The sequence below is a fragment of the Carya illinoinensis genome, chromosome 3, assembly GCF_018687715.1.
Source record: "Carya illinoinensis cultivar Pawnee chromosome 3, C.illinoinensisPawnee_v1, whole genome shotgun sequence".
NCBI classification, from domain to species: domain Eukaryota; kingdom Viridiplantae; phylum Streptophyta; class Magnoliopsida; order Fagales; family Juglandaceae; genus Carya; species Carya illinoinensis.
Window position 1 is genome coordinate 23,853,846 of NC_056754.1, and position 72,089 is coordinate 23,925,934.

Sequence of the window (72,089 nt, forward strand, 5' to 3'; positions counted from 1 at the left end):
GATCAAAATCTGGATGAAAAGACCTAGTCACAACGTGTCAATTGAATATTTTATGGTGGCAGGTTACAAAATGTATGTTAATAGAAGATGAAAGCTGTATATCAAAGTAACATGGAATGAACTAATTCGAAGGCCACATGATTCTAGATTGTACTGCCACATTAAAAAAAATAAGTAAAAAGAATGGTATAAATTAAGGATAAGAAAATCTCGGAAATCAAACAGAATTTAGATAAGTCAGACTTTCTAGTCAATGAAAAATAACAAAGAAAATGGTGTCAGAATTTTCTTCGGAATGCACTCGTGGAGTGGGACTTTGACTAGCGTTCCAGCCATCCGAGTTGACAATGATGGCTATCTGGAAGCAGTATCCGGTAGAAGTTGGAAGTGGCTAAAAGGATGTATAGCTTCCATTTTGTCTTGGCTAAGGAAAGAGGCCAATGGAAGTGGCTAAAAATGCACCATTTAGATCAAGTTGATATGCATAACATGACTTAAAAAGGAGTCTTATTCATTAGTCTTTGGTGAAGTTGTGGACAGAAAATAAAGCAAAGCTGGTGGGCTATTTTGATGGGTAGATCAAGATGAGATTGCAAGTCAAATGGTCAAGGTAGAACCTTCCAACATACGCAGGGCCAGATTAATCAAAATATTACTTTATTTTCTTCAAGTCTCAAGTTTGGTTTGAACATTTGATACCCAAATCCTAATTTACGGCTCAAGTTTGATAGCCCCGCCCCCAATTCCTTTTCTTTTTTAATGAGTGAACAGTGATGTTGCCCATGTTTTCTTGCACGGCGTACACACTACACATATTGCTCTGTCGTTCTCATTTAAGAAACAGAACCGAAATTTACTCCTAAATTGACGCAGTCTTTATTTTAATAGTCTCGCTTTATTTTCAAGAAATATCTTATTTTCATCTCATTAGATGGATTTATGACTTTGAGAAGAGCAAAACAAATTAGAAAAACTTGCATCGACTGGAATTGGGCCTACCAATAGGACCATTTTGAAGGAGAAAACGACCTTTTCTTTTCTTTTTCTTTTTTAACATGTGGGGTGGACAAAGAGATAACACCTACGAACAAATGTTCACATCTGAATCCCTGATAGGATTCATTTTTATATATAGAAAAATGGGCAGTGGGAAGGACTACCTCATATAAATTGATACATTTTTCAAAAGTTTCCTTCGTGTGAGATTTGAAAGAGTTCTCTTTGACTTTTCTTTCGCACAATGCTGGGCACGAGGATGACTCGGCTGCTCTTGTGCTTGTGGGGTCCTAGTCTATTCTAAATTATCTAAATGCCCTTGTTAATACGTTACTCAGCGTTAAGTTATCTTGGTTATAAACTCCGGTTGCCTTTTTCTCTGTTCGCAGTAACTATCCCCAAAATTACGTATAAAGGTGATATAGGAAGAGAGATGAATAGGAATATTTATTAAATATTGAACGTTGTTCACAGTATTTTAACATTCACTTTACATGTAATGGATGGGGTTCATGAGGTATTACACACAACCATGAAAACAAAGTATACGCGTCTAATGTCATAATGGTCAGTTCAAAAAGGTCGGTTGACTTTACAACTAACAACAGGGAGCGGCTGCAATTTAACTTCCTTTGTCATGCCTGGAGTGGTGTCCATTTGAGCCAAAGCAAACTAACCCAACTTCTTTTTCTTCTTTCTCTGTAAAAGTTCATGGTTCCTTAAATTATTTAGCTTCTCTGGAAAAGTTCTTTGCAGCCATGGATTCGAAGAGAAATCCAGGGTTGATGCTTTCTCTACTGTTCCTCTCCTTATCTGTCAACAATCATCTCTCACTTGGAGCTGACACCATATCTGCAAACCAATCACTTTCTGGTGACCAAACCATTGTTTCTGGTGGTGGGTCCTTCGTGCTGGGTTTCTTCACCCCAGGTAACTCTTCGAAATACTATATAGGCATTTGGTATAGCGAAATTAAAGTCTCTACCCAAACCTTTGTGTGGGTGGCAAACAGAGACAAACCGGTCTCTGATAAAAGTTCTTCTGTATTAAGAATCTCAAATGGTAATTTGGTTCTCTTCAATGAATCCCAAATCCCAGTCTGGTCCACAAATTTGAGCTCCACGACTTCAAGTGCTGTAGCAGCTGTTCTTCAAGATGAAGGAAATCTTGTTCTTAGAGATTCGTCTTCTAATTTATCAGAACCTTTATGGCGAAGTTTTGATCACCCAACTGATACATGGCTTCCTGGTGGTAAGATTGGATTGAACAAAATTACAAATGAAAACCAACGTCTCATATCTTGGAAGAATTCAGAGGATCCTGCACCAGGACTCTTCTCTCTTGAGCTCGACGCAAACATCAGTTCGTATATTATTCGCTGGAATAGGTCCATCCAGTACTGGAGTAGTGGACCTTGGGATGGCAAAATTTTTAGCTTAGTTCCTGAAATGAGGACCAATTATATCTACAACTTCAGTTATATTAACGATACGAATCAGAGTTATTTCACCTATTCTGTTTACAATCCTTCCATCCTATCTCGATTCGTAATGGATGTTTCTGGGCAGATAAAGCAAACCACATGGTTAAATAATACCAATGAGTGGTTTTTGTTCTGGACACAACCGAAAACGCAATGCGAGGTTTATGCTTTTTGCGGGGCCTTCGGCAGCTGCGATCAGCTATCGCAGCCTTTTTGCCAGTGTTTGAAAGGGTTTGGTTACAAATCGCCCAAGGACTGGAATTTGTCGGATTATTCTGGTGGTTGCGTGAGGAAAACCCCCTTACAGTGTGAGAATACCAGTCCTGCTAATGGGCAGAAGGACAAGTTCTTGACAATGCCCAACATGAATTTGCCTGTACAAGCACAATTTTTTGGGGTTGGAACCGCTGCAGAATGTGAATCATCCTGTTTGAATAACTGTTCTTGCACTGCTTATGCTTATGACGCCAATAATTGTTCAATCTGGATTGGGGAGCTCTTCAATCTGAAGCAACTCACAGAAAATGACATTGGTGCAAGAACTCTATATCTCAAACTGGCAGCTTCAGAGTTTTCAAGCCACGAAAATAATAAGGGAATGGTTGTTGGTGCTGTTGTGGGTTCAGTTGCAGGGGTAGCACTTTTACTCGGCCTTATTGTGTTTATATTCCTTAGGCGAAGAAAGAGAGCTGTTGGAACAGCGAAATCAGTAGAGGGTTCGTTGATGGCATTCGAGTACAGGGACTTGCAAAACGCGACCAAAAATTTCTCGGACAAGTTAGGGGGAGGAGGTTTTGGTTCTGTTTTCAAAGGCACGTTACCTGATTCAACAGCCATAGCAGTCAAGAAACTTGAAAGCATCAGCCAAGGAGAGAAGCAATTCCGCACAGAAGTCAGCACAATTGGGACAATCCAACATGTAAATCTGGTTCGGCTTCGTGGATTCTGTTCGGACGGTTCTAGAAAGTTGTTGGTTTATGATTACATGCCGAATGGCTCTTTAGAATCTCAACTTTTCCACGAAAAGAATCCCAACGAGGTTTTGGACTGGAAAACAAGATACCAGATTGCTCTCGGAACAGCGAGAGGGTTAGTTTATCTACACGAGAAATGCAGAGAGTGCATCATACACTGTGACATAAAACCCGAAAACATTCTTCTAGACGCGGAGTTTTGTCCAAAAGTTGCAGACTTTGGCCTGGCAAAGCTTGTGGGGCGGGAGTTCAGCCGAGTCCTGACGACCATGAGAGGCACAAGAGGTTATCTTGCTCCGGAGTGGATTTCAGGGGTGGCCATTACGGCCAAGGCTGATGTTTACAGCTACGGAATGATGCTTTTCGAATTTGTCTCAGGAAGGAGAAACTCTGAGGCACCTGCAGATGGCAAAACTAGATTCTTCCCAACTTGGGTTGCAAGCATTATGAAAGAAGGAGGCGATGTCCTTAGCCTTTTAGACCCCAGGTTGGAGGGAAATGCTGATGTAGAAGAGCTCACAAGAGTTTGCAGAGTTGCTTGTTGGTGCATCCAAGATGATGAATCGAATAGGCCACCAATGAGTCAGGTTGTTCAAATTCTGGAGGGAGTTTTAGAAGTGAATCCGGCCCCAATGCCAAGATCTCTTCTAGTGTTTGATGACAACCGGGAGAACATAATTTTCTTCACCGAGTCATCCTCGAACCAAAGTTCACGGGCACGAAGCAACACCTCAGCTGCTTCCTCCCAGTCGAAGAGTGACGGCCAGCAACAAGTTCGGAGACCTGAAGAGCAGTTGAGTGAGAACGTTTGAGCTCTTATGTGTTTGGGTAAGAATCTACGTAAGTTCTTATTTTATTTTTGTACTAGTTATTGGCGATTTTCATTTTCTTATGTTTATTTAGAGATGTAAATGAGTCGAGTTTGAATGAACAGTAGGTGGTTAAACTCTGTTCAATTAATTTTTATTCGAATGTGAGTCGAGTCTGAGCTGATTGCCTAATTACTTTTATGTTTACGAAGTTAATTTATTTCTTGAACAAGTTCAAGCTTATTTAAGACTGCAAGCACTTCAGATTTTTATCAAACAGAACCGCTATGTGCCCATGACAACAGCAGGATACTCTTGAGAATAAAACTGACTATAAATGCCAAGTAGTTATATCTACTTAATGATGCAGCCAATCCAAACACAGTATTAGTGGCATTTTGATTCAAGTACTCTCTCCCCTAGTCCATCTTCAGACTTTAACTTGTCCGGGACAAAGTTTACCATTTTTTGGCTGGTAAGATGGAGAAGAGGAGGGGAGATTGTATGGATTCTGTTAAGTAAAATACCATCGATTGAATCAACCAGGTCTCAGTAGCATCGACTTTTAGCAACATTTTGTTTATACAAGTGTATCTGCACGAGTCCACTTGGGAGAAACTTGATGGAAACAAGGTCTAGTTTCAATTGGGATGTATCTAAATGTGCAAGTTTCAATTGGTTTTTGGTTTGGATAGTGAGTCGAGATAAGATGAAAGTTGAAATAAAATATTTTTAAAATATTATTTTTATTTTAAAATTTGAAAAAGTTGTAATAATTACATAAGATGAGTTGGGGTGTTTCTTATTTTTTATTTATTTTTTGATGCGGCTAAGTATGCACGATATGGTTACTGCAAGCAAAAGAAAATTTAATTTGCAGCTCTGTTCTTATATCAGCAACATCCATAGACTCCTCGACCAAAAATTCCTGTCTCCACCCATAATTCTAGGGACAGATTTTGACGATGAACTATGTTCTCTTGTTTACATTTATAAAAAAAACCATGGCCCCGGGAGAATGGTAAGGGGGTGAATTTACAATGAAATCACATAATTTACATAAAAGGAAGATACAATGGATACAGTACAAGAACAATTACATCATAGATCTTACTAAGGATTTTTGTCTTTGATAGGTACATAGATCTATCAAGGATTTGTCAATAGTATCGTTTATTTACATCAAAATCCAGAAATGGATAACCCTACTCAATCGAACTGTAATGTGAAAATCAACAGCTGCATGATGTCATCTGGCCATACAAAATTGAATCGAAAAAGGCTTCAGCTTTTCAACTACTTAAAAGTTTTACAATGCCAACAAGCATTGGCAACGGCCTAGTCCATAATTTAGTTAGAATGTTAATTTTTAACTAGAATATGAACTTCTAAGTAGATTAGTCTACATTGGACTAACTATAAGTCTAAATAATAATAAAATATTATATATTTTAATAGTATTTGAATTTTTTTTAATATTTTACAAATACACTTCACATATTAGATAATAAATTTATTAAATAAATTATTATTAAACTATTTAACTACAAATTTTTATTTTTCAACTATTTTTTCCCTCGATTTTATGTTGTAAAAAATAGTTGACATTTTTTTGTAAATATATATATGGCAACTGATGTCATGTTGAAATTTTCATAATAAATATATCCCTGCTTTGTTAGAAAATTGTAAAAAGAAAAAAAAAATTACAAAGATATCTCAAAAATATTACAAATAGTTAGAAATCCCTACTATATTTTGAAATAACACTAACATCCATAATACTCTATTTCTATATTTCCAATATAGTCCACAAATATACAAACCAACAATCCACAAAAAACCCCACTACAGTCCACTAATGTACCCCAAAAAATTTCACTAATTACCAAAACAGTTCACTAATTACTAAAACGGTCCATTAATCAATTCATTAATTTAGTTGCTACTTAGCCACATGTTTATTTAGCCCATATGTGGTTGGGCAACCACTAATATTTCAAAACACATCTTCACTACCAACATTAGACGTTAGACATCTCCATAAAGTGTCGATGAAGGTGTCGAATGAGATGTATATGCACACCCAGTATCCTTTCTCCATTTCTAAAAATTTTGAGTTGAATATAGTTGAAATATTCTTGCTGCATGGCATTCAGGCCACTTAGATCTAGCAACATCATCTTTGCCTCGAACTTCTTTTTCTTTAGTTCAAATGCTACTGATCTTTCTAGGTCTGACTTCAGCTAAGCATTTCTACGCTCTTCCATGGTCATCGCTCTATCTTCGGTTATTTTAGTTAAAGCAATCTTGATCTCACCATTGTTGCCTTCCATGAACTTCCACTTCCTCTCCCTTTCTTTCTCAGCTTTTCTGCTTGGAGGTCTCTCAGCGAGAACCTCTATGTCCTCCTCAGCTTGGTCAACATCAACAATACCAAACACTTTTTCAAGTGACCTTCTCTTCTTACCAACGGTGGAGATGTGTTGTTGCCATTTTGGTTGGTGTCTCAGAAGACACCAACAATGCTCCATTGTAAAATTACAACTTAGCATCTCTTTGTACAACACCTTCGCCTTCTCAATTTACAATATTGAAGAAATATTTGTTAATTTATAAGTAAGTCCATCACAAATTAAATGAAAAAAGGTTTTAGAGTACATACCTTGTCTTGTTTCGTTGCACCACTCGGGTGCAATGACTCTACTTGTGCTACATATGCACAAAATTTATTTGTCCATTTTTGAATCGTGGACCACCGATTCATCAATGATCCCTCCGAATGGTTGGTAATGTTCGGTTTTTTATATTCACGATAAAATGTGGTAATTCATTCTCACATTTAAGGGGAGTTTTGATCAGTACCCCTTATCGTATCGATGCTAACGTTGAGCCAAGCCGAGACGAGAAGGTTATCCTCTTCAACGGTGAAAGATGCACCCCTTTGACCATTTTTTGAAGGATGCCTCTTTTCACCGTCATTTGGGGTTGCTTGGACAACAACCTTAGAATGTTGCGTTGGGGTACTATTACAACCTCCTCCTCCACTTTGTAATAGAGTGGTGAAGAAGGGGTCATCATCAAAGTGTGTGTCCATCTTTGAAAAATATTACATTTTCAAAGAGTCAGACAAGTTGCCCAATATTCAAGTCCAATATTAAATTCTCAGCATCATATTGCTGAGAAATTATAAAGTATATGAACAATCCATATTGCAGTATCTCAGTCTATATTGCATTATCTTAACATCATATTGCAGTATTTCAGTCGATTTTGCATTATCTCAACATCATATTGCATAAACAAAGGAAAATTGAATAATGAAAACTAAAGGAATGAAAACCAAAGGAAAATTGCAGTATTTCATTCTTTTGAAATATCCAATTTTCTGATTCATGTCATACATCAAAAACCAAAGAAAACACTAGATGAAATCAGCCATGATCTTTAATAAAAACCACACAATTGTTAAAGGTCTATATCTAACACTCGGGAAATTAAATGAAAAGGATGCATGAGAAATTCATACATAGAGAGAATCAAATTTTACTATTTCCAAGGTGGTAGGTAATTTAACAAACGAAATTTCATATTTGTATTCCAATGAAGTTATCTATTAATTTGTGTGATATGGAGTGAGTGTATATTTGGAAATAGATAACACGGTTTACTTCGCAAACTCTTTTCTTACAACTTTGGAATAGTAAGACAGCTACATTCCTCCACTTCAAGTATTCCATATGCATAAGAGACCAAAACTAGCAAAGTGAAAGGAATTTCCAGGATTGTTTTAATCTTATTTTCTTTTCTTTTTCGCTCTTTTGTATAAGAATTCTAGCAATAAAATCAAAATAACATTGGCATGCTTAGTTTTAAACCCTTAACATGGTCTGGCCCACACGGCTAACACAACCTTACCACAATCTGACCCCATAGAAAACCCATTCCCATGGCAGCTTGATGTAAAGATCAAGATAGCCTCTCCCCAGGTCAAAAACAGCTGAAACAAAGGCATCTTTACTTGAAGAGAATATAAAATAAAACTAGAGTCATCTTTAAAACGTGAAATGTGAGATCAAAGCAAACCAGAATATTAAAACACAAGCAGAGTTCACAACATCCACAATGCAATGCAAAAGCTCCCTAAAGGAAAACAATGAAACTCCACTAATGACATCTAGAACTTCAACATATTTAAGCCGTGACTAAATAAAGTCACACAGGCCAGCAAAGCAACATTTTTTCCTTTTTTATGATATGGAACCTCACCACTCCTAGGGAATAAACTCTCATAAATGACTCTACCTCCTAGATAATACTCTACGAAATGCATTTTAGCAATTATGGTTTACATTTAAATTTCAAATCTTATGAAATTAAAAATATATTAGGACTGCAACCCAAAAATCAAGCATACCCTGGTTTAGAAAGCATGCAATGCCAGAAGAGCTTGAAGGGTCCTGGAACTGTCTTAAATGGATTTCCCTCGAAATATGCCTGCAAAACAAATCAATGATAACTGAGCCCAACAGGAGTAAAGGCAATCCTTATATTTCTTCAAACATGCAAGAAAGGGAGCCTGAAAAAAAGGAACAATCAAGAAGTGTTTTTAACATGAATTTAGGGACTAGCTGTACATAGCAAAGGGGCAAGCAGTGACTCTAATAACTAAAATTTCAGAAAATCATAAATAGAATTGAATCTTCCTTTGGACACAAACCAACACGCACAAAATCAATTGCACTTAAAACAGTGGGATCTTTATTCTCTGCATGTCCTATCCAAATCTCTATCACAATTGAAACGAATTTCACCTAACTAAGCATAAGGCCAACATTTCTTCTACCCAAGATTTACATTTACAATTGTGGTTGAAGCCAACAAATGGGAAGTAGCACAAGCTTTTGCAGCAGCAGCAGTGAAAACTTTTAAAGGAAGAAACTGTTTGAATGTCATCTTTTCTCACTGGTCTCATTTCACTTGCCAAAAGAACTGTTTGAATGTCATTTTTTATTTAGCGGTCCAATCTAAACCTTTCACAGATATGCTTTTACATACATGTTTTGGTGAATTTCTTATATGGGACGTATTTTGTGTTGTACTTGCTATATTACTCAAGTCAAATGAAAATACTAATAAAATTAAAGATCAGATTAATCCTCATTCTACTATGTTACTCTTTCATGTGGGTTGTAGAAGCCAGTTATCTAAATGGTGTATACTTGCCTATGAAGAAAATGGTGTAGAATTGAGAAAATATACTAGTTAAACTTTGGTTACAACTTTTCTGGGAAATTGGAAATTTACTAGTTAATGATATCTGGAAGCATCTTGAAAATGGCTTCCACTCTTCAATAGGTTGCTTTTTTGGGAAATTGGACAAGAGGCACTAGTTTTACCAGAAACATGTTAGCATTAGAGCAACTTCTATTTGTTTTTCATGGGTTGACGAGTGCTGTACCAAAACTAAAAATCAAGCTGGCTATGTCTAATGTGCAGGGGAATGATGCCTATGTACAAGGAGCCTATGTCTATAATTGAATAATCCTTAAGTAAATATAGTTGGTTACAAGGAGCCTATGTCTATGTCTATTCTAGATAATCCATAACTAAATAGAGTTGGGAATACTTAATGTGCAGGGGAATGATGCCTATGTCTATTGTTTTGAACCATCAAGCTGGCATTAAATAGAGTGGTGCAAACAGACCATTAATATGCCAAAATCAACAAACAATATGCCAAAATAGAGATGGTAAAGAATCAATACCCAATATCAAATACAATACGCCATAACATTTCAGAGAAAAAAAATGCAATACACCATACAACAAACCCAAAAACAATAAGCCAAAACAGAGAATGAAAAGCTTGATGTATACTTGCCCAAAAAAATACCAAAGAAGTCTGTGGCAAATTTAATACACGGAGTAATTGCAGAAACAAAAAAGCATTAGAAAAACCTCCAAATAATTCTATTAATTCACAAGTTTTTGTGCCTAGTGCACATGGAGTAATTGAAGTGGAGGAATGAATCTATCTTACTGCACTGAAGATTAAAGAGATTGCAGAAACTTTGCCAAGTAAACCATGTTCTGTATACCCAATATATGCTACCTCCCTTCCACAAACTGAGCTATATATACTTGAGTTATTTAACTGGATTGAAAAAAAAAATATTATGACGTTTCTTGTGTTTCATATTTGCTTCAAAATACGACTTTGAAATAGAGATTTCTTATCATTGTGAGCTGTTTAAACCCATGGTTTATCTGATGATTTTTTCTTGGTCAGTACGAGTTTTGAAGCTTTGTTTTATTATGATTTTCATACACATCGTTCTTGTTGAATTAGTCGAGCCAATAAGTTTCAGTATTTGATTTGACCCTACTAATGTCAATTCAATCCGCACCATCGCTAGGCAAATCGACCCATTATCATGTAAATCATGAACAAACGCCACATGATGCAGACCGCCTCAGATCAAGCGAAAGCCAAAACCAAACAATAAAATTACAAATCGAAAAAAATACAAGAGAATGCGAGTTGATTACCTTCTGTGAAGTACAATAGAATCCTAAGTATAAGGCCAGTTGATTAAAATCGATTTTCTCTTGCGAATCGAGGGCTCATTCTCATCGTACCAAATTCCCAACTTCGACAGCCTTGAGGTAACGAAAACAGCAAGAGAACTGGAAAAAAATGGAGAAAATGGAGCGAAAGGGAGAGAGGGAGTGTCAGGCGAAAGACAACCGATGATAAAGAGACGGAAAGAGAGAAACGGGGAGAAAAAAAATGAAGGGGGATGTTCGGCGAGGGAGAAATGGAGAGAAAGTGAAAAGGGAAGAGAAGGGAAGAGAGAAAGGGGGAGAAAAAAATGAAGGGGGATGTTCGGCGAGGGAGAAAGGGAGAGAAAGTGAAAAGGGATTTGGAGACAACGGTTTCAGGGAAATAATTTGTTTCAGTTGAAGAGATGTAATTTGAATAAAATAATGTTTTGATGTTAAATAGTGCCTCGCCATATATGAAGGAAGTGATGGAGACTGTGACAGAAAGCTTCAACTATTCTATTTTAGCTAGTCCAAAGCAGCAGGTTTAATGGCTACGAAGTTCATATTTTGGCTTTTCGAACAAGGCTTCAGCTTTTCAACTACTTGAAAGTTTTACATTGCCAACAAAGGCCGCCCAAACAGTAGTAAGATACTATCTCATCTTTTTCCTTTCCAAAAATATATCCCCGGTGTAACTAAACCCAATTCTGAAACAGTAATGGTAAGAAAAATGTCCTCATTGGAAGATATGGCATAAGAAAAAACCAACTTAACTTTTCCGGGAAAGAAAGAACTCATAATCTGGCTGCCGGTTGACTGCCATTGCATTATTTTTGTAAAAACAACCTCTGGAAAAAAGTAGTGCATTTTCCTCTAGTTTTTTGAGTTTTCTTTAAGGATTTCAGAACCATTGAAAGGTGTTGATTCTTTCTAAGAAGTTTCAACTGGTATTTTTTGATTGAACCAGCATTCACCCTGCAAAAGGGAGGAAGCGTAATGACTGTAATCCATTACTAACTTGTCATGGACCATGATGTTGGGAGCTGTTCGGACACAGAGATGATTATAAATAAAGGAGAGACGAAATTTAACATAGTTCGACAATTGCCTACGTCCACAACTGCTGTAATTTCACTATGAAATAATTTTTATAAAAAACTCTCTTGTAAACTTTCTCTACTCACCCACTCTCTTTCTCTCTTCTTTCTCTCCCACACTCTGTCTGCACGCACATTCCCTACAATTGAGCTCTCTCATATTTATAGGAGAGAGCAGCCTACAATATTTTTCAGTGCAGTGATTTACGCAAGGATCTGAGGCGTCACTTGTTGCAGACACTGTGCATGTCTGCAAGTGACGCCTAATATGCCAAAGAGAGAAACGGTGGACGACTCACCTGTTTTCTCTTTTTATTTTCTTTTTGTCTCCATTCGCAACAATCTCCCACTTGGAGACAAATGAGTCTACATATCTTCATAGCAACCATCACAGCAACTTCAAGTCATGACTTTAAGTACGGAGGCCAACTGAAGCTACACACAGCTTCAGTTTGTCAACAGTAACTACTTTTGTGAACATGTCTGCTGGGTTCTCTGTTCCTCGAATCTTCTCAAGTATCAGTTGTCTACTATCGAGAAGAGATCGGATAAAATGGTATTGCAACTGTATGTGTTTTGTTATGGAATGAAAGGCTGGATTCTTTGCAAGAAAAATAGCACTCTGACTATCACTATGTAGAATATCTTTTTCATTCTTTTTTCCCAATTCCTCCAAGAATGACTGCAACCAAACCATTTCCTTCCCTGCTTCAGTTATAGCAACGTATTTTGCTTCTGTAGTTGAGAGAGCAACAATCTTCTGTAACTTAGAAGCCCACAATACAGCTGTACCACCCAGCGTATACACAAATCCTGTAGTACTTTTTCTGCTGTCAACGTCACCTGCTAAATCAGCATCTACATATCCCTGTAGTTTTAAACCTGCTTTTGTAAAGCATAGTGACGTATCTGAAGAGCTTTGTAGATATCTTAAAATCCACTTGACTGCTTCCCAATGCCGCTTTCCTGGATTACTCATGTACCTGCTCACAGCTCCCACTGCTTTTGCAATATCTGGCCTTGTACAGACCATGGCGTACATAAGACTACCAATAGCAGATGCATAGGGTATTCTGTTCATGCATTCTTGCTCTTCCTCCGTCTTTGGCGATTGATCCTTAGTTAGTCGAAAGTGACTAGCTAAGGGTGTGCTCACTGGTTTCGCCTTGTCCATGTTAAACCTTCTGAACACCTTCTTTACATACTCCTCCTGTGAGAGTTTAAGAGAATCATTAGTCCTGTCTCTAATAATTCTCATACTAAGGATTTGTTTTGCAGCACCCAAATCATTTATCTCAAACCGCTTTGACAACTGCTTCTTCAGTTTATTGATCTCCTCGATACTTGACCCTGCAACGAGCATATCATCCACATACAATAGTAGGATAATATAAGAGTTGTCAAAGTTCTTCATATAGTAACAATGGTCAGCCTGCAGTCTTGTAAATCCATTACTACACATAAAGTTGTCAAACTTCCGGTACCATTGTCGTGGAGCTTGTTTTAGGCCATACAAGCTCTTCTTCAGTTTGCAAACTAGATTCTCTTTTCCCTTCATTGAGAATCCTTGTGGTTGGTGCATATAGATGTCTTCCTCCAAATCACCATGAAGGAATGCAGTCTTCACATCTAACTGCTCAAGATGTAGATTCTCTGCAGTCACAATTGCCAACACTAGCCTGATTGTGGTCAATTTTACAACTGGGGAGAAAATGTCTGTGTAGTCGACACCTTCTTTTTGTTGAAACCCCTTCACGACCATTCTGGCTTTGTAGCGCTTGCTACCATTGTGTTCTTCCTTAATTCTATACACTCATTTATTGTGCAAAGCCTTCTTGCTTTTTGAAAGTTTAGTTAGCTCCCATGTCTGATTTGACATCAGTGACTCCATCTCATCTTGCATGGCTTTCTCCTACTTGATCGAATCTTCAATTCGTAGAGCTTCATCATAACTTTCCTGTTCACCACTATCTGTTAGCAAGATGTAGTATAGAGATGGTGAGAACCGCTGTGGTGGCCTGATTGTTCTTGAAGATCTTCGAATAACAGTGAGTGGTGTACGTTGTTCGATCTGTGTATCATCATTTTCTTGATCCTCGTTCTGATCAGTGTTGACTCGAGTAACATCAAAGTCAACAACCTCAGGTTTCTTTGGCTGTTCCTCAGGTTTAGCTTGTGACTTAGCTTTGTACAGAATCTGCTCATTAAATATCACATTTCTACTTCTAATGATTTTGCGATTTTTATCATCCCAAAATTGATAGCTAAATTTTTCATCACCATAACCGATGAAAAAACATTTTCTAGATTTGGCTTCTAACTTGTTACAATAAGTAGAATCTATGTGAACATATGATAAACAACCAAAAACTTTCAAATAGGAAAGATTTACCTTCTTTCCGCTCCAGACTTCCTCTGGTAGATTGAACTTTAAGGGAACTGAAGGTCCCCGATTAATCAAATAGGCTGCAGTGTTAACTGCATTAGCCCAAAAACATTCAGGCAATCCTGAATTCAGCCTCATGCTTCTGGCACGTTCGTTGAGAGTTGTGTTCATGCATTCAGCTACGCCATTCTGCTGCGGTGTCCCAGGAATAGTCTTCTGAAATCTAATCCCATTTGTAGCACAGAATTCTTTGAACCCTCCGTCGATGTACTCTCCGCCATTGTCTGACCTCAGACATTTTAACTTCAAGTCTGTTTCAATTTCAACCATGGCTCTCCACTTCTTGAAAGTATCAAATGTGTCAGATTTATTTTTCAAAAAATAAACCCATACTTTCCTGCTTGAGTCATCAATAAAGGAAACATAGTACCGCGATCCTCCAAGAGAAGCGACTGGGGATGGCCCCCACAAATCTGTGTGTACCAACTCTAACTTTATAGATTTTGGAGTTCTACCATTTTTCAGGAAACTAACCTTTTTCTGCTTCCCAAAAATGCAACCTTCACACATGTCAAAATCAGTTGATTCCAACTTTGGTAACTTCCCCTTGGATAATAGTACTTTCATTCCTTTCTCACTCATGTGACCAAACCTTTGATGCCATAGGTTGGCATTTACGTCAGCAATTGCAACAGTATCTCTAATACTTGAAGTCATGTATAGAGTACCTGTTTTTGTGCCTCGAGCTACTACCATAGCTCCTTTTGTTATCTTCCACGTGCCACTGGTAAATAGTACTGAATGCCCATCAGCATCAAGTTGTCCTACAGAAATCAGGTTCCTCATGAGCTTGGGAACATGTCACAATTTCTGTAGCAACCATGCACTTCCATTGGGCAGATTGATTGGTACATCTCCCATGCCTTCGATTTCCAACGCTTCACCATCTGCTAAGTACATCTTCTCGAAATCACCAGTGACATAATTCTGTATGATTTCTCGGTGTGCTGTAGTGTGGAATGAGACTCCTGAATCTAACACCCAAGATTCAATTTGGTTGTCGACTGAAAGGAGTAAGGCATTTTGGAGATCTTCTATTGTGGCATTAACAGAGTCATGCTCATTCTTCTTCTTAGCTTCCTTGCATTTATTTTTGAAGTGGCCAATCTTGCCACAATTCCAGCATTGTACTTGTTTTCCAGACCTAGATTTATTTCTGCCTCTTCGGGACTTTGACCTGCCTCGATTTGAACTTCTACTAGCTCATCTACCTCTCGTCTCGAGATTTAAGGCAGAACTGGAAGTTGATGCTTCTCCTGTATCTCTTCTGCGAACTTCCTTGCTAAGAATATGGTCCAGGATATCTTGATACTTCATCTTTGTTTTGCCATGAGAATTGCTAACAGCTGTTCTCATGGCCTCCCAGCTTTTTGACAATTGAGCTAGATCAATCAGTGCACATACTTCATCATCAAATTCAATCCCCACTGAAGCTAATTGATTGATGATGGTGTTGAACTCATTCAGATGCTGAATAACTGGAGTTCCTTCTGCCATTATCAAGTAGAATAGCTTGTACATCAAATGCACTTTGTTATTGGCTGATGGCTGCTCGTACATGTCTGATAGAGCTTTCATCAAATCCACTGTGGTCTTTTCCTTTCCCACATTGTGTGCAACTGATCTTGACAGTGTTAGTCGAATGACTCCCAACACTTGTCTATCAAGGAAACTCCAATCTTCATTACTCATGTCATCTGGCTTTCTTCTTAGGAGTAGAAGATGTAGTTTCTTCTCATAGAGATAATCCTCTATCTGCATTCTCCAGTAGGCAAAGTCTGTACTGTCAAATTTCTCGATACCAACACCTTTAGCTTCTTCTCCAGCCATAATTTTACAAATGAGTTCAAATTTAAACAAACAAAGATCACCGTTGCGTCCGAAACACTCGAATTAGCAGGAAACGAGTCTGGAATGATCCAAATAGTTTGTCAGTACTATTTGATCGTTGAAATTGGACTCTGAATGGCTTAGATCTAGCCCAAAAAAGATCTGAAAAACAGGCGGTTCTGATCTGTCTGGCTCGTGTGATGCACGTGCTGCACAGTGTGAGTGGGCGGCGAGTGGGCTCGTGTATTACACGCGCTACAGCACTCTGTGCGCGTGGGGAGAGTGAGGCGCATGTATTTCACGTGCTGATCTTCTGTAGGGCACGTGGGGGTGCGTGGGCGCGTGTCCGTCACACGTCTTCAACCTCTGGAGAGCGTGGGGGCACGTGGGTTGCAGTAGATGCACGCGCAGATCTTCTAGGGGCGCGTGTGGGCTCGTCCAACCTTCGTTTTCGATTTCGTTTGCGGCAACGGATTCGTCTCGACGCGAGGAACACTGTGGAGTGGTCAAAAATTGATTTTGAACAACTTGAATTTTCAGACAGCTTGAACCAGAGCTTTGATACCAGTTGTTGGGAGCTGTTCGGACACAGATATGATTATAAATAAAGGAGAGACAAAATTTAACGTGGTTCGGCAATTGCCTACGTACACAGCTGCTGTAATTTCACTATGAAATAATTTTTACAAAAAACTCTCTTGTAAACTTTCTCTGCTCACCCACTCTCTTTCTCTCTTGTTTCTCTCCCACACTCTGTCTGCACGCACATTCCCTACAACTGAGCTCTCTCCTATTTATAGGAGAGAGCAGCCTACAATATTTTTCGATGCAGTGATTTATGCAAAGATCTGAGACGTCACTTGCTACAGACACTGTGCATGTCTGCAAGTGACGCCTAATATGCCAAAGAGAGAAATGATGGACGACTCACCTGTTTTCTCTTTTTATTTTCTTTTTGTCTCCATCCGCAACACATGATATCCTGCGTAATTCCATTCCTATATAAGTGGATAACATTATAAATAGAGAAGAAACATAAACTAAATAAGGCAATGGAAAGAAAGACAAAAAACAGCCACAAAGGTAGAAAAATAGAAGAAGAAGCAAAGCAATATTAATGCTAAAACTAACAGATGGGCCAGCAGTCAGATTCATTCTTATAGTTTTGGTTATTTCGTCAATGGAATTATTAACAAAAACCTTTGCTTCCTAGATTTAAAAGAGTGAAATATTCCACGAGCATTCTGCATGACTAACATGCAAATCCCACCCTGCAAAATTCAATCTTTTCACTCTCAAAGCCCGAGAAAGTAATTTAAAGCTAGAAACTATGTATATAAATTTCCTTTTTCCGTTGATTCATCTAAAAAATAATTTCACAGAGATAAAAACCATCCATGTTTAAACCTATCCTACAAGCCATACAATGTGTGGCTTCATGCAAAAATGAAACTGACTACTAATTTTGATGCGAACAGAATGAATAAAATGTAATTAGCCTGGAAAAGCTTCCACATAGCCTTTAAAGTTCTCATTAGCTTTTTACTATGTCACATTATTTTAGTACCAACCTCTCTTTGCATGGAACCAAGCCCGTTGGCCATGTTCACTTATCATGTACCCTTTTTTCAATTATCAGGTACCCCTACATGCCAATTAACATAAAACGAGCTGAAGAAAAGTCAAATCTCCAGATCTTGCTTTCTCCTGTGATTCCTAGTCAAGAATTAAAAAACCTCAGTAGATGTTTGAGCATCAATGTTGTCAACTAGTTCTTACTCCATAAATTCTAGTCAATAAACACTGTAAGAATCATCTTCACCAACACCTACTAACATAAAATCTTTCAAAGAATAAAAGCTGAATCCCAACAAAAAGAATATGGAGAAATTAGCATATCTACCAGTTGATATACTTTAATTATTCACACCAAATTCCCATCCCTTTCTATCATTTAACTCATAAACCAAAAAAGTTAACCCAGTGGAACATTCTGGCATGTAAAATAAATGTCAATTCTTTACCTGTGCATTGTAGCTTTGCAATCCTAACACGGGAAAGACAATCCAGAATACGTCTTTATTCAGAGAATCACTCCAAAGGAGTTTGTGGACCAGATGCCCTAGTGAATGGAAAGTCAAAAATGATGCGCGGAAGTTCCCTTCTGGAATTCGATATATTGGATACCAGGCCACTGAAAACCTAAAAATCATTAAGTTTTGAAATAAGCAAAGATACTCTCCGAAGAAAAAGAGAAACTGTATTTAAGATTACTATAATTACTTAGGTTCTCACGAAGATGCAGGATGTAGTTCGTGCAGCTTCATAAGTTCTAGCTTTGGTGGGTCACCATATATTTGATTATTAGAAGATCCACTGTCAATGAGCTAGACAATTCTGCAATAATTATGAAATTAACGCTTAATGCAGAATTATCCCATGATAGCATCCCGAATCTTCAGATCATATTCTTGCTAATTTCTGAAGTCAATAACTAGATTGCAGAAAAAGCCTCCTATAAGGGAACACACACATTGACTACTAATTTACACCCACCAAAGGATTAAACAAGTAACGTCATTTTATTGCTCAGTGGCAGCCGCAAGAGCAATACAATATTTGATATAGAAAAGATAAAAGAGGAAAAAATACTGGCAATCACATACTTATCATAAAGAGGCTTTCGATTCTGTGGCTGCTCAGATTCGAAAAATTCAAAGAAGGTAGGCAAACAATCTAAACTCAAACTATCACTTTCATTGCATAGGGAAAACTTCGATGAGCTGACAGGTTCCTCAACTGAGTCACAATTAGCCACTGGTTCTATATCGTCTTCGACATTGCACTGAACCTCAAAATCTTCTGGATATTGTCTGACAAACGATGTTGCGGGAAAAGATGAGTGAGATTCGAGTTCTCCTTTGCCCTGCATTTCAAGGTTGGCATGCTCTCTATTTTAAACGGAATGCTTGGGGGGATGAGAGAAGCCAAACAACTGGACGGCTGAAAGGAAAGGAACAAAATGGGCATGGAAGGACATAGAATCAATATCCAACCCCTTTGGATTCCGAGAATCTTCTGCCCTGACTTCCAACCCATAATTCCCCGGCTTCTCATACCAGTTCCAAACGGCACGTAGTGATACATTAGATATCTGGTGCTTGCAGAGGAAACAATGGGACAGCTGATTATCTGTGCAAATAACACATTTTTCATGTACACATGATGAAGTGGTTACTGGAGCAGCAGAATGGACCAGCCTTTCAAACTCTGCAAGTGGATAGCCCATAACAAGGTGAATGACCTCCGATTCAAGTTGCATTTGGTAAGCTGCCTTTAAAGCTTCTGCAGATATATGTGAGCCTAGTAAGAACTTGGGATTGAAGTTGGGTTTTTTACCATTTTTTTGGTGATCTTGAGCACTTACAGATACAACTTCCTGACCATCTACTTTGGCACTGGAATTTTCTGCAATCCAGGATTCACCAGCAGAACTAGTTTGTTTCGGAAGCTTGGACGTCTTTGTACCAACGGGAATCCACTTCTTTACACTTGGGGGCTATGTTTAGGTCCAGTATGAAATTTCAATTTTGGGCACAATTTGCTGTCTATAGGTGCACGAAAAGACCTACTTGGCATATCTTCCATCCTTGGAGCCTTCATGCAATTGTGTCTCTGGAACCCATTTAGCTCACATTGACCTGGTGTTATCAAATTTGTTGAGGGAGGTGCATTTTGCCTTATGAGAGGGGAAAATGCAGGAGATGAATTTAAACAGAAGGTACCATAACCTGCAGTGTGCTGACTATTGTAACTGGCCCTTTGTGCAGAACTACTATTTTTTGTACTGATGCATTTCATAACGAACCTGTGATGATTCTTTTTGAAAGATAACTGACTTATCATGAAGCCTAAAGAAGTCGCCACCATAGCTTCCCAGTCCTTCCTTTCTACTGTAGTTGTTCTCATGATTGAATGAATTGTATGATTTTGATTTCCCACAGTCAATTTCCATGGTACTTGGTTGACTTAACCGTGAGAGATGTTTATAAAATACCCTGATCAACTTCTGCTGAGAAGCCCATTGTGGAGATTCGACCAATGGTGGCATATTCGTATGCATTAATGACTCCTTGTTGACCATCGTTTTAATTCCATGTGCAGATTTCTTGTAGCCTGGAGGTGAAATTAAGGGACTGGGTAACAGTCCTCTACTTGGAAATGAATTACGCTTGACCCAAAGACCCTTCTCTAGCAGACAAACATCCCTCTCTACATAACAAAAATTTGATCTTCTTTGCCAGCTGGGTTGTGCACCCTTTGCATTGTTCTGATTCTTCTGCCAGACTAAGCAGCTATTTTCCCTCCCAACCTGGATAGGGAAATGACTGTTAGTTTTGGGTACAACATCGCACTGAGATGTCAAATTGTTAGATTTAAAATCATTACATGGAGGGATACCATTAACATTCCAGGCACTGTGACACAGTTCACAGATATTGGTATCTCCATGGTTGTCACCAATACAATTTTTGGCCTTACACGACATGGAATTTGTTAGAATATATTGTCTATAATGTGTTTGTATAGGGGTATATGTGTCTCTTGGTTTTAGGGTATATATATATGCTTGTGTGTACACTGTGGATATAAGAAAGTGATTAATATTTTTCTCCCCACTTTTCTCTCCATTTTCGTTTACATGGTATCAGAGCCGATTCTCACGAATCCGAGCTCTGTGTGGGTTGAGAATATTTTTCAAGTGTAGCTCGTGTGGTGTTTGTGCTCGCCGGAGTGTTTCCGTGTGCTTTCCGTGTGGTTTTTGTGGTTGCCGGCGCCGTGTGGTGGTTGAAGTGTTTTCCGGCCAGGTTCCGGCATCATCTCGGGTACTGGACACTAGGGGTGAGCTCGCCGGCCGATTCTGTTGTCTCCAAGCTTGGTTGCCGTCGTCTCCAGCCGCCGGAAGAGGTTGCCGTCCGTCGATCCAGCTTCGTTTGGTTGCAGGTAAACTCGTATTCTAGTTCTGGAGTAGGAATACTCCTGAACCTGTATAGGGTTTTATTCCAGGTTGGAATAAAACGTGTTTGGTAACACGGATAGATTAAACCTATCCTCGGTTAGGATAGGCTTATCCGGCGCAGCCCAAACAAGCCAGACCCGACCCGAGGCCAACCCGGACCCGATCTGAGTCCGACCCGATCCGAGACAGTGCATACCGGCCTCGAACCGGATCCGATCCGAAACAGGCCGATTTCGGCCGATACAGAGCCGAAACAGGCCGATACCGGCCGAAACAGAGCCGATTTCGGCCGATACAGTCCGATTCCGGCGACTTTCAGACCGATACAGTCCGGTTCCGAACCGGTACAACGCTTTTTTGACCGGTTCAGACTTATTTCACTCAATACAGGCTCGGGATTTGGGTTTTTAATCTGGATTTCTACGTTTCCAGATTGTTTTTTCCAGTTTTGGTCCACGTTTCATGATTTTTATGTGAAATCTTTGTTTCTAAGTGGACTGTTGTGATATATTGGTATATTTCCCATGGCAAATAAATTTGAGTCGATGTCACTTGCACCAAATATCAATATGCCTATGACTTCAGTGAAGTTAAATGGAAAGAATTACATGCTGTGGTCGAGATCCGTTGAAATGTTTTTGAAAGGCAAGGGTCTTCGCCGTACTCATCTGATTGATCCTATTCCTGCTTCGACTAGTCCTACATTTGCTCAATGGGAGCAGGAAGATGCTCAAATATTATCTCTGATGTTGACTAGTATTGAACCTAGTATCTGCTCGAGTTTAATACATTTTGACACTGCTCAAGAGGTGTGGGGGCATCTTAAACAGATGTATTCAGGTGCTGGAAACATAACTCGTATTTATGAGTTGTGTAAACAATTCTTCGTGTTGGAACAGAATGCTTTGGGCCTGGAAGAATATTATTCTCAAGTGATGGGCATATGTGAAGAACTCAAAGTGTATCAACCCGTCACTTCTGATGTTCCAAGTATGCTGAAACAACGAGAAGATTTTAATATTGTTCGCTTCCTGGTTGGCTTAAAACCGGAATATGAGTCAGTGCGGTCTCAGATTTTGGCAAGTCCACAGCTTCCGTCATTTCCTGATGTATTCTCTCGACTTCAACGAGCTACATTATCTTCTGATCAGAGTAACGAGAGATCTGCTTTAACTGCTTCCTATGTTGCTCCTGCTGGACGTGGAGGTCAGAGTGGAAGAGGTGCACGTGGGGGTGCACGTGGGGGAAGAGATAATCGCACTCGAGGTCGTGAATTTCGTAAGTGCACCCATTGTGGTCGCACTAATCACTCAGTGGATTATTGTTGGGATCTACATGGTAGACCATCTGGGTCTGCTAATCGGAATCTGCATGGTAGACCATCTGGGTCTGCTAATCAAGCCACTGTTCAAGATGATTCACAGCCAACGAGCTCCAACAGATCTTCAGATATGATCAGTATATCAAAGGAGGAGTATGAGCGGTTTTTGGGTCACACAGGGGCTTCATCTTCCACAGCTACTCTTACCCACTCAGGTATAGCATCTGCATGTCTTGTTTCACCCACTCAGGGTCCATGGATCATTGATTCAGGAGCTAACGAACATTTGACCGGTTTGTCTTCTGTCCTGTCTAAATTAAATACTGTACCATCTGTAAAAAGTGTCACTCTTGCTAATGGTTCTCTTGCTAAAGTTACAGGCATTGGATCCACTAAACTCACTGATTCCATATCCTTGTCATCTGTCCTACATGCTCCGAGTTTTCCTTTTAGTTTGTTGTCTATTAGTAGGATTACTCAAAGTTTACAATGTTCAGTGACCTTTTATCCCTCTTCATGTGTTTTTCAGGATCTCAAGACGGGGAACAAGATTGGTACGGGGCATGAAGCTGGTGGTCTGTATTATCTTGATGTTCAACAGTCACCCACTCGAGCTCTTACAACCCCCTCATCATCTGCTTTTGAATGGCACTGTCGCCTGGGTCATCCCTCACTTTCTCTTTTGAAGTGTCAAATTAAGAACTTGGGGAGTGTGTCCCCCTTTTCTTGTGAAGCGTGTCAACTTAGTAAACACCATCGTGTGTCTTTTGTTCCTCGTATTGATAAACGTGCATCGAGTCCTTTTGAATTGGTTCACTCTGATATATGGGGACCAATCAACATTGAATCAAACAAGTTTCAATATTTTGTTACATTTGTTGATGACTACTCTCGTGTGACATGGTTGTTTTTGATAAAGGCCAGATCTAAACTTCTTTCCATATTTCAAATGTTTTGGAAACAAATTAAAACTCAGTTTAATAAAAAAGTTCAGATTTTGCGTTCTGATAATGGTAGGGAATATCTATCTGGTGCCTTTGCTACTTACCTAAGTGACAAAGGAATTGTTCATCAAACATCATGTTCATATACACCCCAACAGAATGGGGTGGCAGAACGCAAAAATCGGCATTTGTTAGATGTAACCCGAGCACTATTGCTACATATGCATGTTCCTAAACGGTTTTGGAGTGATGGTGTTCTTACTGCTTGTCATCTTATTAATCGTATGCCTTCATCTATTCTTAATGGTTCATCTCCCTTCTCCGTCTTGTTTCCGTCATCTTCACCTTTTTCTCTTCCACCAAAAATCTTTGGATGTGTTTGCTTTGTTCATAACCTTGGTCCAGGCTTTGATAAACTTGACCCCCGTTCTACCAAGTGTCTCTTTGTTGGTTATTCTCGGACTCAAAAAGGATATCGCTGCTATAGTCCTACTCTTAGATGCTATTTCACAAGTGCTGATGTTACCTTCTTTGAGTCCATACCTTTTTTTTCAAATACATCTTCAAGTGTTGAGTGTGACCCTCTACCATTACCTACCCTTACATTATCTCCCTCACAATCTCCCTCACAACCGCAGGTTTACTCACGTCGCTCGCGGCCGCCGGCTCCCATGCCTCAACCAGTCGTGCCTCCATCTTCAGATCTTGAGTTGTCTCAACCAATCGTGCCTCCATCTTCAGATCTTGAGTTGCCCCAACCAGTCGTGCCTCCATCTTCAGATCTTGAGTTACCCAGTACTTCAGACTCTCTACCTATTGCTCTTCGCAAAGGTAGTCGTTCTTGTGTTACTCAACATCCTATTAGTCAATTTGTCTCATATCATGCCTTATCTCCTTCATTCTCATGTTTTACATCTCAAGTTTCAAAACTCTCTATTCCTAAGACACTTCAGGATGCATTATCTGATCCGGGATGGAGGACAGCTATGGAAAGTGAAATGGATGCTCTTCATCATAATGGCACATGGGATCTTGTTCCACTACCACCTAGTAAACAACCTGTTGGCTGTAAATGGGTATACACTATCAAATTTCATCCTAATGGTTCTGTGGAACGTCTGAAAGCCCGCCTGGTTGCAAAGGGCTATACTCAAACCTATGGCATTGACTACGAAGAGACATTCTCTCCAGTTGCCAAAATATCTTCTGTCCGAGTGCTAATCTCTCTTGCTGCTAATTTAGACTGGCCCTTATTTCAGCTGGATGTAAAAAATGCATTCCTCCATGGCGACTTGCATGAGGAAGTTTATATGGAGTAACCACCTGGGTTTGTTGCTCAGGGGGAGTATCGAGGTACTGTATGCAGGTTGAAAAAGGCATTATACGGCTTGAAACAATCTCCTCGAGCATGGTTTGGAAGGTTCTCTGATGCTGTATTGAACTTTGGTCTTCACAGATGCCAAACAGACCACTCGGTATTTCACTTGCATAGTGATGCAGGTCACATTTTGTTGGTTGTATACGTGGATGATATTGTAATCACTGGGAGTGACTCTGCTGGAATTATTAGACTAAAGCAATTTTTACATGATCAGTTTCAGACGAAAGACTTGGGCAAACTTAGGTATTTCCTTGGAATTGAAGTCAGTAGATCTAAAGAGGGCATCAACCTATCTCAGAGGAAATATGTACTCGATCTGTTAGAAGAAACCGGCATGTTGGGTGCACGACCTATTGACACCCCTATGGATCCCAATCGTAAATTCTTGAAAGAAGAAGGGGAGCTGTTTAGAGATCCAGGTATGTATCAAAGACTTGTTGGGAAATTGAACTATCTTACCATCACTAGACCAGACATCTCTTATGCAGTGAGTGTACTGAGTCAGTTTTTACAAACGCCTAGGATCTCACATTGGGATGCTGTGGTTCATATTCTTCGTTATCTCAAGCGAGCACCTGGTCTTGGAATATTATATCGACCAAATGGACATCTTAGAGTTGAAGCATTTTCAGATGCTGATTGGGCAGGATCTCCTTCAGATAGAAGATCTACTACTGGATATTGTACCTTTGTAGGAGGTAACTTGGTTACATGGAAGAGTAAGAAACAAACAGTAGTAGCTCGTTCTAGTGCGGAAGCGGAATACAGGGCAATGGCACATACTACTAGTGAGCTGACATGGTTACAACACTTTCTTCAAGAGATTGGGTTTCCAGCTCCTATCCCTCTCCAGCTATTTTGTGATAATCAAGCTGCACTGCATATTGCCTCTAACCCGGTATTTCATGAGAGGACTAAACATATAGAGATTGATTGTCACTTCATTCGAGATAAGATACTAAGTGGTGACATTGCTACGCCTTTTGTGAAGTCCGCAGATCAACTCGCAGATGTGTTTACTAAATCTTTGTGTTGGAGTCGTTTAAAACCTATTTGTTTCAAACTGGGTTTATATGATGTATATGCCCCAGTTTGAGGGGGAGTGTTAGAATATATTGTCTATAATGTGTTTGTATAGGGGTATATGTGTCTCTTGGTTTTAGGGTATATATATATGCTTGTGTGTACACTGTGGATATAAGAAAGTGATTAATATTTTTCTCCCCACTTTTCTCTCCATTTTCGTTTACAGAATTCATTATCTCATAAGCATTGCATCGAGATAAATGTCTGGGAGACTGGTTCTGAAGACGCTCTGAAAAACAGTTGTTGCTTAGTTCTTCAGGCTCGTGCCTGCTAATTTTTGAGCCCTCACAGTTGTTGCTGGATTCACAGTCATTAAGATTCTTCATAGCATCTGGTAAGTAATTGCCGGTAAGATTAGAATTTCTGATATTGGAACATTGAGGGAGTTTCTTGACATTGTGAGCGCGCATTCTGATTTTCACAAAATTCAGATGTACATGGTGCCAATTGAAGATTAACACCAGCAGATGGAGGATCATTCTTCAAGTCTTCGTCATACTTAGATGAGGGATTGTTCATCCCCTCCCTGGATAACTGAAGAGAACCAACTTCAGTGGAACTTTTAGTTGACTTGCCCTTCTTTCTCTTCTTCTTCTTCTTCTTAGAAATTGTGGCAACTATATCCACCACACTACTATTCATGGTGGCGGGGTTCTCGCTTAGAGAACAAGAGGGGCCGTCATGACCGGGCAAAGGCATGGCTCCATCAGATATATACTTTTTTGTACACTTGACATTCGTTAAATCTATATGTACCAGCTCCTTCAAAATCTCTGACATCTTTATTTCACCCAGAACAGAACATCGTAGAGAGCATGAAGAGCCAGAACCACTGCCTCCCCTAAACTTTTTTTGCGCTCAATATGTTGAATTAATGCCCTTGTACTAGGTGTCTCCAGAACATTTATCTAGGCAAGAATTTTCAAGAAGCGTTGTGACTAACTTGAATATAGGTAACCTGAAGAACCACCTGTATTGGAAAGATAAATAGAGGAGCATTTACTTTATACCAAAAGGAACGTCAAGGCCAGCAAGAAAGATCAAATTGGTTCGAGGTTAAAAAAACGAAAGGACAAAGAAAAACAGCAGACTTTTATTGTCCCATATGCCCTACAGACAATTTATATATGTCAAAGCTTCATGTCTAAAGTAACCAGAAAGCGTTTAAGGATGTAAACAGAAACTCCCAGTTTGTAAAATGAACTGCACAATGTATCTACAATATAATCTTTCGATGGTTAACAAATCATTCCTTTTATCAAATTTTCCTTCCTTTTTTCACGCAACATGCTATCCATTGATCCATATTAAGAAACGGGAAGTAAAACTTCAACAAGCAGCATCCCATAGAGCGATCACGCATAACCCATGCACTCTCGAATGTATACTAACCCATATCTATCTCTGATTAAACCAAGAAATTTTTTCACAACAAAATAAATTTTGCTGACCTAATTTGACTCAAACCATAGAGTACCAGACCACAATAACACACACCCACACACAAGCCTTTAACTCCCTTTTTACATATTCGTTTTACATTCGACAATTACACGAAAAGAAAAAGAAAAGAAAAAGTACACAAATATGTGCCGACGTGAATGCCATGAATCTAAAATCAAAGATATTAACGATGCCAGAAAAAAGATCATTGCAGAAACTGAATTTAACTAAAAGAAACCTACCACCCACATAGCATTGATTTTCAATGACATAAGCCCGAAGAAAAGAAAAGAAAGTGTGGAGCCAAGAAACAAGAATAGCAGCGTTGATGTCGTGTTACGCGGCTTGGGCAGTGGCATGGGCTCGCTTCGTAGAACCTACAAGACAAATAAAGAATGGACTCGGGTTGAGCCTGTGAGTCATCCGATGCCTAAGTCAGTTGAGGATTCTTGTATATGTAAAGACTATCCAATCCTTTTTTTGTGGAAGGGGTTGGGGTATTTACACCTGACCTAGACCCCGTATTCGAGGGGAAGCGTGGGACTCCAAGGTGTGTCTGGGTCAGACCTGTCTCATCCCTGATCTGGTAATGCTTTGCCATATTGTGGTAGTGTGTGGGTATATACTATCATGTAATAAATGTGACGTGTCCCTAGCCTCCCGCAACTAGGTAGGTCATAAATGTGACGTGCCTTTGGCCGTCCATGACTGTGCAGGTCATAAATGCAATGTGCTTCTAGCTACCTATGCTTGGGCAAGTCTGACTTCCTTTCCTACTTGGAGTGACCCAGTCGGGGCCCCAAACCTTGTTGTGGCCTTGAGGAGGGCCGGGTTTGTGATGGGCTTCTTGGCTGACGAGGCCTATAACCTGGGGGCTCCTTTCGTGGGGTAGAGGGATCCGTTGGGATGGACCAGAGCTTGCTTTTCGACCAACTTGGTTCTAGGTTGCTTGGAGGTCCTGGGTTGGGCCATTGGGCTACGGGCTTGCTCCTCTCTCATTACCCAGCGAAATCTCACCATGGCTAAGAGGTGGGATTTTCAAGTGAGATGTCTTCTCCGATTTTTCAATCGTTTCGGTCAGTCCAAGGGATGTGCCCTGTGGGCTTTTGGCTCTTTCGATTGCCAGTTAACCATTCAATTTCCCTTCCTCTGGTAGTGATAGTTCTGATAGGCCTATGGCACCACGCTTCCGTCCCTTCACCTCCCCAAACTCCTTTTATTTTCTTTAAAGGCCCTTTTATCGGTTTGGCTTTTGTGCCACCTGTCCCCCACTGGGAGTGCGTCTCCTCTTTTCCTGCCCGTCCCATTCCTAATAACAATTGATGAGACTGTTGGGTTGCCTGTCCGCTGGTCTTCTCAAGACTTGACTGGGCCCTGTCTCCCACGCGCCTGACTCTTCTCCTGTTACCTATGCTGGTTAGGGACTTGCACATCTCTTCATTAATGCCAGCCAAGTTGGTGCCGCTTTGTTTCTCGTGCCCTGTTCTGTCTCCCTTGGCTATTTAAACCCTTGGTTCGCCTCCCTCTCAACATTTCTACAACTCTCCTTTCCAAAATACTCCCTTCCTTAGTCCCACGAAGTTTCTTCCTTGCCCTTTCGCATCTAGCCCCTCTCTCTTCCTTTGCCTCCATGGCTTCGCAATCCTCCACCGATATCCCCAGCCCTTCTTACGATGGTCAAAGTTGGATCTCTGTGGTAACCAGAGGGGATCTTCAAGCTTATCAAACGCAGTTCAGCATTCCCCAATCAGTCGTTTTGAAGGTTCCCTGGCCACTAGAACATATCATGTTCTCTTCGGGACTAGCGTCTTAGGTCGCCTTCTACCCCAAGATGTTCACTTGTGGAGTTAACCTCCCATTCTGCCGCCTTGTCCGGGAGGTCCTCCACTACCTGGGGTTGGCTCCTACCCAGGTCATCCTAACGGCTAGAGATTGTTGATGTCAAGCTGCATCATTGCCAGGAAGGCCCTCTCTCAGGCCGGGGAGGTGTATCCTGACTTGGCGGCTCGGGAGTTTCTGTCGGTATACCGGATCAAACATCCTTCGGGCAGTCTGTACGGGTTCCAGGCTAGGGTCCTAGGTCAGAGGATCGCAACATTGGAGTCCCACTACTCGAGCATCAATGACCACACGAAGAGGTTTTTCTTTGTTTTTGGTTCGAGTTGGGAGTTCCCCGAAGAAGAACAAACTCAGGGGGAGTTTCCCATCTAGGTCAACTAGGGGCTCTTCCCCTCTGCACAAAGCATGTAGATTTGGCTGACTCCTAAGGAGGAGGCTCGTGTCGAGAAAGTGACCAAATGGGCTTAGAGGCATGAGTACGAGTCGAACACCAACATTGCCCTCTCCGACCCCTATGTATTGGAGTACTACTGATCGCTAAGCGGTTTACCCCACACCACCTGGGGATCTTCCCCCCAGGGGCAAAAGAGGGCAACCGAACCTTCCCAGCAAGAGGTCAGGTGGTTAAAAGCTTGCCATGAATACTTTCTCAGGCCTTCAAGTGGGGCTGGCTCCTGAGAACATTCTCACGAGGGTGGAGAACGAGTCTAACCCTCTCCTGTTAGGGTTCCTCCTGCCCCTACCTGGGGGAGGATGACATCATATCCTGCTGGACTAAGTGACGTTGTCAGCCCCTCCTCTTCCACGGGCCCTCGCTCAGCCCCTGTTGAGCCGCTGCTTCCCATCCTAGAAGAAGAGGATGATTCAGTCTTCTAGGCTGCCTTCCTCGAATCTTTTGTACATTTCCCCTTGTATGTCTTGGGTGAGACGGGGAGGTTTGTGTCTTTCAAGGATAGCCTAAGGAAGGAGCTAGCCCGTGAAAGCTTGGGGCGGCACGAGGGTTGTCTGATTCTGGCAGAAAGGCGGTCAACGTGACGAGACGGGAAGAGGAAGAAGAATAAGAGAGAGGGGGAGAAGAAGAAGAAGAGAGAGAAGGAGAAGAAGATGGGGAGGTGGATGACGACAGGGAACAGTCATCCAAAGGAAGGGAGGAGGGTGCGTTGAGGAGCTCCCCCAGCTTCTCTTCTATGTCTGGATCTCGCCGTGACAAAGAGCCCTCGATCTCCTCACCCCCATCGTCGAGTTGAGAGACGATAACCATCTCAAGGAATCGGAGCTAGAAGGTCATCGTGGTCACTCCTGGCCCCTAGCTAGAGTTGAGACTGGGGCAGCCAGAGCACGGAGTGAGAGCTTGAAAGGGCTCTTGTTGCTGCCAATGAATGGACAGCCCGGAGGCTGTGACCTGCCTTTGCTCAGGTACAATCTAGTTCAATCCTCCCTTACCGCGAGCTGGATCCTTAGGTGTTTTCTGTTTTAATTACTTGTGCTGTCAATGCTTTGCAAGGCATCGACCAAATTGCCGCTATGGTTGGCGAAGAGGTCAGGAAGCTATTCGAGGCCAACTGCTAATTGGCCTTCCTGGTTTGCCTTAAGAACTTCAAACTCTGACAGATGGCACGGAGAAATGAAAAGCTTGAGACCAATCGCCAGGAGTGGCTCCAGGAGATCGACGAGATGTGGTAGTATGTCGAACAGCTGGATGGGAAGGCCACTAGGCGAACTTGAGGTAGGCGCTCGACATTGCCATGGACAATGTGTCTCAACTGGCCAACCACAATAGGCGGTTGGTGGAAGAGTGCAATGTGGTTGTGCAGAAGCTGGCCATCCAAGAGCTCGGATGGGCCTGGGACCAAGCCACATTGAGGTAGCTCCGCCGGGATCATGCCAAGGCTCGGAGGTAGCATTCGTGGCTGTTGTCCTTGAGTTTTGGGAGCCTAGGATAGGTTCAAGCCTTGAGGGGGAGGCTTGAAAGCTGAGGGGGAGGTCTGGAGACTGAAGTAGGAGGTGCCCGAAAAGAACGAGACCCCGAGACCCTCTTGTCACAGGACCTATCCATCAAGGGGCTAAAGTCCAACCTGGAGAGCGTGCGCCATAATGTAGTAGAGATAAGGGCTCGTATCTAGAACTATAATGCCATCCGAAACATGGACTGGTCGTTCGGCTATCAGGAAGGCCTCGAGCGATTAAGGAAGCATATGCTGGAGTACCTCGACGAGGACTTGCACAAGCTAGACTTGTAGTCGCTCAAGCCGAATCTTGAGACTTGGGCTTACTGCAAGAACGTTGGAAGACTGGGGTATCCTCCTTTTCCTTTCAGTAGCTTGGCCCCACCCCTTCCTTGACGGGCTCGATCCCTCTTATTTCTTTTCTTGCCAGTCTCCTTGTTTTTCTCTCCTTTTTGTGTAAATGGTGTGTTGTGTGCTCTTATTAATGAAAATCCTTACTTGTATAGCAGTGTCTCGTTCACTTTACTTTTCATCTTTAGAAGTAAGAGGTACGTTCGCACACATCTGTCTGATTGGCTCGACCTGGAATCTCGATTGGACAGGATTCAGCCGTTCTTGAAGAGGTGACCTCAGCCCATTGAGTTTGGGGACTCGTTCAATGTTGCAAGTCCAGGGACTCGGCATAGATTTTGTTGGGAGGGGGTTGACTAGTCTCAGGGACTCACCGAGTTAAGGGACTATTTTGTTGGATAAGAGTCGACCCGTCTCGACGACCTGGCCTTACCCCACCATCGGTTGCGAGTTGAGGGACTTTACTTTGTTGGATGGGGGTCGGCGAGTCGAGGAGACTTGTCCTTAGCCCGTAGCTAGTTGTGAGTCTAGGGACTCGACTTTGTTGAATGGGATCGGCGAGTCGTGGAGACTTATCCTTACCTCGTAGTTGGTTGCGAGTCGAGGGACTCGACTTTGTTGGATGGGGATCGACGAGTTGCAAAGATTTATCCTGATCCTACAGTTGGTTGCGAGTTGAGGGACTTGGTGAGTCTTAGAGCTCGACTTTGTTGGACAGGGGTTGGCCCATCTCAGAGACTTGGCCTTACCACGCAACTGGTTGTGAGGACTCGATTTTGTTCTAGACTTTAGATAGCACAGAAGTTTGGGGAAAACATCAATACGATTTCATTCATAAAGTTTACTTTTGCATACAAGTTGCTAATCCCTGTTCCTATACAAAATATTTCTTCAAGTGTTCAATGTTCCAGGGATGGGGAAGCTCGAAGCCCTCACTGGTTTTAAGGTGATATGAGCCAGGCCTGTTGCTTGCAGCTACCACATACAGGCCTTCCCACCGAGGTCCAAGCTTACCCACCTTCTAGTTCGTGACTCCTGTCTACTTCAGCACCAGATCCCCTACTTTGAAGGACCGTGGCTTCACTTGTTTGTTGAAATACTGTTCTTCCTTCCTTTTGTTACTTTTAGTGTGTACGGGAGCTACATCCCTTCTTTCTTCTAGGAGGTACAGGTCTTTTGCCTGCCTCTTACCACTAATGGTGGGGTTGAAGTGTTGCATATGGAACGTGGGCATCTCGACCTCAATAGGGATTATTGCTTCGCTCCTGTAGGTGAGAGAAAAAGGCGTTTACCTAGTGGGGGTCCAAACGGTGGTTCGATACGCCCACAAAATGCTCGGTAGATCGTCTGCCCATGCTCCTTTATGCATCCCCAACTTTTTCTTGAGAGTAAAGAGGAGGGTCTTGTTGGTAGCTTCGGCCTGACCGTTGGCTTGCGAGTGTCCCGACGATGAGTACTTCACTTTGATTCTGAGCTCTACGCACCAGTCCTTGTAGTGTTGGTAGTCGAATTGCTTCCTGTTGTTCGAGACGAAGGCATGAGGTATGCCAAATCTGCAAACTATCAACCTCCAGAGGAACTTCTTGATGGTTCGCGAGGTGATGCTTGCCAGGGCCTTAACTTCAACCCACTTCGTAAAGTAGTCGACTGCCACTACCATGAACTTGGCCACCCCTCTGGCTATTGGGAATGGGCCGATCAGGTTGAGGCCCCATTGTGCGAAGTGCCACGAGGCCATTATTGATGTTAATTCCTCTAGGGGGCAGTGCAGCACCGATCCATGTTCCTGGCACTTAGGGCATTTTTTGGTAAAGTCTTGTGCATCTCTGAGTGGATGGGGCGAGTAGTACCCGACTTAGGTCACCTTTGCAGCCAGTGCCTTGCTTCCCGTATGGCTTCCACACATACCCTCATGAACTTCTACCAGTACATACTGCGCCTCTTCTAACGACAGCACCGGAGAAGGGTCTCGGAGTAGGGGTGTGCATCCGGATTTGGATCCGGGTATCCAGTCAAAACCAGATCCGGATCCGGATTTTCAAACTCGGGCGGTTATCCACCTGGATTGAATCTGGACTCAATCCGAGTGGATAACCGGATTCAATCCGGATATCCGAATTGTAACCAGATATTCAGATTTTTTTGGTTTTTTGGGCTTAAATCCTGGATATCCAGGTTATACCCGGATTGAATTCAGGTTTTGTAAAATAAAAAAATTCTAAAAATATCTTTATAAGTTTAAAAAGAAATTATAGCTCATTTTTTTAAAAAAAATCTAATCTCATACTTAAATTGCCTAGAAGTTTTTTAAAAAATAATTAAAACACTTTAAAAGAATTTTATAAAAAAATAAATTGAAGAACAAAATAAATAAAAATACAAACTAGATAATATTGTTGTTACGTCACAATGCAAAATATAAATTTACAAAGAACAAAATAAATAATCAATTACTATCAATTACAACAACATCAGTTACAAAGGGTCTTCCACCTTGACTAAGGTGGAAAATTACAATCCTGAGATTGATTTTGAGAAAAGCTCCATCAATTGCTGCAATACATCTGCATCAAGTAATCAAGCATTAATTAGCATCTTGCACCATTCTTGTCAAGGGCTTTAACCAAACAAGAAACTAAACCAAACAATTCAGTGTTGGCAACAGAACCTCCAAGAGGAGTGTGTGCTGTAGCACAAATCCCATGCTTTTGACAGAATTTGACTAAAGAATCACGCTGAAAATAAGGGTAGGGGTGTCAAATCGTGTTAACGGGTCGTGTTCGTGTCGTGTCAAATCGTGTTAACGGGTCATATAGGTCAACCCTAACCCGACCCGTTAAGCTTATCGTGTCAAAATCTCAAACCCTAACACGACCCATTAACATAACGGGTCGTGTCGTGTCAACCCGTTTTGACCCATTAATAAATATTACGAAATATGTTTTTTTATAAGTAAACAAATAAATTAAAAAAATATTACGAAATAGGTTAATACGACACAATACAACTCATTTTAAACTATTTATATAAATAGGTTGAATAGGCCTGAAATTAACCTGTTTAACCTGATTAAATTTAGCATAATTTTATATAAATGTTAAAATTACAATATTTATAAAAATTATAAAACTAATTATAAGTCCAAAACTACAATCCAAATAATAAAAATATCGAAATTGAAATTCTAACAATTTTATTTTTAGATATAAGGGTATAATTGTAATTTTAACTTTCTTAACGTGTCATAACGGGTTATAACGGGTCAAAACGGGTTAACCCGTTATCAACCCGTTAAGCAATCGTGTCTTAACGGGTTAACCCGTTATCAACCCGCTATTATCGTGTCGTGTTCGTGTTGGGTTAACAGGTCGTGTGGCATATTGCCACCCCTAAATAAGGGTGACATTCAAACTGGTTAACTGCATCATTAAATATTTGATCTAATTTATATTTGATCATATTTTTAAAGATAATTTACAATTTCTTTATAATCTCATATTTGATCTAATTCATCAGCAACAGTACAACCCATTGAAACCAAATTATGCAAAATAGATCAAGATGCAAACTCACCAGCATGAGTAGCTCCAGATGATAGGGTATTGTTCCAATTAGCAAGCCATAAACTGTAGCCATTATAAAATAGACAACATATTATATATTAAATAGGCTACAATTTTTATTACAAAAAAATAATAAAAATTAAAGTAACATAGTTGAGAAATCAACTTACCAAACTGGATTGCCTAAAGAAAAATGGCCCATCATCAAACTTATGTAGAGCATTTTCCAAGTGATCAAAAGCTGGACCTGATGCAAGATCCTATAACATTTCCCAGAATAAGTTTAGTCCAAAAGAAATAAATGGAGATAAAAAGCTTTTGAGCGAGGGCACAAATGAATTACTCAAATCTTACATCAGGTAAAAGAGAAGGCCCCCAATGTAGAGGGTTCATATTGAAAGTAAAAAAGAGAAGTTGTGATGGATCAACCTAGAATAATATTGTCTAGTACAAATAGATATATAAGAAACAAAATTGAAGTGGGGGGTTTAAAGAATTGAGCAAATTAAGTTTGTTTTTACTCTTGGGGGTTCACAAGGAGAAACGAAGTATATAATTTTCTTTATCAAAAGGGAACAACAAGACCTCAATCACATCTGATAGATGGTTTTTGGTTGAGATCTGCTTGATATCACCACCTGCAAATAAACTTAGATATGTATTGTCAACGGACTAGCATACAGCAGCCAAACAACTGATTAAAGAAGTATGTCATGCTTATATCACAATGCAACATAAGAAGGAAAAAAACCAATGGGATATAAATAGCGCAAATAATGCAGACCAATCACAATCAATAAGTATACAGGAACAAGATGCTTGCAGCACATATCAAGCATTATAAAAAAAAAAAACTTTTGGACAAGAGGTGTGTTTTTGTCCTTTAGAATCTCTGCAATGACCACTTTAATATCCATTCCTGCATTGACCCTTGGGTCTGATTCCCATTCATCAAGAAAACTTTTATACCTTATATCCATATTTGCATTATGAACTAGTTTCAAATTAAATACAGTGCGAACCCAGATCCCAACCAATATAAACCTGGGAAAAAAAATGGAGTACGTGCTGGGTTTTTTTATCATATTTCTCCAAACTCAGATCCAAACCAAAGGCAAGGAAAAAAAATTTTAATGAACGCAGTGGAGAAATAGAGAACTTCAGATTCTCAACATACAACATCCAGATAAATTAATAGCAAGAAAAAAAATCAAAAAATAGACTAGAGATTAGGAAAAAAAAAAAACCAAACCCAGCTCTAAACCATAAAGAAAAGAAAAAAAAAAGTTTAATAAACACAATCACAGCATCTAGAGAAATTAATAGAGCAAAAACTCACATCCTTAGCAAAAACCCGTAGCCATAACTGCAGAAATCCTTTACTTATTATAGATCTACATATAGAAACTCAAATCTATAAATACAAACTCAGATCTAGCTAAAGTGGGCAACAGCCAATGAGAGAGGAAAGTTATATTCAAACACCAAAACTCAGATCTACACACAAACGCAGATCTATAAACACAAACTCATATCTAGCTAAAGGTAGCAACGGCCAACGAGTAACCAGAAACTATCCGTAAGCAAGTAACGAGAAAAACTTGGGAGAAGAAACTGATATACAAACAGAGAGAGAGAGAGAGAGAGAGAGAGAGAGAGAGAGAGAGAGAGAGAGAGAGAGAGAGAGAGAGAGAGAGAGAGAGAGAGAGAGAGAGAGAATACCAAGTAATGAGAAAAACTTGGAAGAAGAAAGAAATTACCGGATGGGGGCCACTATAGTCACCGAAGGCCCAGTCATCGGTGGCGACGGATCCATGTGAGCAAGAGTTAGGGTTTCGCTAGGGGGTGGGGGAGAGGATCGTCGAGGTCTCTGTCTTCTGTAAGGGTGTGTTGTTTTGTTTTTAAAATTAAAACTGGTTACGGATATCCAATTATAAAATCGGATCCGTAACCGGGTCTAGGCGGATAAGAATTATTTCTTAACCGCTCGGATTCACCCAGTTTCCGGGCTTCGGATCCGGATCGGAAAAAAAATCCGGTCCAGATGAATACCCCTATCTTGGAGAAACCCCTCTTGTAGAGGACCCCTTCAATCATGATAAACTGGGCCGCCATAGTCCTGACTTTCTGCTCATCTTCCAAGTCGCCAGGCAGCTTGCCCTCCCGCAATAAATCTCTGATGTCTGCTACCCATTTGAGGGACTCCAGACGAAGGCGAGTTGTTCCATTCCGATTGACAGGGTGTCAATCGTCTTGGAAATGGTTTGTTTTGGGAGTAGGGTTCCTCTTGCCCTGATGCAACCCTTGCTAGTCGATCTGCCTCTTCGTTTTTCACTCTTGGGACTTGTTGGATTAGGAAGTAACGAAAGCCGTCGCACTTGTTGTAGACAAGTTGAAGGTATTTCTTCAGCCTATCCCACGTTGCTGCAAACCGCCCGAGGATCTAGTTGACAATTACTTGGGAATCAACTTTCACATCCATCTCCTCTGCCCTAGCAATTGTGCCACTGTCATTCCTGCCAGGAGCGTCTCATACTCAACTTCATTGTTAGTCACCTTGAAGGCAAGTCTGGCCACGTAGCTATATTCCTCCCCTTACTCTGTTATAATGTGGACCCTTACACCACTGCCAACCTAGCAGGACGAGCAATCGACATAGACCTACCAGTGCTTTTCCAGGGGTGTCGTAAGGGTCTTTTCTGAGAAATTGGTGAACTTTGCGATGAAGTCTACCCATGCCTGGTCTTTAATCGCAGTACGAGGGTGATACTCAATGTTGAACTCGCTAAGTTTAATTGCCCAGTTAGCAAGCTGTTCAGAGGTGTCTGGAGGATCTTCTTGAGGGGTAAGTCTATCGAAACCTTCATTGGGTGAGCTTGGAAGTAGGGCCTCAGCCTTCTTGCCACAACCACTAGTGCAAACACTAACATCTTCATTCATGGATATCGGGCCTTGGCTCCCCAGAGAGCCCGACTCATGTAGTAGACTAGCCTCTATCCTTCTTCTGTGTTGTGGACTAGCATTACTAAGATTGCATGCAGGGATATAGCAAAGTATATGATTAGATCTGCTCCTGGTCTCGTTTGGCTGAGAAGAGGGGGGTGAGTCAGGTATTGCTTTAGGTCAAAGAAGGCCTCTTCGCATCCCGCGTCCCACTCTTGAGCTTTTCTCAAAACTTTGAAGAAAGGTAGGCACTTGTCAGTCAACTGAGCAATGAAGCGATTAAGGGCTACCACTTTACCGGCCAGCCTTTGGACTTCGTGGAGGTTGTGGGGACATTGCATCCCTATTATAGCCTCGACCCTTTCAGGGTTAGCCTCGATATCTCTCTCCGAGACCATGAATCCAAAGAACTTCTTGAACTCCACCCTAAATGCACATTTCGCCGAATTGAGTTTCATTTGGTACCACCGGAGGACTGAGAAGGCCTCGCGTAGGTCCGCCAAGTGTGACTCTACCTTCTTTCTTTTTACCAGCAAGTCATCCATGTACACCTCCATATTCTGACCAATCTGTTGTTTAAACATTTGATTGACCAGCTCTGATAGGTGGCATTGGCATTCTTTAAACCAAACGACATATCTTTGTAGTAGTACAACCACCAATTCGTGATGAACGCCTTCTTCTCTTCATCGTCCAAGCTCATCTTGTTCTGGTTGTATCTAGAGTAAGTATCCATGAAGCTTAGGAGGGGGCTTCCTATCTTTGAATCCACAATTAAATCGATGTGAGGCAAAGGGAAGCTATCAATTGGGCATGCTTTGTTTAGGTCAGTGAAATCGACACACATCTGCCACTTCCTGTTGGCTTTCTTTACTAGAACCAAGTTAGAAAGCCATTCCGGGTAATGCACCTCACAGATGAATCTTGCCGCAAGGAGTCGATCCACCTCCTCTATGATGGTTGCATATTTCTCGGCACTGAAACTTTGTCGTTTCTACTTAACTTTTCGAGCTGTAGGGTCGACGCATGGCTGATGCTCAATGATTGAGTTTTCTATTCCTAGCATATCTTCGTGACTCCAGGTGAAGACGACTTGGTGCTCGATGAGGAGGCACTTCAGCAGTTGCCTTAACATGGGGCTTAGCCTAGTTCATATCTTGATGGTCTGCTCTGGCCTTTGGGCGTTGATCGAGATGAGCTCCAAAGGTTCATTTAGATTGGATTGGCACAAGGCCTCCTCATCCCACGAAGACGAGGACGACCGAGCTTTGACCACCACGAAGTCCGCCATGGTTGCCGCCGTCCTTAGGGCCTTCCCAGCCGAGGCCAACAAAGTAATGACCCTTATCGGTTGGACTACATCACCTGTGAAAACTTTTAGTAGTACTGGAGCAAGGCCTTAATCTGTCTGTGAGCTTCCATTATCCACCAGGATTCGCCGAAGGGTGAAGTTTGCTACCTGTATGATTACCACCAACGCATCGTCATGCATGTGAAGAATCCCCTTTTCATCCTTCTCACTGAAGCTTATGGTGACTCATTTGGCTGACCTCGGGGCCCTGTGTATGATCCAGCCCATCGTAAAAACCTCTTCGTACTGCGCCCAGTGAGGGTGTGCCCTTCAAGTGGAAGAGGTGGATCCTCCTCCTGCGTTTCAGCTAACGATTGTGTGGATCTCCCCAATTGGTCTTTCGATCCTTTTAGGGCTCCTCCAGGCCTCTTGGTTGGTCACCAGGTCCCCCATTGGCACCCTTCATCTGTCATCCCGATACTGTTCTCATCTGTCTTCGGAGCGACGCCCTTGGTTCTGCATTTCCACCTTCCTCCTTCTCTTCAGGGTGTAACAATCCTCGGTGCTATGCCAGTTGGTCATATGGTAACTGCAGTAAGGGTGTACCTTTACTTCTCGCCCTGAGTCTCTTCGTGGATTCACCTCCTTCTCTCCTTCCACCGCCATATTAGAGTGTGCTCGGGGGATGCCCCGTGGCCACCCTGAGGCTTTTTCCTTCTTTCCCGGCTCTACAGCTCCTTTCTTTCCCCTGTCTCGCCCACGACTATCCTTTAGCTCGACCACCCTAAGTTCTGCCTGCTCCATTTCAGACTGACGTGAGGCCGTTAGTGCCTCCAACTTATCCTTTGCATTGATGAACCCATCTGCTGAGTCCATAATTCCCTTAGGGTGATTGGGGTTTGTCGAGCTATCTCCACCATGAAGGGGTTCCTAGGCCAGATTTTGCCCAGGAGAGCCACCAAAGTGATCTTCTCGTCTTGAATTTCAGTAGTCATTTGCTCTCGATTGAAGCGAGCGAGGTAAGACTTCAGGCTTTCATTGTCATGCTGTTTGACTGTCAAAAGTTATGCTTGCTAGGAACTGAGTCATGAACAAGCGTGCTAGTTTATTGAAGCTCCCTACCAACCCCGACGGTAGGGAACTAGGCTTGGGCCTGGTTTGGATCCCTGCTCTTTAGCGTCAACGAGAAGGCTCGACAGGCTACCTCCCTTGGGAAGCTATGTAGCATCATGTGGACCTTAAACGTATCCAAGTGCTCTAGGGGGTCCTTGGTTCTATCGTACAACTCCATATGGGGAACCTTGAATTTTGGTTGTAGGGGAATCGCCATGACCCCTGTACTATAAGGCAAGTCCGTGCTGCCTAGCAGCTGATCAACAATTGAGGGCGTTTTGACTCGCTTGGCTATCTTACCATACTTATCTCTCAGTTCTCATAATTCTAAGTGCATCTATCGTCTTTCTTCATCTGCTGCTGCACTCACTTGGTCACGCTGTGACTTGATGCTTGTTGCCGCTAGGCTCGTCTCCCCCTCCCAACTCTTCATTGGTTTGCCGCAGTGCAGTGTTTTCTCTGTGCAGCTCCCCCATTTCCTCAGTAAGCTTCTTTATCATCTCTTCCATTTCTGCTAGCCTTGATTCCATCACGGCGCTCCTATATGCAATTTGGGACAACGTCGCTATCGGCATGCAAAGTACATGCTGTTAGGGAAAAGAAAGAAATCCCACAAATGGTGCCACTATTGATGTCGTGTTTCGCAGCCTGGGTGGTGGCATAGGCCCACTTTGTAGAACCTGCAAGACAAATAAAGAATGGACTCAGGTTGAGTTCGTGAGTCATTCGATACCTAAGTCAGTTGAGGATTCTTGTATATGTAAAGAGTATCCAATCATTTTACGTGGAAGGGGTTGGGGTATTTATACATGACCTGGACCCCATCTTTGAAGGGAAGCATGGGACTCCAAGGTATGTCTGGGTCAGAAGTGTCTCATCCTTGATCTGTTAATTCTCTGCCATAATGTGGTCTCATGCGTGTATATTTTGTCATGTAATAAATGCGATGTGTCCTTGGCCTCCTGCGACTGGATAGGTCATAAATGCAACGTGCCTCTGGCAACCCATGACTGTGCAGGTCATAAATTTGATGTGCTTCTAGCTGCTCATGCTTGGGTAGGTCTAACTTCCTTTCTTGCTTGAAGTGACCCAATCGAGGCCCCAAACCTTATTTTGGCCTTGAGGAGGGCCGGGTTTGTGATGGGCTTCTTGGCTGACCAAGGCCTATAACTTAGGGGCCCCTTCCTTGGGGCAGAGGGATCCGTTGGGATGGGCCTGAGCTTGCTCTACAACCAACTTGGTTTTGGGTCACTTGGAGGTCCTAGGCTGGGCCGCTGGGCGCAGGGGCCCGTTCCTTTCACAAGCAGAAATCAAGTTACCATCAGCCGCATAGGGTACTAATACATAAAAGAAATAATTAGCGAAAGTGAATGGAAAGAAAATATTGTATAGAAAATACTTGAGGCAGAGAAAGAGAGAGATAGAGTGAGAGGGGAAAGTGCGCGCGCTGAGAGGATATGAGAAGCGAGAAATAATATCGTCTTTGTATATCCCAAGCCATTTCGCTCTTAAAAAAAAATTATGTTTTAAATTAAATTATGTCAGATAAATATTTTTAAATAAAATTATTCAATTTAGTATACTTCTTAGAAGAATTAATTAAAATTTATTTTTTATTTTAATCAATCATTTTTCATTTAATAATCCTATCCAAAAACTTACTTGGACTTTTTTAAATTTTAGTAAATAAATAAATAGAAATGATATTTATAATTATAGAATATGTAAGTATCGTACAATGTTTTTGAAAAAAATAAATAAATATGAGATTTATATAAAAGAAAATTCAATTTTTAATAATAGACTCTTACTCTTTTTTAAAAAAATACGCGAATTAATGTCTAATGGTAAAAAAGATAGAAAAATTAAAAGGAAAAACTCATGCAGAGATGAATGTGTCAGTCTGCAACTCTGCATTTGGTTTAGTATCACAGTACTACATAGAAAATTTTATACACCACTCTATCCTCTTATTTTCATCCCATTATGTAAAATGTGACATATTTAAGAATATGCCACATTTTATATAGTATAATGAAAGTAAGATAATAATGTGGTGTATAGTATTAGTCATTCTTACCTATATATTTGTTGTTTTTGTCCTTTTTTTTTTTTTTTAAAGTTTTATTTTGGGGCAGGGGATTAAATGGTTGGGAGATTCATTTGCTAACAGGAGAAATCGCACAAAAACTAAAATATGCATATTAATGTCTAATGGTTTTGCGGTTGTGCCCAGAAATGATTAGTCTTTTATACGTGGTAAGTGAGTTTTGTGTATAGGTCTCAAATATATAGATTGGATGGTGCTGCATACCACTAGCACAAATTTGAGCTCTTCGATTTATTATTATTATTAGTGTTGTACAATGGTCGGTTTGGACTAGAGAAACTGACTGGTTCGGTCCGGATCAGACCGGACTGAGTAAGCAGGGGGTTCGGTTTTGATCCTAGATTAATGAGGAATTCGGTTTTCAGTCCGGTCCATAGTCCAGGCTTCCTTGGACAGAATCAGACAAGACCGAATTAATTCCTAAAATAATTTTTTTATTTTTTTATATATTTATTTTATGTAATTAATATGTCATTTTCATCTAACCTTTTAGGCTATTACCATTTACAATCTAAAATTTTAAATATATAATTACAGATTAATATTTTATTAATTAACTAAGGTATATTATAAGATTATTATCAATTAACTTATCACCAATTCACCATTAACTAATTACTAACTTCTACATCTATATCTAATTAAAGTGTATAGATTAATTTTTTGTAATTTACCTAAGTTGTAAGTAAATATAAAGCAATTGGTAAATTGTAAATTAACTAACCTAATGGCAAATACCAATTCTCCATTAACTAATTAGTAACATGATAACATCTACAATTCTACATCTATGACCGAAGTTGCAAGTAAATTAAAGCATGTTTGGTCCTATGGATGTGCTCTTAATTAAATTATTTATGCATCTTGCTTCATATACAAATAACAAAATGCATGACCTAGTTTGCAAGTAAATAGAAAGCATGTATGATCTAATTGGCCAATTCCTCATTAAGACATTAACTAATTACTAACATCTACATATATGGCCTAAGTTGCAAGTAAATATAAAGCATGCATGGATAATTAAATTATTTATGCTTATTGCTTCCTATACAAAATGTACAAAATGTAAACATATAGCTCATTCCTCATTATGCATTAACCTAGAAGTTAGAACTATCATAATACATTGATATACTCTAAGTTAGTAACAAAATAACAATTAACATCATCAATATAATTATAATTATATATTTTTTTAATGAGTTAATTAAATAATTATATTGTATAGTTTACTTAATTTTAATTTTACTAATTAAAATAATTTTTTTTATTAATTTATGTGCTAAAAACTTAGAATAAATGAAAATATACATAGTTACTAAGGGAAAAAATGGCACCGTCTGGTGCAAAATTAGACTTAAACTACGCTGTTTAGGTTCAGGGAGAAGGGAAATGATAACTGAGTTGCATGAAATGGGCGTCGTTTCATGCAACTCATTTTATTTTTTCTCTTTCCCGCATGTTGAAACGGTGCCATTTAGGATTGTTTTTAATCCGAATGGCGTTGTTTCAACAATTCCCTCTGATACAACCCACCCCTCCCCCGATTCCCTCCCATCCCCTCTCAACTCTCAGACTCTCTCTCATTGCATGAAAAGTGAAAAGGAAAAAACCCTAGCCCCCCCATTACGTGAGTATATAACCATCGCAGCCTCGCAAGGCCTTCCCCACCCCATTCTGTCATAGACTCGTTGGGCCACCCCTCAATTCCTTCGTAGTTCACAAGGCTTCTATTTTTATTGGTATGTAATTTTTTTGATTTTATTTCGTGATTTCGTGAATCTGGCATTTCGATTTTTTCTTGTGAATTTATGATTCGTGAAACTGGGTTTCTTGTTGATGAATCTGTTATTTATGTGATTTCGTGGTGAATCTGAGATGGCTTAACTTATTGGTGAATCTGAGATGGCTCGATTTTAAAATTTACAGTAATCTATTTGCTAGAATGAATAAATATGATTTGAAACTCAAGCTTTTGAGTCTTTAGAATCCTATCTAGATTTTATCCAAATTCAAACTTAATATTTAGTTTATATCAGAAACTAAAAGGGACGTTTAATTTGTTTTCTTGTAAGTTTTTTCCATCTTTTTCTCATATCAATGGGATGAAGGATTGTAAGTTTTTTCTTCATTTTACCTATGTGTTCTGTTCTATTTTTTTTTTCTTATTTCAAATAACAAAATAGACACAACTCTGTAACAATCTTGCTCTGGTTTCTGTATGGTGAGGGTTTAGAAGTACCTAGAAGATATAGAAATAAAGAATGATAGGGTTGAATTATATTGTTCACGTCTCCGTGTTTTTTTTTTTTTTTAAATGTTTGTGCTTTCAAATGCTGTGCTAATTCAATTTGGGAACATATAATATATAGGATTTCTTTAGTTCTTTGAGACTTTATTTGGTTCTTTTTTGCCCTTTTTTTTAACATTAGATAATAAGATGAAATGTTGTTCGATAATAAGTTAATAACGAGGAACTACATGCGTCCAAAGTAGTAATTGTAATTGGATGAAATAATATCAAATATCATTACCAAAAAATATTGAGATTCGAGTTCCATGATTTCGTGCCCTTTCAATGCAATGTGGCTCATGTATCCAAACTGAGTAATTGGGTCAAATGACCTCAAATATCATTGTCAATTCATCGAGTATTTGAAGGCAAAATGTGCTAGAAGCGCCCATTAGTGAATGAAGTTTCCATCACAAAAGATTCTAGGCATGGTTAGAAATTAATGGTAGCACCGAACAGGCATCTATCTTTTTCAAAATAATTATCTTAATTTCATCACTGTATAATTGTATTATAGTATCTTAGTTGTGTGTTTGATTACTAAATATAAGTTATTTAATTAAAATAATGCATGCAATTTAAAAAGTACCTACAATCGAGCTACCTACTTACCTTCAGAGGTGGTAGATCTCGTAAAAATATTCACATCCAAAGGGGGAATAACTCAAGTTTTTATAATTGCTCTATTTGAATAATTTAGATTCTCTAGAATATTCTTTTGTGCTTCTCCATGTTGATTATGTGATATAATTCAAAGGAGATAGACATAGTTGTTGGTCTTATAACATTAATATTGAGATCACTTTACAAGAATACCAAACGGTGATCCAAGTAAACCTAGGGCTAAATGTAATTATTGTACTGATTCGTATGCATGTGATACAAAGACCAATGGTACAAAGTCTATGAAGTATTACATTGAGAAATAATGTAGGAAATGTCCTTTTAATAGGACAGATAAGTCCCAAACTACTCTAGCTTGGAAGACAGATGGAGGAAGTGGTAATGAGAAACTTGTGTCAATAACTTTTAGTGTTGAGGGTTGCAGAACAAGGCTTAGCAGAGATGATAATTATTGATGAGTTACCCTTTAGGTTTGTTGAAAGGGAGGGTTTCAAGAAGTTTATATCCTGTTTGCCCTAAGTGGGTAACAATTCCATCCCGTATTACGGTTGCAAATGATTGCTTTAGTGTGTATACGAGGGAAAAAAATAAATTGAGAAGTGCTCTTCAAGGGCAACAAATTTCCCTCACTACGGATACATGGGTATCCGTGCAAAACCTCAACTATATGTGTCTGACTGCACACTTTATTGATGATAATTGGAATCTACACAAGATGATTCTTTCTTTTTGTTTGGTTGAGAATCACAAGAGGGATACACTTGGTAAGGCCATTGAGATATGTTTGCATGACTGGGGGCAACCAAAATATCTTGCTATCATACTTGATAATGCAATTTCTAATAATGGTTCAGTTTTTTATTTGAAGAAAAATCAAGTATAGGAAGAACACTATTTTGGAACATAAATTCTTGCATGTTCAATGTTGTGCCCATATTCGTGAGGGGTTAAAAGAATTTGATAAGTCTATTGCGAAGGTGAGAGGTGTTGTGAAATATATGAAGTCCTTACCTCAAAGGTGAAGTACGTTTAAGAAATGTGTACAGTTGGAAGAAATTACAAGCAAAAGTGGCATTTGCTTAGATGTATTGACTAGGTGGAACTTCACCTATCTTATGTTAGAGAGAGTTTCAAAATTTTGAAAAGCTTTTGAACGGTTGGATGAAGAAGATTCGGCGTTCCTTACTAGTACGTTTATGACTTATATATGTTTTGTAAATTTATATAAATTATTTTTTTTTCTTTTATCGTATAGCACTTACTCACGAGGGTGAAAATTCTATGGAGGTGTCAAAGATAATGTCTACATCCAATGCATCCAATGCAAATTCATGAGGTGAGAACTTGAATTGTTTTCTTTAAAATTTTAGATTATTTTCTTGAATTGTGACTTGTCCAATTTAGTTTTACTTTTGTATTGTCTCTCATTGAACTTTTGTGTTCCTATTTAGCATTACCCAAAACATGTGGCATTTCATTTCATTAATTTATTGGTCTATTGCAGCAGTTATATGGCAGCAGCATTTCGTTTGGTGATGAAAGCTTTAACGAGATCAAGTGTTTGTCGTTTGGAGATTAGATCTTAGTTATTTGTTATTTGTATTAGTTATTATTTTGTCATTTGTAATTTGTCATATCACTTTATTAGTAGGTGGGTTATGGCCTATGGCCCTATGGCTATAAGCTTAGATGCATGGAATCATAGATTGTAAATTGTAATATTTTTTGTGTCATTTGCTTAACTTTTTTTTGCTTTTTTAACCTGTGACGCCCCCAAATCCCCACGCCCGAACACGGGGAAATTGAGACGTCCGGATGGTGACAACCCGGGTCACCATCCCATCGACGGGTGCCGAGTGTGTGTCAGGCAACAAATGTGTACAGAGAAACACGCAGCGGATAAAGAAAGTCATAACTAAGTACCAGAATTTTTCTTAACGTAATACAAGCTGTTTAAAACGTACATAAATAAAATATTATATAAAAAAAAACAAATACATGTTTAAAAACAGATAAAAAGCACAGCATCAGCAACCCGGCGGAGCCGCATCCTCGGGCTCAGCCTCCTCCTCCTCTTCCTCGAACTCTGCACCAAAAGCTACGGAACCAAAAATGGTTCCGCAGGTAAGTATAACCCAAACACTACCAGATAAAAACACATATAGCTCAAACAACATGCATGCAAGAACAACCTAAACACATGCCCCGCAAAACCACATTTTTTCCACGCACGCCAAAACCCATATGGCCCACAAAACATCCAAGAAGTCAAACCTCGCCATTATCCCCGATAATGGCCCAAACCACCATTTTCCCAGAAAATAGATCATAACCGAAAACCATACCACACCCACACTGTATGCACCATGATCTCCCCTAGGGATCATCCGCACACCCTGGCTCAGTGCCACACCGTAGAGAACGGCTACGCGTGTGACACCTAAACAAGTGATGCCCAGACTCACGTCACACGCGCGAACCATCTGGGCCATCCTCTAGCCCTCACCAGCGAAAGGCCACGGAGTCGGTGAGTAGGGCGATGCCCGGTTCCGCGCCCTGCGCGTTCGTAGCCAAGCATCCCCTAGCCCCGCTCCCGTCATCGCTCTCGACAACACAGGGGACGTCACTCAGTATTAACCACTCCCGAGTGACCAGAGGAGTTCCGATTACGCATACACCATGATCTCCCCTAGGGATCATCCGTATACATGGCTCTGTACCACACCGCAGGTAACGACTGCGCATGTGGCACCTAAACGAGTGATGCCCAGACTCACGACACGAGCGCGAACCATCTGGGCCATCCTCTAGTCCCCGCCACTAGAAGGACCACGGAGTCGACACGACATCGTCACCCTATCGTGCGATCCGGTCGTCGCCCTGCGACAACCCAGGGGATGTCACTCAGTATTATTCGCTCCCGAGTGACCAGAGGAGCTCCACCGTGATAATAACCCATCCCGGCTTGGGCTCGTGAGACACATGCAACCAAAGACCAAAACGCTGATAAACATGAATTACACAAATAAAGCAAAACGCACATGTACGCAAATAAAATGCAACGCACGCCACACGGTCCAATCAAATCAACCAGTCACAACCAACCAAACAAACACTCCATCCTCAATCCATCCGACCCCCGAAACTCCTCGGACTCAGTCCGGAATCAACAACCAACAACAGATAAAATAAATAAATGCTTAATTAAATAAAACAATTGAAAGAGCAATATACATTAAAATCTGAAAATAGGGTTTGGAAAATACTTACAGCGCTATACGGTATTTTTAGAAAGCTCGCGGCGTTGCTAACGGCGGAAAAACAGCAACGTCACAGTGAAAATTCACTGTGGCCGTGGGTCCGAAAAACCCACTTTTGAACGGGGACAAACTAGGACACGGGATTGATAGGGAATGGTCTAGAGGTGGTTGTGAAGCTATAGGAAGTGACGGACGGCCGTGGGTGGCGGCGGAATGGCCGGAAATGGCCAAAAAGGGCAAATCGGAAAACAAGCTCGTGGGAGCTGCTCCGGTGGTCGATGGAGGCCGGAAATGGGTGGGTTAGGACGGCAAGAGGTCGGTGATGAAGTGGTGAAGAAATGGTGGCCGGAGGTGGAGCGACGGCGGCGGATCGAGCTGAAAACCGTGCGGCCTTTGGAGGGCTTTTCCGGCCAAACGGCCGGCCGGATGGGGGAGGAAACCGGTGGGGAGGTGCGCCGGAGGTGGACGAAGAGGATGGTGGGGGAGGTGTCGCCCACGGTGGCCGGACGGCACTGGGTCGACGGTGGGAAGGGGTTCGGCCGTGGGTGAGGAGAGAGAAGAGAGAGAGAGCACGGGGGGGGGGGGGTCCGAACGCGGGAGAGAAAAGGAGAGAAAGAAAAAAAAAAGAAAAAAAAAGAAAAAGAGGGAAAAAGGAAAAGAAGGGAAAAAGAAAAAGGAAAAAAGAGAAAAAGGAAAAAGATGTGAAAAGAGATGAGGTCCAATCCTCACTCCGGGAAAACGAAACAAACCGCCAAAAAGATTAAAATCGCAAAACAACTAAAAGAAATAAAACACAACCTCAAATAAAATAAATTAAATTAAAAACCAACTTTAAAAACGCAAATAAATTAAAATAAATAGCTAATATATTAATTAAAATAAAAACAAATATTTCAGCGAAAATACACTTAAAAACGGGTCATCACATCCTCCCCTCCTTAAAAACAATTTCGTCCTCGAAATTGCAAGATCACCACCAACTTAAACCAAACCATACAAACGCACATGAACCAACTGAGACCAAGATTAAATTACATACCTTCATCATTCAAACAAATATGGATATAGCTCCCTCATGTCCGCCACTCGCTCCCATGAGAAGTCTTGTGCTAACGGATCTCCCCAAGCCACTTTAACCAACGGTATCGTCTTGGACCTCAACTGCTGCTCCTTCCAATCCATAATCTGTGACGGAACAACTTCATAAGTGAGATCCGGTTGCAACTGAATACTTGCTGGGTCGACGAAGCGTGGCTCTTGCTGTCCAAAGCTCTTCTTCAGGGATGATACGTGGAAGACGTCATGAACATCCCCAATATAATCTGGCAAAGCAACTCTGTAGGCGACGGACCCTACTTTCTCCAGAATCTGAAAAGGGCCGACGTACCTCGGATCTAGTTTCCTTTTCTTACCAAAACGCTTAACACCTCTCATGGGAGAGACTTTAAGATAAACCCAATCACCTACTTCAAAAGACAATTCTCTCCTCCTGGTATCAGCGTAGCTTTTCTGGCGACTCTGAGCTGCCGCCATTTTATCTCTGATGATCCGGATTTGGCTTTGCATCTCTTGAATTATTTCGGGTCCAATAATTCTACTCTCCCCAACTTCATCCCAACACAAGGGCGACCTGCACTTTCTCCCATAAAGAGCTTCGTAGGGAGCCATCTGAATGGTCGCATGGAAGCTGTTATTGTAGGCAAACTCAATGAGCGGCAAATGATTTTCCCAACTCCCTTGGAATTCCATGACACACGCTCGCAGCATGTCTTCCAGAGTTTGAATGGTGCGTTCTGACTGGCCGTCTGTCTGCGGGTGATAAGCAGTACTGAACTTCAATTTAGTACCCAAAGCTGCCTGCAAACTCTTCCAGAACTGCGATGTGAACCTCGGGTCCCGATCCGACACTATACTCTTTGGTATGCCGTGTAGCCGCACTATCTCCTTAACATACAAACGGGTCAACTTACCCAAAGAGTCGGTGTTATTAACAGGCAGAAAATGAGCACTCTTCGTTAACCGATCCACAATCACCCAAACCGAATTCTTCCCACTAGGCGTTCTCGGCAAACCCACAACAAAATCCATCGTGATGTCATCCCATTTCCACTCAGGAATTGGGAGGGGTTGGAGCATACCTGCAGGTCTCTGATGTTCGGCCTTTACCTGTCGGCATGTGTGGCATTTCTCCACATGTAAGGCAATGTCCCTCTTCATTCCATCCCACCAGTAATTTTTCTTCAAGTCCCGATACATCTTTGTACTGCCGGGATGAACCGAATAAGGGGCCGCATGAGCTTCCGCCATGATCCGCTCTTTGAAATCTGAGTCCTTTGGAACCACTCTGCGATCTCGGAACCGTAATATCCCATCACTATCCATGCTATAGTGCAACGGCCCTCGAGACTTTCGAACTCTTTTCCTGATGTTCAGCAGCTTCGGATCCTTTCTTTGGAGAGCTTTCAATTCTTCAAAATCGGTTACCCGAATATCAAGAACTGATGATAAAATTTCCACTTGCTGCGAACTCTCTAGTAGGAGCCTTCTCATCCCACAAAGTAACGAATCCACTTCCGACGGCTCAGCTTCGTCTTCCAAATGTGACTTCCGGCTCAAAGCATCAGCAACTATATTAGCCTTTCCTGGATGGTACTTGATCTCACACTGATAGTCACTGATTAGCTCCAGCCACCGCCTTTGCCTCATATTTAAATTTTTCTGGGAAAACAAATGCTTCAAACTCTTATGATCAGTAAATACCTCACAAGCTTCCCCATACAAGAAATGCCGCCAGATCTTGAGTGCAAAAACAATCGCAGCCAATTCTAGATCGTGCGTCGGGTAATTCTTTTCATGGTCCTTAAGCTGACGAGATGCATAGGCTACAACCCGTCCTTCCTGCATAAGGACACAACCCAACCCAAACTTGGACGCATCGCTGAAGACTACGAAAGGCTTATGCGGTTCTGGGAGTGCTAACACTGGTGCCGTCGTCAACCGATTCTTTAATTCCTGGAAGCTTCTCTCACATTTGTCTGACCATACAAATTCTGTATTTTTCCGAGTCAAGGCTGTGAGAGGTCCGGATAGGCGAGCAAAACCTTCTACAAATCTTCGATAATAACCGGCGAGCCCCAAGAAACTCCTGATCTCCCGTACTGTAGTCGGGCGTGGCCATGACAAAATGGCTTCTATCTTACTGGGATCAACAGCCACTCCGTCTCTGGAAATAACATGCCCAAGAAATTTAACTTCTTCCAACCAGAACTCACACTTGCTAAGCTTGGCATAAAGCCGGTGTTCTCTCAATTTCTCAAGCACCAAGCTAAGATGATACACATGCTCTTCAACATCTCGAGAATAAATCAGTATATCATCAATAAATACTACCACAAAAGAATCCAGATAAGGTTGGAACACCCGATTCATTAAATCCATGAAAGCGGCAGGGGCATTAGCTAACCCAAACGGCATCACCTTAAATTCATAGTGTCCATACCTCGACCTGAAAGCAGTTTTTGGCACATCCTGCTCTCTGATTCTCAGCTGGTAGTATCCCGACCTCAGATCAATTTTAGAGAACACGGCTGCTCCCTGAAGCTGGTCAAACAAATCATCTATCCGCGGGAGAGGATATTTATTTTTGATGGTCACCTTGTTCAACTCCCGATAGTCAATGCACATACGAAGGGTTCCATCTTTCTTTTTAACAAATAAAACTGGAGCACCCCACGGCGACGTACTAGGCTGAATAAATCCCTTCTCTACCAGTTCTTGCAACTGAGTCTTCAACTCTTTCAATTCAGCCGGTGCCATGCGATAAGGAGCTTTATGCACAGGAGCCGCTCCAGGTTCCAAATCTATGACAAACTCCATCTCCCGAACAGGGGGTAGTCCGGGCAAGTCATCCACAAATACATCGGGGAACTCTTCTACAATTGGAATGTCTGCCAAGGACTTCTTCTCAGACGGCGTGGACACCATCTGAACCAAGAATGCATCCGCTCCCCATGCAATCTCTCTTCTTGCCTGTATCGCCGATATAATCATCGGCTTCTCTTTTAATCTACTCCCCGCAAATTCCAGACAATCTCCATCCGGAAGCTGAAAGCTAACTGTCCGACTTCTGCAATTAATAGTCGCCGAATATCGGTATAGCCAATCCATCCCGAGGATGATGTCAAAACCCAACAGCTTGAACACCACCAGATCAGCATCCAAAGACCTTCCCTCAAAATTTAACGGGCATCCCAAAGCAACCTTGGAACACCACACCATCTCACCATCGGGTAGTGCCACTACCATGGCCTTCGGCAACGGTTCCGTAATCAAGTTACACACCCGAGCAAACGTGGAAGATACAAACGATTGTGAAGCACCGGAATCAAACAAAGTACAAGCATAAAACTCATACAAACGGACCCTTCCTGAACCAAACACACAACCCATGAAATCCAAAAAAGCAAAGAAAGAGCCAAATGCACCAAAAATTAAATCCAACTTAAAATTAATTTAATCCATACCTGTGATTACTCCAGCATCATGGGTCGCTGGTGCCTCATCATCCACCTCTCCGGGTGTGACAGCATAAACCCGAGCTTGCACTGTTTGCCTCGGGTTGGTCCTTCCACCGCGCCTACCTCCACGGCTCCCTTGGGCTATCCGTGTACATTCTCGGGCAATGTGACCCTGCTGGCCACAACTATAACATCGAACCCCACCAGAAGTGCACTCGCCCACATGGGCTCTATTACAAACTCCACAAACAGGTACACGTCCTCCCATGCGAACACTTGAGGATGCTTGCGGTCGAGTCCCGGACCGCTGAACAAACTTCTGGGGCGAACCCGAGCTGCTTCCTTCACCAGAAAAACTCCGCCTCTTTTGCCCTGGAGGGGAGCCCATACTCAGATTATTTTCCCGCTCTATAAGGGTGGCCACATCCACTAACTCCTGAAAAGTGGATATCCGATGGCTGACCACCAAACGGCGTATATCAGGGCGTAGCCCTTCCTGAAAACGATCTGCTCGCATCTCCTCAGTGGCAACAAGATGAGGAGCAAATCGCTCAAGTTCTATAAACCTCCGGGCGTATTGTTCCACTGTTGCGCCCCCTTGGACCAGATTGGAGAACTCTCTTGCCTTTTGCTTCCTTACCGATGCGGGAAAGAAGCGGTCATTGAACTCCTTCTTGAAACGCTGCCAAGTCACCGCAGCGAAAGATCCCAATTCAGATTCCAACAGCACCCTCTTGGTATCCCACCAATCAGAAGCGATACCCTGCAAAAGATAACTGGCGTAGAGTACTTGCTGATCTTCAGTGCATCCACACACCTCAAAGGTTTTCTCCAGATCTTTGATCCATTTTCCAGCCTGAAGAGGATCCTCATTTCCAGTAAAGTGTGGAGTCCGATGCGCTAGGAAGCGCTCATAGGTGCATCCGGCTTGCACCATGCTACTGGACCCTCCTGGATACATCCAAGGTCCTCCCTGATATGGCCAAGGACCTCCTGGTTGGGGCCAATACCCTCCTTGTGGTGGACAGGGCCCTCCTGGTGGTGGATAAGGCCCTCCTGGTGGTGGATAAGGCCCTCCTTGTTGTGGCCAAGGACCCCCTTGTTGTGGCCAAGGTCCTTGTGGTGGCCAGGGCCCTGCCTGTTGTGGCCTAATATTCTGTTGCATAAACTCCGTCATCTGCCTTATTGCCTCGGCTAAGGAGTCATCTCTGGAGGTATTGTCTTGCGGTTCCTGAGTATTTTTCCTTGGTCTTCCTGGTCTTCCCATTTTCCTGACACAACACCACACTTGACCCTCCTTTAAGAAAACAAATAAAACCATCACAAAACCAACATAAACAAAAACAACACAACACAACAAGAAACAAAAGAAACCGGCATGTTAAAACATAACTAAATAAATAAAAACAAGCAACCAAGCTCAAACAAATAAACAAATAAAACAACTATACTTAACATAATTTTTAAAACACAACTTTAAAACATTCTGGTACTACCTACGGGACATGTGGTTTTACCCAGAGCCAAACTGCTCTGATACCACCTGTGACGCCCCCAAATCCCCACGCCCGAACACGGGGAAATTGAGACGTCCGGATGGTGACAACCCGGGTCACCATCCCATCGACGGGTGCCGAGTGTGTGTCAGGCAACAAATGTGTACAGAGAAACACGCAGCGGATAAAGAAAGTCATAACTAAGTACCAGAATTTTTCTTAACGTAATACAAGCTGTTTAAAACGTACATAAATAAAATATTATATAAAAAAAAACAAATACATGTTTAAAAACAGATAAAAAGCACAGCATCAGCAACCCGGCGGAGCCGCATCCTCGGGCTCAGCCTCCTCCTCCTCTTCCTCGAACTCTGCACCAAAAGCTACGGAACCAAAAATGGTTCCGCAGGTAAGTATAACCCAAACACTACCAGATAAAAACACATATAGCTCAAACAACATGCATGCAAGAACAACCTAAACACATGCCCCGCAAAACCACATTTTTTCCACGCACGCCAAAACCCATATGGCCCACAAAACATCCAAGAAGTCAAACCTCGCCATTATCCCCGATAATGGCCCAAACCACCATTTTCCCAGAAAATAGATCATAACCGAAAACCATACCACACCCACACTGTATGCACCATGATCTCCCCTAGGGATCATCCGCACACCCTGGCTCAGTGCCACACCGTAGAGAACGGCTACGCGTGTGACACCTAAACAAGTGATGCCCAGACTCACGTCACACGCGCGAACCATCTGGGCCATCCTCTAGCCCTCACCAGCGAAAGGCCACGGAGTCGGTGAGTAGGGCGATGCCCGGTTCCGCGCCCTGCGCGTTCGTAGCCAAGCATCCCCTAGCCCCGCTCCCGTCATCGCTCTCGACAACACAGGGGACGTCACTCAGTATTAACCACTCCCGAGTGACCAGAGGAGTTCCGATTACGCATACACCATGATCTCCCCTAGGGATCATCCGTATACATGGCTCTGTACCACACCGCAGGTAACGACTGCGCATGTGGCACCTAAACGAGTGATGCCCAGACTCACGACACGAGCGCGAACCATCTGGGCCATCCTCTAGTCCCCGCCACTAGAAGGACCACGGAGTCGACACGACATCGTCACCCTATCGTGCGATCCGGTCGTCGCCCTGCGACAACCCAGGGGATGTCACTCAGTATTATTCGCTCCCGAGTGACCAGAGGAGCTCCACCGTGATAATAACCCATCCCGGCTTGGGCTCGTGAGACACATGCAACCAAAGACCAAAACGCTGATAAACATGAATTACACAAATAAAGCAAAACGCACATGTACGCAAATAAAATGCAACGCACGCCACACGGTCCAATCAAATCAACCAGTCACAACCAACCAAACAAACACTCCATCCTCAATCCATCCGACCCCCGAAACTCCTCGGACTCAGTCCGGAATCAACAACCAACAACAGATAAAATAAATAAATGCTTAATTAAATAAAACAATTGAAAGAGCAATATACATTAAAATCTGAAAATAGGGTTTGGAAAATACTTACAGCGCTATACGGTATTTTTAGAAAGCTCGCGGCGTTGCTAACGGCGGAAAAACAGCAACGTCACAGTGAAAATTCACTGTGGCCGTGGGTCCGAAAAACCCACTTTTGAACGGGGACAAACTAGGACACGGGATTGATAGGGAATGGTCTAGAGGTGGTTGTGAAGCTATAGGAAGTGACGGACGGCCGTGGGTGGCGGCGGAATGGCCGGAAATGGCCAAAAAGGGCAAATCGGAAAACAAGCTCGTGGGAGCTGCTCCGGTGGTCGATGGAGGCCGGAAATGGGTGGGTTAGGACGGCAAGAGGTCGGTGATGAAGTGGTGAAGAAATGGTGGCCGGAGGTGGAGCGACGGCGGCGGATCGAGCTGAAAACCGTGCGGCCTTTGGAGGGCTTTTCCGGCCAAACGGCCGGCCGGATGGGGGAGGAAACCGGTGGGGAGGTGCGCCGGAGGTGGACGAAGAGGATGGTGGGGGAGGTGTCGCCCACGGTGGCCGGACGGCACTGGGTCGACGGTGGGAAGGGGTTCGGCCGTGGGTGAGGAGAGAGAAGAGAGAGAGAGCACGGGGGGGGGGGGGTCCGAACGCGGGAGAGAAAAGGAGAGAAAGAAAAAAAAAAAGAAAAAAAAAGAAAAAGAGGGAAAAAGGAAAAGAAGGGAAAAAGAAAAAGGAAAAAAGAGAAAAAGGAAAAAGATGTGAAAAGAGATGAGGTCCAATCCTCACTCCGGGAAAACGAAACAAACCGCCAAAAAGATTAAAATCGCAAAACAACTAAAAGAAATAAAACACAACCTCAAATAAAATAAATTAAATTAAAAACCAACTTTAAAAACGCAAATAAATTAAAATAAATAGCTAATATATTAATTAAAATAAAAACAAATATTTCAGCGAAAATACACTTAAAAACGGGTCATCACATTTAACCTTTTTTTTTTTTCCTTTTATTTGGACTCTTGAATGTTTAGTTGGCATGTTTAGTTGGATGTTCAGTTAAGAATTAGATGTTTAGTTGGCATTTTTTTCTTTTTCTTTTGAAATATGGATATTTAGTTGGCATAGAATTAGATGTACTAAATTTCATTTGACATAAATATTACTTATGTGTATTTGAGGATTTGACATGAACGTTTGGATTTTTTTTTTTTGTAAAAGTGGTGCCTGGCACTGCCTATTGAGGTTTTGATGAAGTCATGGGTCTTTTGCAAGCCATTAATTTAGACATTAAGTCATGGGTCTTTTGCAATTCATGGGTCTTTTGCAATTTTTCTTACTTTTTAAATTTTTTAGTAAAATCTTTTATTCAAATTTATTGTATATTAATAATTTTCTTTTATAATTATTTTTATTTTACTTTCAAATATTTTGTTGGTATTTTTTGACTTAAAATTAGATAAAATATTAGTGAGATTTCACTGTTGGGCCGAAATACATAGATTGGGCCATTGGTCCATACGGTACATAGTTGGACTGACGGACCGACCGGACCGGACCATCTCGAATGGGATCAGACTGGTCCAGTCCTCATAGTATTTCAGTTTGGTCCAGGGTGAGAAAACCTTGGACCGAATTGGTCCAGTCTGGTCTACAAAAATCCTGTAGACCAACAGGACCGGACCGAATTGGTCCAGTCTGGTCTACAAAAATCCTGTAGACCAACAGGACCGGACCGAATTCAGCCCTAATTATTATTATTATTATTATTATTATTTTATATATCTATATCATTTTTTATAAACATTTTTTAAATATCTTTAATTATTAAGAAAAAAGTTAAAAAAATATATAATTTCATTAAGAATCACTTCTTTAATTTTTAAGTAGGAAAAATAAATAAAAAAAAATAATGGTAAGATTAAGCCGTAAGAATGAGGGTTCCCACAGCATTTTTTATATATTTTTGTAGTCTTTAAAAAAATAAAAAATAAAAGATAAAAGTGGATTTCATTGTGAAGTGTTAAAAAAAAGTCTCTTTTTTTTTTAAAGTGAGATTTACTCTTTTACAAAGAGTTGAAACTTAATTATTCGAAACTTGTACTAATCCTTACTCTTTTTTCTTTCTATCACTACAACAAAATATGTCTTTTGGGACGAAAAATTTTGTCCCAAATTAAAGGTATTTCGTCCCAAAAAATGTTTTGGGACGAAAAAAATTCGTCTTGAGCTCGTCCCAACAACACTATCCCAGAAGATATTTTGGGACAAAAATCACCATTTTGTCCCAAAATATTTCTTTTGGGATGAATTTGAAGGAAACCGTTCGAATGCGTTTGAACGCAGAATTTCTTTCGTCACGGTTGAAGTTCGTCCCAAAATATCGTTCGAACGGTTAAGATTTACATTCGAACGGTATTAATTTGTTTGAACGATTGCGAAATACGTTCAAACAAAAATACAATCTAAGAACTTTCGAACGGTATATGGACAGAATGAATGGTACAAGAGTTCAAACGGTACGTGGACAGATCGAAGGGAACAAGAGTTCGAACGATAGACGAACAGATCGAACAGTACAAGCGTTCGAATGGTAAAAAGACATGTTCAAACGATACAAATATAAATTGGATTATATTATTTTTTGGATGATTTAATAATTGGCATTCGAATGGTGTGTGGTCGTTCGAACGGTAAATATTTTATTTAAACTCAATAAAAATAAATAAATGGACATTCATAATATTTAGTAAAATACATTAGAAACTATTTAATACTCACAAATATTTTGCATTAAGTGCAAACTAACTAAGTAATTCAGTACTAGCAATGTTCATACATAAATAAATAGATAATCCCAAAAGTTATACGTCAAAAGCCATCAGTTGCTTGGAAGCCTATACTATTGCATATGCTGCTGCATTTGGAGTTGCATTTGTCTCCTAAAATTTCTTGTTGTTCTTCATGTTGTTTGATGCACATTTCCATATCTGCTTGTTTCGCCAATTGAGCTTCTAACTCATATTACCTTACAGTCAATTCTTTGATTCTAGAATTCGCATTCTCTAACACTATAAAGGTCGTAGATGCAAACTCAGAAAAAGAGGAAGAGGGAGAAGGCTTTACACAACGACCCAAACCCCTCAAATATCCTGAACGTTGACCCAAGACCTATGTAAAAACATCAACATCACTTGTTGAGGAATTTTAATCTGATGCAGATTCAGCACATAGGGCAAACATTTTACCCTAGACATAAATAAGATAAATAATTAATATCATCATAAATATTTTAATATATTTAATTAAAACATGTTATAATGCTTACATAATTTTCATGAGCATGCATCAGGATGAGTCCTCTCTCAATTACGATCAGTGTGGGATGCAGCATATAATTTTGTCAAATCATAATTGGTATCTGAATCTTACTGCAATAAATATGTGTTAAGATATAAAGTCATTATGATTCATCCAAATAATTAATTATATCCAATAAAAAAAATAGCAATACCAATTTCTTATAGAGACAATAGAAAGATCTTGACCATGCATGGTGATTAATCTTTAATTTTGATATATTTGTTTTGTTAATAGAACTTCACTGCTACAAAAAAAATTAAAATATTGTGAAGCGAAATGACAACTAGGACAAGAAAAATAATTAATTTAATTATATCTGATATGATATTTCTTCAAACACGTCATAAAGTTTTACCCACTCAGAAAGTCGGATATCCTGATCAACGGGATGTGGCTTGCATCTTTCTTATTCTCAAACTTATATTTACGGAATGCATTACTCATAAATCTTCCATTAATTTTAAGATTTAGTAGTATTTTAATTAAAGTACTTTATTTTATTAATTTAAATATTAAGTATTTAAGTATTATGAAATCTTAACTATTTGCATTTTAATTTTAAGATTTAATTTTAATTAAAATACTTCATTTTAGTAATTTAGAATTAACTATTTAAATATTATTAAATCTTAACTATTTGTATTTGTATTTTAAGATTTAGTAGTATTTTAATTTAAATACTTCATTTTATTAATTTAAATATTAAGTATTTAAGTATAATTAAATCTTAACTATTTGCATTTTAATAATAAGATTTAGTAGTATTTTAATTAAAATACTTCATTTTAGTAATTTAAAATTAACTATTTAAATATTATTAAATATTAACTATTTGTATTTGTATTTTAAGATTTAGTAGTATTTTAATTTAACTACTTCATTTTATTAATTTATAATTAACTATTTAAGTATTCTTAAATCTTGACTATTAATTTGTATTTTAAGATTTCGTATTAACTATTTGTATTCTTACTTAGTTTTTTTAAACTACCTTTGAATATTTTTAAACTACCTTTGAATAATCATCATGGACAACTCTCCTTATATATTTTAATTTCTAATTGTAAATATATTGATATATAAATTTAAGTTTGAACGGTGTTAAACTATGTTCAAATTTGAACAAACACGTTCAAATGGTAAGCCTAAACCATTCGAACGAGTATGTTCCAGATTCCAGTCGTCTTTAATAACGAAAAACGCCATTAATCTCGAACTCACAACAACACAAACAATAATATCAAGAACAAACAAATTTCTAACATTGCAAAATATCATATTCAAACTAAATGAGAATATAAGTCACATACATGGGTTAATGGATATGAAAACGCAAGGAGATTAAGTGTGCCGTGTACCCAATGCAAAGGAGCTCCCCAAAAAGCAGTAAAAATAAAGGATTAATCAGAGAATGATTGAGTGAAACGAAAACTAGGAGTATTTTGGGGCTAGATTGAGGGAGAATGAGAGACTGAGAGCGGCAGGAGGAGAGCAAGAATGAGGTTCTGTCGTGTATTTGTAGAACATTTTCCGTTTGAACGGTTATTTACTAATTGTTTGAACGTGAAACTAAGAAGCGGCAAAAATTTTCCTCTAAAATTTCCCGTTCAAATGGGTAAATAGTTTGTTCGAACGGTAAACTATAAATTCCCTCTCTGTTGCAGATGCCCCAAAATATTATTTTTCCATTTGAACGCTTATTATTAAAAGTTTGAACGATTTTGGTAAATGTTTAATAATAATTTTTTTACACTATAATTTTAAATAAAAGAACAACATTAATGTATATAGACATATTAGATGACACTATAGTTTACTAACATATTAATATCATATTATAACATAATCGAGCATATCATATTAGATTATATATATCATATATACAGTATCATATATAGTGTCATCTAATTAGACTATAACTAAAATTTATAGTATCAACAATATTAGAGTAGTATATAATATACTATGCTAGTATCATTGATATTAGACTATAGTATAATATAATATATTATATATATTATATACTAGTATATATTATATAACATATATAAATATATCATAATATATGTTATGCAATATATACTAGTTTAATATACTATAAGTTATACTAAATCATATAACTTATAGTATACTATATATATATAATATAATATATTAAATATTATAGAATCTATAGTATATTATACATATATTATAATATATTATACAATATAGTATAGTATTTAAAGATATTGAATAAAACCATTCGAATAGTTATTTACTAATCGTTAGAACGTGAAACTAAGAAGCGGCAAAAATTTCCATCCTAAAATTTCCCATTTGAATGGGTAAATAGTTTGTTCGAACGGTAAACTATAAATTCCCTCTCTGTTCCAGATGCCCCAAAATATTATTTTTCCGTTTGAACGCTTATTATCAAGAGTTTGAACGATTTTGGTAAATGTTTAATAATATATATTTTTTTACACTATAACTTTAAATAAAAGAACAACATTAATGTATATAGACATATTAGATGACACTATAGTTTAGTAACATAGTAATATCATATTATAACATAATCGAGCATATCATATTAGATTATATATATCATATATATGCTTTTATATGAGTAGATATGGTCAATATATAAATGGCAACAGTACCCTGAGTCTCTCTCTAACCGTTTTCTCTGAAAACGAAGGAGGGGAGTTTGTTAGTCCATTTCAACTCTACGGTGGTTGCTGCTGTAGACGAAGGCGGGAGTGTCTCTGTGTGCTGAGGCAGGCAGAGGTTCGATTATGGAGGAAATGGCAAGGATCTGGGAGCGATTGAAGTTGAGTGAGGAGGAGAACACGCCGGTGGGAGTGCAGTGTATTTCCATGGAGAAAGCTCGAGATAAGGGAGAGAGGAGTGTTTTGAGATAAGGGAGAGAGGAGTGTAGTGGGGAAGATATGCTCTGAAAGGAAGATAGGGAGGGAGGTGGTTAGATCTACAATGGAAAAAATATGAAGGGTGGAGAGACATATGGAATTTCAGGAAATTGGGAATAATAGTTTCATTATTACATTTGCATCGAAGAAGGATAAGGTGAAAGTTATGGGAGGCTGTCCCTGGTTGTTTGACAACTATTTGTTTGTGTTAAAGGACTACGATGGTGATACACAACCACATCTAATAAGCTTCGATGAGGTTAGCTTCTGGATTCATATGCTTAATTTGCCATTAAGTTGCATGACAATTGAGATGGGGAAGCAGATAGGTGATTCTGTAGGGTTGGTTAGAGAGATTGATGTTCAGGAGGATGATGTAGCTTGGGGTAGAGTGCTGAGGGTAAGAATTGAATGTGATTTGAAGCAGCTTTTGGCCAGGGGTCGAACTATTGATGTGGATGGGAAGAGGATGTGGATTCCTTTCCAGTATGAAAAACTACCAAAATTCTGTTATTACTGTGATAGAATTGCACATGGAAAGGAGGGCTGTGGGGAAGAACAGAAGGGAAGGCAAGGGTCAAAGGGAGGGGACTTGCAATATGGTGTCTGGATGAGAGCTATTCCAGGGAATCGTAGATGGATGGATAGGAAGAGAAAGTCTATGTATACTGAATCTGGAAGTGATGATACTCAAGGGTCATTCACAAGTTCAAAAGATGTGGGGGTCTCTATGGATGGTCAGGAGAGGGAGAAGGAGGATGAAGGGAGCAATGTGGAAGGAAAGGGGGTGGAAGGGAGTGTGGGAGGAAGTGGAAAAAATAATATAATAATTCATGAGGTAGTGAAAGAGGTTGAGAGGGTGGTGGGGGATTCTAGTTAGAATGAGGAGCAGGACAGTCAGTTGATCTTAGTTAACTTAGCTGTGCAAGGTGAAGATGAAGTAATAAGGGAGGAGATGGTGGTGGAGGCAGTTCAAGGAAGTCAGGAGAATATGCATGAAGGAAAGAAGGCTAGTTGGAAGAGAAGGGCAAGAGGTAGACCACCCTCAGGTAAGATGAAATTTTCAAATACTTTAAAGAAAAGAGGGTCTGATTGGGTAGAAAGAGAGGAGGGTGTAGAAGATGCTAAGAAACTTAGGTTGGATGGGATGCAGGTTTCTGAGCAGCCACCGCCTAGCATTATGAAAATTATCAGCTGGAACTGCCGAGGGATTGGCAACCCTCTGACAGTTCAAGACCTTTGTCTGTTGACAAGGGAGAATAAGGCCAACATGGTTTTTTTGATTGAAACCATGAGTAAAGCAAGTAAACTAGAAAGATTCAAAAGAAGACTTGGTATGAAATGTTGTTTTGTTGTAGATTCAGTGGGGAAGAAAGGGGGATTGGCTTTGTATTGGAGAAACAGTGAGGAAGTGGAAATTAAGAGCTATTCTACTTGGCATATCAATGCTGAGGTTAATGAGGATGGACAAGGCATAAAGTGGTTATTCACTGGGTTCTATGGCCATCCTGAGACAGGGAAGAGGATGTTTTCTTGGGATCTACTGAGGAGGTTAAAGCCTAGGGAGCAAGAACCATGGTGTGTGGTAGGAGATTTTAATGAGATTCTTGTTCAAACTAAAAAGGTGGGGGGTCGACAAAGAGTTGAACTTCAAATGAATCAATTTAGAGGAGCTTTAGAGGACACTATGCTGTATGATTTGGGATGCAGAAATGGTTTTTATACATGGAGTAACAGGCATAATGACCACTCTTTCATAAAGGAGAGGTTAGATAGATGTGTGGCAAATAATAAATGGAGGGACATGTTCAGAAGTGCTAGTGTACAGGGCTTGTCAGCTAGGAGCTCAGACCATCTACCTTTGTTGGTTGTAACAAGAGGAAATGAGGTGAGACAGAGAAGGGGGCAGTTTCCTTTTAGATTTGAGGCAAGCTGAGTGAAAGAAGAAGATTGTGAAGAGAAAATAAAACAAGAATGGGTCAGGGGACAGCAGTCAATTGATTTTGTCAAGAAATTGCAGACAAGGTTGAAATTCTATAGTGGAATGCTAGTGAGAAGTTTCGAAAGAAAAGATAAAGAGAGAACAAGTGAAATAGACCAGATTACAAGCAAAATAAAAGAAGTTCAAGAAGATCTGGGGCATCATAACATAGAAGAGTTGAAGAGACTGCAGAAGCAAGTAGGAGGTTTGTTGGAGCAGGAGGATATTAAGTGGAGGTAGAGAGCAAAAAGGAACTGGTATAGCCTTGGTGATAAGAATACAAGGTTTTTTCATGAGTGTGCAAACCAGAGAAGAAGAAGGAACAAGATCTATACAGTGGTTGATAGTAGAGGCTTCTTGAAAGAAGGGGAAGAAGAGATTGAGAAAGCTTTTCATGAACATTTTACAGCTGTGTACAAGAGTGTTAAGCGAAAGGAAGATATGATCAATAAAGGCTCAATTACAGTTGAGGAAAATGTTACTTGTGAGATGAATGACTTCCTAGAAAAAGCCTTCAAAAGAGAGGAGGTGGAAGATGCTTTGAAAATGATGGGACCTCTAAAATCCCTAGGACCAGATGAGTTTGGAGCTTGTTTCTTCCAATCCTTTTGGCACATTGTTGGTGATGAGGTATGTAATGCTGTGCTTCAGTTTCTTAATGGAGGAGAGATGAATCCTGCTCTTAACTATACCTATATAGCCCTTGTTCCCAAAGTAAGTGATCCAAAAACTGTCCATGACTTTCGACCAATAAGCTTGTGCAATGTGTTGTACAAGCTTATAGCAAAAACACTTGCCAACAGATTAAAAAAAGTTATGGATGCTATTATCTCAAGAAGCCAAAGTTCCTTCATACCAGGGAGGTTAATTTCAGATAATGTGATTGCAGCCTATGAGGTACTTCATTCTATGAATTCAAGGCAAAGAAGTAAGGGTGGGAGTATGGCTTTAAAACTGGATATTTCTAAGGCCTATGATAGGGTAGAATGGGGCTATCTTGAGGCAATAATGAGGAAGATGGGTTTTGGTGAAAGGTGGATTGGATGGATAATGAAGTGTATATCATCTGTCACATATGCTGTGTTAGTTAATGGCAAGCCAGGGGAGACTATTGTGCCTTCAAGAGGATTAAGACAAGGAGATCCATTATCTCCTTACTTGTTCCTTTTGTGTGCTGAAGGACTAAGTGCTTTGCTTAATAAGGCTGAAAGTAGTTCAGAACTAAAAGGTGTGGCAGTGGCTAGAGGAGGCTTAAGGGTTACCCATATGTTATTTGCAGATGATTGCATCATTTTTGGGAAGGCTAGTTGGGTGGAATGGAGGAAGATAGTGGATATTCTTGGGACTTATGAAGCGGCTTCAGGTCAGAGCCTCAATAAACAGAAAACCATAGTGTTTTTTAGTCCTAAAGTCAAAGCTTCTGTGAAGGAAGGAATTATAAGAGAGATGGGGGCTAGACAGTAGAGTTGTTGTGAAAAATACTTGGGTTTGCCAATCACAATTGGTAGATCGAAGTATAACTCTTTTAGAGTCGTCAAGGATAAAGTGTGGAAGAAGCTTCAAAACTGGAAAAATCAATTCTTGTCTCCCTCAGGGAAGGAAGTATTGCTAAAGGTAGTTATACAATCCATCTCTACTTATTATATGAGTGTTTTTAAACTTCCAAAGAAGTTATGTAAGGAGATAGCAGCACAGATGACAAAGTTTTGGTGGGGCTATAAGAAAGAGGATAATAAAATACAATGGAGAAACTGGTCTAAGATGGGGGTCTGGAAACATGGTGGTGGATTGGGATTCCGAGAGCTTGAGAGTTTCAACAAGGCTCTCTTGGCCAAGCAATGTTGGAGAGTGCTAGTGAATCCACAATCTTTGGCTGCAGGGATACTGAGAGAGAAGTATTTCAGGCATGGGAAATTACTAGATGCAAATTTGGGTTACGGGCCTTCAACTATGTGGAGAAGCTTATGGGGTTCCTTGGATTTATTAAAGGAAGGATTGGTGTGGAGAATTGGTGATGGGGAAAATATCAATATATGGGATGATAGGTGGATACCTAAGCTGTCTACTTTTAAAATTCAATCTCCCAGACACTCTTTACCAGTTGATGCAAAGGTTAAAGATCTAATTGATGGGGTTACTAAGACATGGAGAGAGGAGATGATAAGGGAAATTTTTGATGAAGATGAGGCAAAACTGGTCTGCAGTTTACCAATCAGTCATTCTGGTAAACCAGATAAGTTAATATAGGCCCCTACAAAAAATGGACAGTTTAATGTAAAAAGTGCATATCACTTAGAGATGAGTAGGAAGCATAGAGGGAAGGGGGAGGTATCGAATGGTGTAACAGACATTTGGAAGAATATATGGAAATTGAACATTCCTGGAGTAGTGAAGATGTTTGTATGGAAAGCACTGAATAATTGCTTACCAACAAAGTGGAATCTGGCTTGCAGGAAGGTTATTAGGGATTATCTCTGTCCAATATGCAAATTACAGAAGGAAACAGTTACACATGCTCTATGGAGTTGTGGTGGGGCTATGGATGTATGGGCAGACAAAGCAAGCCCAGTGCAGAAGTGGGCATCTACTGAAAGAGATATGCAAGAGTTATGGGTAGACTGGTGTGAAAAGATGCAAAAAGAGGAATTGGAGCTTATGGTTGTAGTGTTGAGGAGGATTTGGTTAAGGCGAAATTTCTTTGTTTTTTAGAATAAATTTGAAGGGCCTGATGTGATATTCAGGCAAGCTGCAGCCAGTTTATCTGAGTTTCAGCAAGCTCAAAAACAGAATGCAAGGTGCCAAATGGTTGGAACAAGGCAAAGAGACCTGTGTCGATGGACAGCTCCTGCAACTGGCCAAATAAAAGCAAATTGGGATGCAACATTAAAAATAGAAAAAGGGAGAATGGGAGCAGGTGTAGTGATAAGAAATGAGAATGGGGACCTTATGGTATCTGTGTGCTCTCAAAAGCAGAATGTATGTAGCTCTTTGGTAGCTGAGCTTCAAGCATTATGGTGTGCATTGCGGATTTGTGCAGGTCTAAATTTGACAGAGGTAGTTTTTGAAGGAGATGCATTGAACATAGTTAAGGCTGTTAATAATCCTGAGACTAATTGGGAATGGCATGGTCAGCTGGTAGAAGATGTTAAGGATATATTGAAGAACAGGCCAATGTGGAAGGTTATACATACATATAGAGAATGTAACAGAGTAGCTCATTTTCTTGCAAAATTCTCCTTAACTGTAAATGGGGAACAAATATGGATAGAGGAGGGTCCTGCAGGTATTCAATACTATGTAATGAAGGACAAAACTATAACGAATACAGATGAATGAATATAAGATACAGAGGTATGTTCTTTCAAAAATATATATATATATATATTTATATATGATATATATAGTATCATATATAGTATCATCTAATTAGACTATAACTAAAATATAATATGTTAATATATTAGACTATAGATAAAATATATATAGTATCATATATAGTGTCATCTAATTAAACTATAACTAAAATATATAGTATCAACAATATTAGAGTAGTATATAATATACTATGCTAGTATCATTGATATTAGACTATAGTATAATATAATATATTATATATATTATATACTAGTATATATTATATAACATATATAAATATATCATAATATATGTTATGCAATATACACTAGTTTAATATACTATAAGTTATACTAAATCATATAACTTATAGTATATTATATATATATAATAACATATAGTATAATATATTATACAATACAGTATAGTATTTAAAGATATTGAATAAAACCGTTCGAACGATTTTGCGTATATAAGTTATCGCAGACGTTTACTTTTATGGATGCCGAACCACACTCAAAACATTGTTTTCTCCTCTATAACCGTCCATCTCTACCATTTAAAGTTGTCGTCGTTGCTGTGAACAGTACCCAATTGAAACCTCTTCCTCTAAACACCGATATGTTCTTTTTCTAATTATTCTACCGTTTAAATATAGGTTTTTCTTGGATTATTTGTTTAAATTACGATAAAACAATTTATCCATCAATATTCATTGTAAATTTGGTTAAATCCATTATAGGAAGGTTTATTTAAGTCTCTATTTAAGTTTTTTCAATTTACTTTATTGAGAAATCTATGGAATCAAAAAATCATTCAATGGCTGAGTCGACTCAACATTGTTGCTGAGTGCAATTCGCATACCGTTCGAATGTCCTACCCATCGTTCGAACAATCAATTATTTAATGTTCGAACATTGTTTTAACCATTCTAACGATACCCCATTTGAACATATTTTTAGGCATTCAAATAAGACGAGACAAACAGATATTATATTGTTCGAACACTATATATTCTCATTAAGATTTAGTACTTTCTAGCTTTTATTTATTTATTTTTTGTTTTTAGAATGGACAATATTTTATGTTTTGTAAATTCAGTATTTAATTATGAATTAGGATTATTTTATATTTTATGAACTAATTATTGATTTATAATATTCCTATTATTTAATTGATAAATTTCTTATAATTACTATTTAATATAAATATATTCTATAAAAAAAAACATATGAACACCGTTCGAACATTACAAAACACGTTCGAACAGTGCTGATTCATCATTCGAATGGTGAAATTGGTACGTTCGAACAGTAGTGCACTTTTCCACTATAATAATTTTACTTAAAGCCCCATAATTTACGTTTGAACAATTAAATTTAACCGTTCGAACGTTAAAACATTACATTCAAACGATTTCATTATTAGGGACAAAATATTTCGTCTCTAACTATACCATTCGAACGCATTCGAATGGTATTCATCTTCCATCTTTTTTTTGGCACGAAATATGAAATTCGTCCCTAAATCTCACTTTTTGGGATGAATTTCATTTCGTCCCAAAGTAAAATCGTCCCAAAAAGTCTTTTTTGTTGTAGTGTATATAAATGAATTGAAATTGGATGGAAGAATTAATTTGAATTATCGTGCAAGCCATAGGATGGTTTTTTTAAGGTATATTCTAGGAATCAATTTGAGATTTTAAATACCCTGAGGACCAATATATGAACTTACCCACAAAATAGTAGAAGTATTTAGCTGGAATGACCGATTTGATAACGTAAGAAATTCAAATGATCACTAGTCTATAAGAACCGGATGGTCTATGATGATACATCAGATTGCAAATTGTTTTTAGCTTTAAGATAAATTTAACTTGTCGCACTTAATCCTATCAGTTTGCGAGCTTTAAATGTATGAGATTTATTCATGAAAGATTTATTTATCAACTTTGTTAAGGACGTAAATTATTGAATAAGTTGGAATGAGAGAAATAGTCATTTCTGGCTTACGGTAGCAGCTCGAGCTCTGATTGATGTCATTTGTGGCCCATGATGGCAGTTTGGAGTAGTGGTATGGTGTTTGTATGTACATCTATAGCAATGAATATAAAATAAATGCAAAAATTGTAAATAGAGATAGAGACACATAGATATATGTGATTCGGCTTAGGGCCTACATCTACAGGTTGTTTGGGAAAAAATCTACTGTAATGGAAGTATTTTACAATCACTCATGGTCTCTTTTATCTTATAGTACAAATGGGGTTTGAGCTCCTTTAAACCAGAGAAGTTAAAGTTGAAGTTTCTTATTTGGAGGTTCAAGAAGCACTCTCTCTCTCTCTCTTCCTTAGTTGCCTAGAAGTCTTCTATTTCATCTGATCAAATCTATGTATATTGAGCCCCAGTAGTGGTGGGTGAAGAATTCGGCTTTATTTCACTTCTCTGTCTACTTTTACATGCCCGACCCCCATTTTTTCTCTTTTTTCCTCATTTCTGTCACTTCCCTCTGACACCTTGTTTTCCTTTCCTTAGCCTTTGTCCCCTCATCTATTTTTTCCCACTTACTTCCTAATGATTGTCAGCCAATGGACTGGGTCATGGATGTCATATTGGGCCTAGGTCATTTTTATCCCCTTCAGTATGCTTGCGATTCTTAAGGTCGGCTTGCTCAATAAGAAGGTATTGAGAATCTTCAAGTCAAGTTGTGACGAAGATAGTTTGCAAGAACCTGTAGAAAAATAAATTTTAGGCATTGGTCCCTAGTCTTCCATTTCTTTGTTGTAAGTAATGAAGACATCTGAATGCAGAACTCGGCTTGAAGATTTAAGTGGGAGATGGCTTAACTGCACCAGGTGCAAATGCGGAACTTGGCTTGGAGAGCTAGGTAGGAGATGACTTGACCATGGTAACTACAAACACGAAGCTGAGAGTTAGGCTGGAGATGACTTGACTGCCTTAGGGGCGAGCGCAAAGCTCAGCTTAGGTGCGAATGTTTGCCTTATAATAAAGAGTGTGTATTCTTGTGGGTGTTGGGTGGATTCTTGCCCCTTGATGTGAGTTGTTGTTTGATGTTTCCATTTTGGAGTTGATTTTAGAGTTTGTTTACAGTAACTCGTGCTTAAGTGGTCATCGACTCCCTAGGTCTATCTTAGGAGGTTATCAATCCCGTCGACTCGATAAAAAAGGTGACCCATGTGCATCGGTTGTGGAGCTTGGAAATTGGTTCCCAGGTAACCTGTTAGCGGTTGTTGTGGCACAAGTGTCACCACTCGGTGCTTGCTGGAGAAGTCACTAGGAGGGAGATGACTCGATCGAGTTGAGGCGATGAGAGATGAGACACTTAGGAGAGGTGTTCCTTTCGTTGTTCACCTGTGCGAGCGTGGAGCATTAGCTTAGATAGCCAAGTGGGAGATGGACTAGGTGGTGAGGAGATACTGAGACATTTGGGAGAGGTGTTCCCTCCTATAATCGCCAAGGTGCGAGTGTGGAGTATCGACTTAGATAGCCAGGCAAGAGATGGATTCGAACTCGCAAGGTGGAGAGGAGAGACTATGACACTTGGGAGAGGTGTTTCCTCCTATAATCGTCACGGTGTGAGTGTTGAGCATCGGGTTAGATAGCCAGGCAGGAGATGGACTCAACCATGCTGGGTGGTGAGGAGAGATTGGAACACTTGAGAGATGTGTTCCTTTTTATAATCTCCACGGTGCGAGTGCTGAACATCGACTTAGATAGTTAGGTGGGAGATGGACTTAACCGTGCTGGGTGGCAAGGAGAGACTGTGACATTAGGGAGAGGTGTTCCCTTCTATAATCGCCGGGGTACAAATGCGGAGCAGGTGATTGACTCGTTTGCACTGGGTGGCGAGGAGAGACTAGGATACTTGGGAGAGGTGTTTCCTCCTATAATCGTCGGGGTGTGAATGCAGAGCAGGTGATAGACTTGACCGTGTTAGGTGGCGAAGAGAGACTGTGACATTTGGGAAAGGTGTTCCCTCCTATAATTGTTGGGGTGCAAACATGGAGCATCAACTTGGATAGCTAGGTAGGAGATGGACTCGAACGCGCATGGTGGTGAGGAAAGACTTAGACACTTGGGAGATTTGTTTCCTCTTATAATCGCCGGGGTGCAAACGAATAGCATCAGGTTAGATAGCAAGGCAGGAGATGGACTTGAACTTGTAGGGTGGTGAGGAGAAACTGGGACACTTGAGAGAGGTGTTCCTTCCTATAATTTCCAATGTGCAAGTGCTGAGCATCGACT

At 40.2% G+C, this 72,089-nt stretch overlaps 3 protein-coding genes across 9 annotated transcripts; 2 read left to right on the plus strand and 1 right to left on the minus strand.

The window, feature by feature from the left end:
• The first annotated feature begins 1,593 nt into the window (after window positions 1-1,593).
• LOC122303875 (G-type lectin S-receptor-like serine/threonine-protein kinase At2g19130) lies at window positions 1,594-4,454 on the plus strand. Its single transcript, XM_043115869.1, has one exon. It carries the CDS (start codon window positions 1,755-1,757, stop codon window positions 4,263-4,265), a length of 2,511 nt encoding a protein of 836 aa, XP_042971803.1. The 5' UTR covers window positions 1,594-1,754; the 3' UTR covers window positions 4,266-4,454.
• Window positions 4,455-5,342: 888 nt separating this feature from the next.
• On the minus strand, window positions 5,343-27,942 carry LOC122303876. 7 transcript variants are annotated; one of them, XR_006240844.1, is made up of 8 exons: window positions 27,622-27,942; window positions 26,106-26,906; window positions 18,851-20,738; window positions 18,468-18,581; window positions 18,209-18,386; window positions 10,815-11,786; window positions 8,680-8,759; window positions 5,343-5,515 (listed from the first exon to the last, which is right to left on the minus strand). XR_006240844.1 is itself a non-coding variant. In XM_043115870.1 (5 exons), the coding sequence occupies exons 2-5, from the start codon at window positions 18,509-18,511 to the stop codon at window positions 5,512-5,514; spliced, it is 294 nt and encodes a 97-aa protein (XP_042971804.1). In that variant the 5' UTR covers window positions 18,512-18,581; window positions 18,851-20,733; the 3' UTR covers window positions 5,343-5,511. The 7 variants fall into 7 exon arrangements, 1 of the variants encoding a protein (XP_042971804.1); XR_006240845.1 differs by lacking the exon at window positions 5,343-5,515 and adding an exon at window positions 6,027-6,838; XR_006240842.1 differs by lacking the exon at window positions 5,343-5,515 and having other exon boundaries at window positions 6,027-8,759; window positions 18,480-18,581.
• A 38,826-nt stretch (window positions 27,943-66,768) lies between these two features.
• On the plus strand, window positions 66,769-67,806 carry LOC122304642. The gene is made up of 2 exons (XM_043116902.1): window positions 66,769-67,091; window positions 67,212-67,806. Exons 1-2 carry the CDS (start codon window positions 66,769-66,771, stop codon window positions 67,804-67,806), a joined length of 918 nt encoding a protein of 305 aa, XP_042972836.1.
• The last annotated feature ends 4,283 nt before the right edge of the window (window positions 67,807-72,089 follow it).

Coding starts and splice junctions, on each gene's coding strand:
- LOC122303875 (XM_043115869.1), top strand. CDS start 1,755: ATGGATTCGAAGAGAAATCCAGGGTTGATGCTTTCTCTACTGTTCCTC.
- LOC122303876 (XM_043115870.1), bottom strand. CDS start 18,511: ATGAAGCTGCACGAACTACATCCTGCATCTTC. Junction 18,387..18,479: donor GAACTACATCCTGCATCTTC/GTGAGAACCTAA, acceptor AATGATTTTTAG/GTTTTCAGTGGCCTGGTATC. Junction 8,760..18,208: donor TGCAAAGCTACAATGCACAG/GTAAAGAATTGA, acceptor TTTGTTTTGCAG/GCATATTTCGAGGGAAATCC.
- LOC122304642 (XM_043116902.1), top strand. CDS start 66,769: ATGAGTAGGAAGCATAGAGGGAAGGGGGAGGTATCGAATGGTGTAACA. Junction 67,092..67,211: donor CAAGAGTTATGGGTAGACTG/GTGTGAAAAGAT, acceptor TGTGATATTCAG/GCAAGCTGCAGCCAGTTTAT.